This window comes from Lactuca sativa, chromosome 6 (genome assembly GCF_002870075.4).
Source record: "Lactuca sativa cultivar Salinas chromosome 6, Lsat_Salinas_v11, whole genome shotgun sequence".
Classification (NCBI taxonomy): domain Eukaryota; kingdom Viridiplantae; phylum Streptophyta; class Magnoliopsida; order Asterales; family Asteraceae; genus Lactuca; species Lactuca sativa.
Window position 1 is genome coordinate 133,336,046 of NC_056628.2, and position 72,089 is coordinate 133,408,134.

General features: G+C 36.1%; 3 protein-coding genes and 1 pseudogene across 3 annotated transcripts; 2 read left to right on the forward strand and 2 right to left on the reverse strand.

The window, feature by feature from the left end:
* Positions 1–18,952: 18,952 nt before the first annotated feature.
* Positions 18,953–20,373, reverse strand: LOC111904996 (desmethylxanthohumol 6'-O-methyltransferase). Its single transcript, XM_023900679.2, has 2 exons — positions 19,518–20,373; positions 18,953–19,368 (listed from the first exon to the last, which is right to left on the reverse strand). The coding sequence occupies exons 1-2, from the start codon at positions 20,274–20,276 to the stop codon at positions 19,069–19,071; spliced, it is 1,059 nt and encodes a 352-aa protein (XP_023756447.1). The 5' UTR covers positions 20,277–20,373; the 3' UTR covers positions 18,953–19,068.
* Positions 20,374–23,549: 3,176 nt separating this feature from the next.
* Positions 23,550–24,974, forward strand: LOC128126872 (glycine-rich protein DOT1-like). The gene is made up of 3 exons (XM_052765025.1): positions 23,550–23,596; positions 24,294–24,538; positions 24,652–24,974. The coding sequence occupies exons 1-3, from the start codon at positions 23,550–23,552 to the stop codon at positions 24,972–24,974; spliced, it is 615 nt and encodes a 204-aa protein (XP_052620985.1).
* Positions 24,975–28,377: 3,403 nt separating this feature from the next.
* On the forward strand, positions 28,378–33,313 carry LOC111905002 (uncharacterized). The gene is made up of 3 exons (XM_023900682.1): positions 28,378–28,467; positions 29,095–29,372; positions 33,118–33,313. The coding sequence occupies exons 1-3, from the start codon at positions 28,378–28,380 to the stop codon at positions 33,311–33,313; spliced, it is 564 nt and encodes a 187-aa protein (XP_023756450.1).
* Positions 33,314–33,725: 412 nt separating this feature from the next.
* Positions 33,726–35,246, reverse strand: LOC111904995 (desmethylxanthohumol 6'-O-methyltransferase-like; annotated as a pseudogene).
* Between the last annotated feature and the right edge of the window lie 36,843 nt (positions 35,247–72,089).

Here is a 72,089-nt window from a genome sequence, read left to right on the forward strand (position 1 = left end):
GGCATGAATCCACACACTATCAGAGGACTCAGGACGTGAGCTAGGGATGGATAGGACTTCCAGCGTTGGACTGTCAGAAGTCGAGTGAACAGGTGGATAGGACCGACCTCACGACATGAGATCCAAAATCACTCCTTATAAATAGAAACCGAAGGTCTCGGGTTTAGGCTGCTCAACTCTAGTTCCCTTTCTACTTTTACACTGTGTTAAGCATCCCGAGACTACCCCGACGCCCCGGTTACGTGTCCAAGACCTAACTGAAGCCCGAAGTCCCAAAGTTCCCGAGAAACTTGCGTCTTTCCAGTCAAAGTGTTGCCCGCGTAAAGCTCCTTTCTTCACCAGAAGCATGCGGTTACATCAAGAAAGATCTTTCCTAGAAACGAAATGCCGCCCAATTCACTCTTACCAAGTGAGTTCATACCCCTTAACTTATCTTTTAAATGATTTAAATGCTTTTATCGGGGGGGGGGGGGGGGGGGGGATACAAGTAGAACTATTATAGTTATTATAATCAATCACATGTGATTTATAACTATCTAACCAAGAGATTTCTTATACTTCAAATCGTGTTATCAAACAAACTATTTCAAATGAATTCAATACCTTTGGGTAGCAAAGGTGTTCAAACATACACAGTCATTCAAACAACATTACTAGTAAACTATAATAGGTATAGTTTAGAGGACTGCTACTCACTATTTCTAGTACAATGAGACATACAGGACTGAGTTTATACATGAGTTAGTTCGGAACATACTATAACGAGAAACAGAAAGAACATACTATAAAGAGAAACAGGGAGGAACATCCTATACACTAGAACAGAAGAAACATATGATAACAAGAACAAGATAACAATAATGTGAAACCACTACTTCACGGCTTAGCAATATACTTGTCAGGTCACGTTTTGTAACTAGAGTCTCTTGGAGGGAGAGCATGAGTTTTTGTATAGATCTATACGGGATTGACACCCCACACCTTGTTGCTAGCTATAGTGGGTCTTGGAAGTCTACGGGTGATAAATGTCACATCAGTTTCAGCGCCATTAGGTCGTCGTGTTAAATACTAGTCATATCAGTATGGTTACAACCTTCTCACATTTTAACCATAACTAACAAACTAGTTTTAAGGTAGTTAGTGATTCAGTAATTACTTATACAATATTACTGAATACTTTCATTTTCCCATTACATTCATATGGTGATCTTCTCCCATATAAAGTAATGCAAACTATTTTCTAGTAAAGGTAGTCTTAAACTTGGTAAAACTTACAAAAGAAAAACAGTACAGTCGAGTCTTAGAACATTCACTTAGGAAGGGGCCTATAATGCTAACTTTATGATTCCTTAGTTTATACATCAGGAGTATATATTAATCGGGTCCGATAGACAATAGAGTGTGTGCTTTCTGCTTCGTTTCCTGTTCCTTGTTTGGTGGTAGGCTTAGAGCAGATGCACCCAGTCTACTATCTATCCAATCTTAGTTACATGTATATCCTGTATACACCAAGTAATCATAAGGAGTACCAGGTATGGGTCAGGTCATAGTATACTAATTTAATACATTGTTTTCTAGTAAAAAAAACATACTTTTCAGATAGAACATGTAGTAGACTAAACTAGAAACTTATAAGTAAAAGGGTATAATCTATTTTATTAAACCAGTATAAATTAAAGGAACTTTAGTGGTTAATTCTATAATACCTTAGTTTATACATCAGAGTTTTATATAATTAATATCTGATAGGCAGTTGGATGTGTGCTTTCCACCTTACTTCTTGTTCCTCGTTTGGTTGTGGGCTTATGGCAGATTCACACAATTAACTATCCGTTCGATATTAGATTATATATAGCTTGTATAAACTAAGTGATTATAGAAGAAACTATTATGGTTACCATTTTTACTAAAAGAAATAAGGGTTTTCTTAAGGAATGTTTTCATCAAATATAAAGAACTATTACAGTTAACTCCGTAAGTACCAAATGAATACGCCAGGGTTATATACAACGAAGATCTAACAAACAATGAGATGTGTTGCTTCCGCCTCATTCCCTGTTCCTTGTTTGGTTGTGGGCTTAGGGCAGATTCCCAAAATCGATTGTTTGTTTACTCTAAATTGTATATAATTGGTATCCATTTAGTACCTATAGAAAGGATTGTAGAGTCATTTTTACTTATCTTTCATCACATCAGAAGATATAGGATCTTTAGGGGGAACAGGCAAACTTTTCTAAAAAGAACTGTAGCACCAGGTTCCCGGTACGTAAAATTTATCTAAGTATTTTACATTTTTAGCCTTGGACTCGGCGAGTTGTAGGCCCGAATTGCAGAGTGGAGACGGGTTTGGGAGCACGTTTAAGTTGGTGACTCGGCGAGTCCCAGCTGTCTGATGAAACCATAAATTTCAAGGGTTTGCACCCTATTTAAACCCTCTTATCCGCCCCCAAGCTCGCCCCTTTCACCCTCGTAGCTCTCTACTTCGTCCGAGCCTTGTTCCTTGTGAGATTGAAGCATTTTGGTGTGTTTTCTTGAAGATTTTGTGAGGGAACGAGAGTAGATCAAGAAGAGAAGAAGGAGGCCAGGCATCCTTGTGTTATCTCAGTGATTTCCTTGAGGTATAACTCAGTTTCCCCCTGTTTTCATGCTTATAGTCCCTTATAGCTCCATGAAAGTCCTTCTTGAGCCTTTCCCCGAGCTTGATTCTGTATTAGGGTTTGTAACAAGTTGTTTAGCCTCTAAATCTAGGCATGATTGAGCTCCAGGAGCTTGGATCTACTGCCTTTATGGAGCCATATTGCATGAAAGCCCTAGATCTACTCTTTTAGTGCATTTTGAGCCCTAAAACCTTCATTGGTGTTTATTTACACGTAAAGTTGGAAACTTTACGTGTTAATCGAGCCCTAGAAACCCAGATCTACGAATGGCATGAGCTAGATTCAAGCAAAATCAAGTATATAGTATTTGCATGTGGCAGACTCGGCGAGTCGAGTCACGGGTCCCCGAGTATTCCCCCTTTTCGTGTTTGCGGGTTGGGGTAGTGAGTCATGGGGTGTGACTCAGTGGGTCGGAAGCCGGACTCACTCATGAAGTAGCTCGGCGACTCAATGCCATGACTCGGCGAGTTCAAGGCAATCTTCTTGCCTCAAGAACAGACTCGGAAAGTTGTTCATACAACTCGGCGAGTCTCAGCATAGAGTGTTCTTCGGATGAAGATGAACTCGACGAGTTGTTCATACAACTCGAAGAGTAGGATGAAGGACTATTGGACTTTGTTTTAGAAGGAAACTCGTCGATTCAATGCCTAAATCGACAAGTAGAGACGGGATTATGGTCCGACAAAGGGATAGGGACTCGGCGAGTTGGCAAGCCAACTCGGCGAGTCAGGTCAATTGACAATTGACTTTGAATTTGACTTTTGGTTTGGTTAAGGGTAAATGGTCACTTTACCTTGTGGTCAGTTAGCAGTATTTGACCGAGAGCTTTGTGGGAATTATAGCCGAAGGATTTCCGGAGCAGCAACAGTAGAAGACAGTCAGTTCCCACACCGATCAGCAGCTACTTTGAGGTGAGTTACCTTCCAGTAGCGGTGGGTCTACGACCACAATGCTGGCCACCAGTAGTAATTGCATGATAGATGATTGTCTCTGTGATATTCATCTAGGGTTGCTACTACCTGTGATATGTTATTGTGCTAGTATGATATGATTCTATGTGCTAGTGACAGTAGGGGGAAATAGTCCCCCAGATTACCGGTCGATAGGGCCGAAGGGTCAGTCATGCCCCGTCATGCTAGATAGATTGTGTGATATATGTGTTATGTGGTAGTAGTAGGGGGTGAAATAGTCCCCAGTACCCGGTCGAGAGGACCGAATGGGAGACCAGCACCCAGATATGCTAGTCAGAATCCGGTCGAGAGGACCGAAGGGGAGGCAAGCTCCCAGATATACTGGTCAGTATCCGGTCAAGAGGACCGAAGGGGAGGCCAGCTCCCAGATATACTAGACAGTATCCGGTCGAGAGGACCGAAGGGGTAGGTCGGGCACCCAGATATGCCTGACAATATATGTATGTTATGTGATTGTATGGAATGTGGTATGTTGGGGGAACTCACTAAGCTTCGTGCTTACAATTTTCAGTTTTGGTTTCAGGTACCTCTTCTTCGAAGGGGAAGGATCTGGCACGGTAGCGGCCCATCACACAGACGCTTTGTATTCTGCACTATGAGATCCTCCTCAGAATTTGTACTCTGACTTTATTATGTATTTACGAAATGTTTTTCAATACATGCGATAACCTTTATGAAATGATATGATCGATGAACTTTTTATTTCTAAGATTCGCTAAGAATATGTTTTAAAAATGAAATTTTTGGCACGTATGTTTGGGATGTTACAAGTTGGTATCAGAGCCCTGGTTTGAGGGATTCGGACACACCTTCGGGGTGTCTGAACTCAAATCAAGGGATTAAAAGATTTTAAAGAAGAAAATATTTTCTAAAAAGCTAAGTAAAGAGTTTTAAGAAGGAACGAAGTGTGTGATGTGTGCGACCGGCCGAGCTCAAGTATGTATTCCCCAAAGTACCCATACAAGTTTATGTTATGTTTATCAGTTTCAGTAGAACATCATGCTAGAATAGGACTAAGGATCTAGGAGTGATGCCTTATGTGATGGGTTTTGGTCATAAGACATCCTATGTGCTCATACAAACCCTAATGCTTGGATCTAGGTTTCTCTATTGTACATACTTTGAATCCAAGACTATAAACCCTAATTCTAGCATATGGAAATCAATATTAACATATAATTAGGTTTAAGATATTACCTTGATTGTTATGTAGCAATAACAATCCCAATTCCTCATTTGAATTGACTTTGGAAGGCTTAGAGTCACAAGTGTCACTCCTCTAATGGTTCACAAACACCATAAGCAAGAGGATGAAGAGGAGAGAGGATGGAGGCTGCCCAAAACGTGTTCTAACCCTAGAAAAGAAGTTCCCCACGTTTTTGAGCCTTAAGGGTTCTATATATAGTGAGGCTATTAGGGTTATCTAACAAGGAAACCCTAATTTGGATGTTTAAGGCCTAAGCAACCCATAGACTCCTTTAATCAAGCCCATGGATGATTTCCTTATGGGTTTCCCCATAGAATTCGTCCACCTCTTGATTCAAGGCAATCCATGGCCCAAATTGCAATTATCTTATAATTACAATTCCAGTCCCTTAAGTTTAATTAATCCCTTTTAGTCACAAAACTAATTACCAATTAATTATTGACTAATATTAATTAAACAATATGATTTCTCCTTTAATATATTATTCCCATAATATATTAATAAATCATATTTAATCCTTTCTCTCCATAATTCATCCTATCAAGTTGCTTTGGTGAAGGCAACCCAAAAGGACCATGCACCATCGGGTCAAGTACATACCAATTTAGTTATGGACTTAGACACTAATCCAACAGTCTCCCACTTGGATAAGTCTAATAACTATTATGCGTATGAGTTCAGATCCTGATCTGCAATCGTAGCTTTCCAAAGCCGATGTCAACTCTGATCCTATCAGATAGGCGTGTCCTTAGAGAAGGGATCATATATTCCTCCATTCTAGATATCATATGAGAAATGATTTCAAATCATTCTCTTTGTACTATATCTCGATTTCTGATTTATGACGACTGACTAATTGAACAAATCAAATTAGCCCTAGCTCGGCTGAGCATTTACGTTTGTCATCACTAAACCATCGAGGGGCCCAAAGATATCGCTTTTATCCTACCTTGGATAAAAGGAACGGATAAACTTTGATACAATGCTTGCTTGCACTCACTCACCGAATCACACACAACAATATGTTTTATAACACCAAGTTACTAGTGCGTTTACATATTATCAATTTGCAACCGATTTGCAAGATACAACTCACATATCTCGGTTTCAAGAATATAAGATGTTATCGTCTCACCAATCACTCGTGATACAATTCATGGAGTGATCCAAGTGAGCATGGGTTTAATCCAATGCTCAAATCATATTCGTAAGCACTCATGAACGTTGCAGCAAACACTTGCTTATGTCTAATACTTTTCTAGACATTCCACACACCAATTCACGACAGTCTTCATTCATATCTACTTCCAACATATGAACAACTGTGGCCCGTTCGAATAATTCGATTATTCTTAATAAACTCAATTATTCTGGAAGTCAAAACATGCAAATGTGAAACACAAGAATAATACTAATCCCATATGGCCTTAAACCTTTGAGTATAAATAAAACACCTTTTATTTATCACCATATTGATTACTCATTATTTGTCGTTTCGGTTAATCAACTTCTTACTTGAATTACAACACTTGTCCCATGCTCCTTAGCATGTACACAATGTTTACCTATGGTTCTTACTTTTGTCAAATAGATCAAATGGAACACATTTCCAACCATTCTCATTTCACAACTCCAAGTCCTTTTTCCATAAGTTAAAGAATATCAAATTCTTACTACTTATAGAATATGCTAGATTCTAACATTCTATGCAATTATCCTTTCGTAATGTCACTGCACCAAAGTCACAAAGACTATTGCCAATGATATTACAAAGTCCTCTATCGGAGATTGTTACAAGACAATTCCATAGACGTGATGTCTCTCACTCAAAGTACATTCTTTGAACATCCTTTTGCATAGAAGTTTCTAATCTAGTCATAGATTTCTCAATATTCAATTCGCAATATGGACACACTTCCATATGTTCCATATGACAACTTATTCTTAATAGAATCTTATCTATTCGTAATGATGTCGATACGGTCCATCCAATATGGAAACATTTCCATATTTTCCAATACTATACTTCCAACTACTCACAAGCGACCAATCCTCGTCGAACTTTGGATTGTCCTTTGATAGTTGTTTAATTGTTTTAGTCAAAACCAATTCTTGTCCTTTTTCCCTCTAAATGCGCTAGACATTTGGAAAATTTTAGAATGGTCAAACATTAAAGCATTTGTAATCGATCCTATACCCGAAGCGTATGGGACACGACGCACAATGTTTTATTTGCTATGTTCTCAAAATTCGAATTGTGAAGAGGAATGCCGTAATCATAATCGAAATTTTAAGAACACACTATGTACCTTTGACTAAATTTATTAACATTTCTCAACCTAATCCTTTAGATTTGAAATGAAGCATAATATTCTCTTCCTTAATTATATCAAAACAACTTTACAACCCTGACGACTTTGCAAGGTATAACTCTTGTTTTCTATAATTAATATTGCCAACTTGCAATACGTGCCTTAATAATCATACAATCATAACATTTATGCTCCCACTATCATGATGATTATTATAAAACATAACACTTATGCTCCCACTAGCTTCGACATGTATTCATAAACATCTTAACTTTCAGAAAAACAATGCTAATTGAATTTCTTAAGTTCATGTTTCTAATACTTAGTGCTTTGATAATCTTTTATCAAGGCTTCTTGAACTTATACACCTTTGCCTTCGATAGTTCATATGTGTGTTTAAACAATTGCCAAACCTCACAATTCAAATTGTGGAAAGGGATGCCGTAATCATAATCAAATTTGAGAATGCAATTTTACAATCACTATCTTCTTAAAATCTTTCTTAGTGAAAGCATTTCCTCACAATCATTTTCATGAAGGAGGAAATCTTATGACACTTAGATTTAAACGGTGTATGTGTTCCTATCCATGTGAATTTGTTAAAACTAAAGTTTTCGACAAATTCAAACTCATATGGACCGAACTTTCTTAATCTTGATATCTTGTCTTATGGTAGCACAGCTGGCCACCATGTCTTCCAAGTAGTTAAGCAACTCACCTTTTCCTATCAATGTACCTTTCATTGATTAAGGTGCTTTGCCTTTTATGCATTCAAAATGAGAACTCATAGAACTCACATGCATAATTAACTCAATTGGAATAGCACAAAATCAAAATCTTGTCAACACGATAGGTTGTAAACCTCAACTCATGTGATAGTGATGATTGATAAGGTTTATTTGATTTGTTCTTGAAACCTTTCAAGAGAATTAAGACTCCCACTGACTCTTCGACATATAAGATTCTCTTGTCAAAACATTTCTTGACAAGCAAATATTCAAGAGTTACTGTAGCTTTTATCAAAACTCTTCATAAATTGGTCCTAGTTGGTCTTTGTCTTATCTAAGACATCACAACTTACCACATTTAATGAATGTTTTAAACCTTCTTAATACTCTTCACTCATTGTCACAATCTTAACTCTAAGACTTGTTATTGGGACGAAGTATGATTGACTTCTTGATTTAACCATTTCTTCAATCCTTGATTCCTCTTCTTGGACATACAATTGTACCAAAACTCACTTAGAGGATCAATTGAGATATGTTTCTTAATCATTAAGACCTATCATAAAGCATAAAAGGTACTCTCCCTTCTTCTTAGAATGGAGAAACTTTTATCTCTCTGCCTACTTGATTCTTGTTATTCGTTCTACTATTGATTTAACCTTTTTCAATCAATTCAGAATTACACTTAATCTTATAAGTATAATCATATTTACTAAACCTTTAGTAAATCATGACGAATATCTCGTTACTCTTATGGTGGACTTTGATCAACACACAACTTTGTGTACTCGATCTCCTAGTCCTTCACTTGACACTTTGTCAATGAATTAGTCTAATTTCCAAATACGAAATTTCTCATTCATCGTGCATCCATGTTGCATGATTCCAAGTTTCTTTCCAATTGAAACTTGGGTGATGAGAAACTCTCCCTATTTGGTAAAATCTCGACTTTCCATAACATAATATGAACCAAATCCATTATTGCTAATAATAGAAACATTTTAACATCAATTTTTCATACACGCCATTGTAAGGATAAATAAATAAAATTTAAAATCAAAATTTATTGTATTGCGGAAAAATTTGTCCTTACAATGCAACTCATTGAAAAACTTATGCTAATACATCTTTCTTAGCAATCTAATTCTAACTCTAAGTAGTAGCTCAAGAATCTAATCTTTGAGAAACGCGATCGAAATCCATTCCTTCACGGTTAGATTCTGCTCACTTCTTCCCTTAAGCTTCCTTTTTTTTCTTCGATCCTACAAAACATCAATTGTAATCTTATCACATTTTGTATTAAAAATCTAGAATAGAAGCTTAAAAGAGTTAGTCAATGGATTTTACCTAAAGCAGAGCCATACGTTTCGACTCTCCCATCTCTTAGATTTCCTAGGTAAATAGGCAGCTTCGTCTCCAATGCCCCTTCTCTTGGCAATAAAAACAAATTGACTCTTTTGGAACAGCACATGGAACTACTTCAGACATTGCCTTTCTCTTATGATCAAACTTTTCGATCATATCATGTCTTTCGTTGCCATTGTCTATATCCATAGAGGTCTCGAAGGCAGATCCAATCAACTTTGCTTTTCTATTGCGCCAAACCATTGCTGATTCGGTAGCAGTAAGCATATAGGTGAGATCTATAAGGGTCACATCGCGGTTCATCATATAGTACTCTCTTACGAACTCACTATATGAGTTAGGAAGTGACTGAAGAACCCAATCAACAGCCATTTCCTCACAGACAACGGATCCCAATATTCTTAACCTATCAATGTGTGACTTCATCCCTAGGACGTGTGCACACACGGAATTTCCTTCTTTATGTTTACTTGCCAAAAGGGCTTGAGTGATCTTGAACTTTTCAAGCCTTTGAACTTGTGGGTTAGGGAGAATAATTGGAGGAGGTAGAGGAAGTTAAGCATGATTTCTTGTTCCTCGATCGAATCGTGGAATATCATCTTCATGTGGAATGCTTGTTCCACGGGATTTGAGAAGACCATAGTTGTCGAACTTTGACATCTACAAAATGGGAGAAAACGAATTCAAGTTAGTTGATTGATTGAGTCCTTAGTAAATCACCCAAATGAGATACTAAGGCTAGGACCCAACACAATATTCTACAACTCGGGAGAGGGATGCCGTAACGCAAATTGCAGAACATTTGAAGGTAAGTGAATGACGATTCACTAATTTCCACCATGAAAAACTAAAAAGAAATTTAATTTTTAAATCTATGAAAACTCCTAGATCCTTTGAGATACATTGAACTTTCAATGGCATGTTTATATCTCGATATGCCCCTCTTGTTTGTGACTGGGATGCCGAGGATCACAAAGCAGGTGTGAATAACCATGCAAACTACATGGTGCCCTCACATGTTACAGTCACCTATTCGATGTGCCGGTAAACCACACACGCTCCACCGAACTATGACAAACATTGAGTCACCCTTTGCTACCTTTGCTTAGAAACATTTAGTGTGCCGGTAAACCACACAGGCTCCACTAACGTCTTCGCAAGGGCACAAAGTGTATTTTCATGGAATTGCATCAATTCACTTTGCCTAAGTAACTAAGATTGGGAATTTGTAAAACATTTAGTTACTTTTGTACTTCATTATACTTATAATGGAAGGTTTTGTCCTATCCTACCCGTTCGGCTAACGACCCTCCACTAGTCAAGAGTGTGGTGGGTAAGAGTGGATACACATTCAATCGCCATTTTATAGGCAATTTCCTTAAACACCCCTTATAGACTAGCTTCATGAATGAGGCCTACTATCGGTAAGACTGACTTTTACTCATACATATATATAATGTTAGACTTTTAATGTTATATATAGTATAGGGTGTATTTTATACTTTCAAAATACTAGGTGGTCTAATTTAACAATTATACCTTTAATTCAATTAAATTGTAAGCCTAAACTTTTATGGATTTATTAAACTTCTTTAATTATACACCTTAATTAATTAACAAAACCATAAGGGTGTGATATGAACTTTTCAAAACACTACTAGGGTTTTAGAATTTAACATTCCTATATTAAACTTTTAATCAAAATTTAAATTCCAAAACTTGAGGACAAGTTTTGAAACATTTCAAAAACTTAGGGTTTAGAATTTAAATATACATCAAAATTAAACTTTTAATCAAAATTTAAATTCCAAAACTTGAGGGCAAGTTTTGAAACCTTTTCAAAACATTAGGGTTTCAACTATTTAAATTTCAAAACTAAACTTTTGAGTTCTAATTTAAACTATAAAACCTAAAGGGATTAATTTGAAACTTTTCCAAACTTTGTCAAGAATATTCTAGATCACATAATTCAAATAAGGCAATTAACTATAATTGGTGGTTATCTAATTAGATCTAGTTCAAATTCTTGCAAGATAATGATCAAATAATTTCCATAACTTAACATATATCAAATAAGGTAACAATTATCTAATTAGATGACCAAAATCTTTTATTTTGACAAGGATAATCATAAAGGATTAACATAATTCGAATTTTATAAAGTTTAAATAATTATGGCAATTATCCTAAGTCAAAATAGGTAAAAATCCCGAAAATCCGCCTGTCTGACAGCTAAACTCGCCGAGTCCCCTTATGGACTCGCCGAGTAGGGGCCTACTCGCCGAGTCCACAATGGGACTCGCCGAGTACATCAGGCAGGAGGCAAAAAAACGATTTTTTCAAGCATGAACAAATTAACAAGGCATCAATACAATAGAAACCAAACCAGGCTCTGATACCACTGATGGGTTTTGGTCATAAGACATCCTATGTGCTCATACAAACCCTAATGCTTGGATCTAGGTTTCTCTATTGTACATACTTTGAATCCAAGACTATAAACCCTAATTCTAGCATATGGAAATCAATATTAACATATAATTAGGTTTAAGATATTACCTTGATTGTTATGTAGCAACAACAATCCTAATTCCTCATTTGAATTGACTTTGGAAGGCTTAGTGTCACAAGTGTCACTCCTCTAATGGTTCACAAACACCATAAGCAAGAGGATGAAGATGAAAGAGGATGGAGGCTGCCCAAAACGTGTTCTAACCCTAGAAAAGAAGTTCCCCACGTTTTTGAGCCTTAAGGGTTCTATATATAGTGAGGCTATTAGGGTTATCTAACAAGGAAACCCTAATTTGGATGCTTAAGCCCTAAGCAACCCATAGACTCCTTTAATCAAGCCCATGGACGATTTCCTTATGGGTTTCCCCATAGAATTCGTCCACCTCTTGATTCAAGGCAATCCATGGCCCAAATTGCAATTATCTTATAATTACAATTCCAGTCCCTTAAGTTTAATTAATCCCTTTTAGTCACAAAACTAATTACCAATTAATTATTGACTAATATTAATTAAACAATATGATTTCTCCTTTAATATATTATTCCCATAATATATTAATAAATCATATTTAATCCTTTCTCTCCATAATTCATCCTATCAAGTTGCTTTGGTGAAGGCAACCCAAAAGGACCATGCACCATCGGGTCAAGTACATACCAATTTAGTTATGGACTTAGACACTAATCCAACAGTCTCCCACTTGGATAAGTCTAATAACTATTATGCGTATGAGTTCAGATCCTGATCTGCAATCGTAGCTTTCCAAAGCCGATGTCAACTCTGATCCTATCAGATAGGCGTGTCCTTAGATAAGGGATCATATATTCCTCCATTCTAGATATCATATGAGAAATGATTTCAAATCATTCTCTTTGTACTATATCTCGATTTCAGATTTATGACGACTAACTAATTGAACAAATCAAATTAGCCCTAGCTCGGCTGAGCATTTACGTTTTTCATCACTAAACCATCGAGGGGCCCAAAGATATCGCTTTTATCCTACATTGGATAAAAGGAACGGATAAACTTTGATACAATGCTTGCTTTCACTCACTCACCGAATCACACACAACAATATGTTTTATAACACCAAGTTACTAGTGCGTTTACATATTATCAATGTGCAACCGATTTGCAAGATACAACACACATATCTTGGTTTCAAGAATATAAGATGTTATCGTCTCACCAATCACTCGTGATACAATTCATGGAGTGATCCAAGTGGCAGTACAGGAGAGGGATCGGGTTCGAGATCAGGTTCTAAGCCAGTAGATGAGGGGCTACGCGAGTTCATCGCGTCAGAGATCACCAGAGGCATCCTTGAGTCGACCCCCATTATCTTCGGGTCGATCAAGGAAGGGATATTGGAGTTGATGGAGGATCGCCTCAGGGCATTCAGGAGCGACATGGCATCTGGCCAGTCGGGATCTCGCACACTGTCCTTCAAGGACTTCCAGGGCAGCGGTGCACCGGATTTTCACGGGGCGAAGGACCCCATAGCTGCCAGACGATCGATTGCAGACATTGAGTATGCACAGTTGACTAGCTTCTGCCCTGAGGGGTCGAAGGTGAGATATGCAGTAGGATGTTTGAGAGATCGAGCTAGGGATTGGTGGGAGTCCGTTGGTGACTCGTTGGGAGCCTCGGCTGTTGAGGCTATGACATGGTCGGACTTCGTGACCAGGTTCAGGGTAGAGTGTACACCGGTTGTTGAGCTTCAGCAGCTGACCAGGGAGTTCCGAGATATGAGACAGACGACGGAGACTATGGCGGAGATCACCGCCAACTTCCGGGAGAGTGCGTTGTTGGTGCCCCAGTACGCGGGTGATGAGGATATGAGGAGGACCCGCTATCATGACATGCTACGAGCTGATATTCAGGAGCATGTCAGTTTTTCATCTTGCCCTACCCTGGACTCTATGATTGTCAGGGCAAGGGAGAGGTAGATAGATCTGGAGCACATCCGGAAGAGGAAGGCGGAGGAGGGGCATGTTATGGGGGCTTCGGGGAAGAAGCCCAAGGGATCAGATGTGGGGCCGAAAGGCCAACAAGGGCGGGGCCACTGCATGAAATGCGGCAAGACGCACGAGGGAGCGTGCAAGTTGGGATCGTTAGGCTGCTACAAGTGCGGCAAGTTAGGGCACTTCAGTAGGGATTGTAGCGACCCTGCACCTGTGATTCAGACATCGGAGTTGCTGTGTTTCCACTACAACCAGTGGGGCCACAAGAAGGCCAATTGCCCCCAGTTGACAGCATCAGCGCCGGTTAAGGCGCCGGCTCCAGCTACCTTGCGGATTACAGATGGCTGGCAGGGCAAGGCAGAGGCTCCAGTGGTGAGGAGCCGGGCGTTTCAGCTGACGACAGAGGAGGCACGTGCCGTACCTGATGTGCTGACGGGTATGATTCTTTCCCTCTATCTTAATTTTATGATGTTATGATATTGATATGTGCTCTGTGTATATGCATTAGGATCATTCCATGTGAACGGTATTCCTGTTTAGGTGTTGTTTGACTCGGGTGCCACCTAATCATTTGTTTCCCTTGCACTTAGCAAGAGGTTTAATGAGTCTTCGGGCATGTTGGATTGCCCTTTAGAGGTAGAGATTGCCAATGATCGATCGGTGCGAGCGTCAGCAGTATTCAGGGATTGTGTCCTAAGGTTATTTGAGGAGCACTATTTGGTGGATTTGGTTCCCATCCCTTTGCGGGGGAATAAGGTGATTATAGGCATGGATTGGTTGAGCCCTAATGGGGCGGTGATAGATTGCGCATAGCAGTCAGTACGGATTAGGACCCCAAGTGGGGGAGAGTTGGTGATCCTCGGCGAGAGGCCACATCGTGGACCTACAGTATGTTCAGCAGAGAGAGCTAGGCGCTACCTTCAGCAGGGTTGCGCGGGATATGTCGCGTATGTTATGGATACCCGGGAGACGGGTAAGGCGACGGTGAGTGAGGTTCCAGTGGTACGAGACTACACTGATGTGTTCCCGGAGGAGCTTCCTGGAATACCTCCGGAGCGTCAGGTAGAGTTCAGGATCGACCTAGTTCCTGGTGCGGCTCCGATAGCCAAGGCACCCTATCGGTTGGCTCCTCCCGAGATGCAGAAGTTGTCTACGCAGCTGCAGGAGCTGCTAGACAAGGGATTTATTCGACCGAGTAGTTCACCCTGGGGAGCCCCGATCCTATTTGTGAAGAAGAAGGACGGGTCGCATCGGATGTGTATAGATTACTGGGAGCTGAATAAGGTGACAGTGAAGAACCGTTACCCACTCCCGAGGATTGATGACCTCTTTGATCAGTTACAGGGAGCATCTTGGTTCTCCAAGATCGATTTGCGTTCAGGATATCATCAGATTAGGGTCAGAGAGGAGGATGTACAGAAGACCGCGTTTCGGACACGTTATGGCCATTATAAGTTCGTGGTGATGTCGTTTAGGCTCACCAATGCTCCTGCCGCGTTCATGGATCTCATGAACCGCGTGTGTAGACCGATGCTGGATCGGTCTGTGATAGTTTTCATTGATGACATCTTGGTTTATTCCAAGACGCAGGAGGAGCACGAGGAGCATCTGAGAGAAGTTTTGGAGACCTTGAAGAGGTAGAGCTTGTACGCCAAGTTCTCCAAATGTGAGTTTTGGTTGCGCGAGGTGCAGTTTCTTGGGCACCTTGTCAACCAGAACGGGATTTCAGTAGACCCGGCCAAGGTGGAGGCCGTGATGAGGTGGGAGGTTCCGAAGTCTCCATCCGAGATTCGGAGTTTCCTAGGGTTAGCAGGCTACTATCGGAGATTCATTCAGGATTTCTCCAAGATAGTCGTACCACTGAAACGGTTGACTAGGAAGGCCGTGGTCTTTTGATGGGGGCCTGAGCAGCAGGCAACGTTCGAGATTCTGAGACAGAGATTGTGCGAGGCGTCAATCTTAGCCCTGCCCGAGGGCGTAGATGATTTTGTGGTATACTGTGATGCGTCCATCTCGGGCTTAGGCGCAGTATTGATGCAGAAGGGTCACGTCATTTCTTATGCCTCGAGGCAGCTAAAGCCTCACGAGGCGAACTATGCGACGCATGATTTAGAGTTGGGGGCAGTGGTCTTCGCCCTCAAGATTTGGCGGCATTACCTCTACGGGGTTCGATGTACCATTTACACGGACCACAAGAGTTTGAGGTACCTTATGGATCAGCCGAATCTGAACATGAGGCAGCGTCGGTGGTTGGACGTGGTGAAGGATTATGATTGCAAGATCCTTTACCACCCGGGGAAGGCCAATGTGGTGGCCGATGTGCTTAGCCGTAAGGCGGCACCGATCAGGGATGTGTGTATGAGGATGACAGTGGTGACTCCACTGTTAGAGCAGATTCGGGAAGCTCAGCAGGAGGCTATGAAGGAGGAACATCGGAAGAGCGAGCGCATAGTGGGTCAACTCACCTCCTTTGATTATGATAGCCGAGGATTATTGACACTACACCGTAGGGTGTGGGTGCCGTATCACGAAGGTGTGCGCCAGATCTTGATGGCGGAGGCGCATAAATCCTGATTCTCTATTCATCCATGGGCAACTAAGATGTATAGGGATCTTCGTCTAGACTATTGGTGGCCCTGCATGAAGCGGGATGTGGCATGTTACGTCGAGCGGTGTTTGACCTGCAGGAAGGTCAAGGCCGAGCATCAGAGACCGCACGACAAGATGCGACCATTGGACATCCCGTTGTGGAAATGGGAAGATATTACGATGGATTTTATCACAAAGCTTCCCAGGACTGCGCGAGGAGTAGATTCAATTTGGGTCATCGTGGATCGATTGACCAAGAGCGCCCATTTTATTCCAATCCAGGAGAGTATCTCGGCCGAAAAGTTGGCCGATATATATATATATATATATCAGGGACATAGTGGTGCGGCACGGGATGCCAGTGTCAGTGATATCAGACCGAGATGCGCAGTTCACTTCCAGGTTTTGGAAGAAGTTTCATGATGAGTTGGGCACTCGTCTGCATTTTAGCACCGCCTTTCACCCGCAGACGGATAGTCAGAGCGAGCGGACCATCCAGACTTTGGAGGATATGTTGCGGGCATGCGTGCTAGATTTTGGTGGTATCTAGGATACTTATCTTCCCTTGGCTGAGTTCTCGTACAACAATAGCTACCACGCGAGTATTGACCGTCCTCCATTCGAGATGTTGTACGGACGGAAGTGCAGGACCCCGATATGTTGGGGTGAAGTTGGCCAGAGGGTCATGGGGAGCATTGAGGTGGCGCTCAAGACGACCTAGAGGATCCAACAGGTTCGAAGCAGGCTTCAGACTGCGCAGAGTCGGCAGAAAAGTTACGCCGACAAGCGTCGATCAGACCTGGAGTTCCAGGTCGGGGATATGGTTCTCCTGAAGGTGTTGCCTTGGAAAGGCGCCATTCGATTTAGGAAGCGGGGCAAGTTGGGCCCGAGATACATTGGTCCGTTCAGGGTTGTAGCCCGGGTGGGCAAGGTGGCATATAGGCTGGATCTGCCAGCCGAGCTCAGTCAGATCCACATCACTTTCCATGTCTCCCAGCTGCGGAAGTGCCTAGTGGATGATTCAGCGGTGTTTATTTACACGTAGAAGACAGTTAGTTCCCACACTGATCACCAGCTACTTTGATGTGAGTTACCTTCCAGTAGCGGTGGGTCTACGGCCACAATGTCGGCCCACCAGTAGGAATTACATGATATATGATTGTCTCTGTGATATTCATCTAGGGTTGCTACTACCTGTGATATGTTATTGTGCTAGTATGATATGATGTTATGTGCTAGTGACAGTAGGAGGAGACAGTCCCCCAGATTACCGGTCGATAGGGCCGAAGGGGCGGTCATGCCCCGTCATGCTAGATAGATTATGTGATATATGTGTTATGTGGTAGTAGTAGGGGTGAAATAGTCCCCAGTACCCGGTCGAGAGGACCGAAGGGGAGACTAGCACCCAGATATGCTAGTCAGAATCCGGTCGAGAGGACCGAAGGGCAGGCCATCTCCCAGATATACTAGATAGTATCCGGTCGAGAGGACCGAAGGGGTAGGTCGGGCACCCAGATATGTCTGACAATATATGTATGTTATGTGATTGTATGGAATGTGGTATGTTGGGGGAACTCACTAAGCTTCGTGGTTACAGTTTTCAGTTTTGTTTTCTGGAACATCTTCTTCGAAGGGGAAGGAGCTGGCGCGGTAGCGGCCCATCACACACACGTTTTGTATTCCGCACTATGAGATCCTCCTGGGAATTTGTACTCTGACTTTATTATATATTTACGAAATGTTTCTCAAGACATGCGATAACCTTTATGAAATGATATAATCAGTGAGCTTTTTATTTCTAAGATTCGCTAAGAATATGTTTTAAAAATGAAATTTTTGGCTCGTATGTTTGGGATGTTACAAGAACTTACAACTTTACATCACTAAAATACTTATGAAGTCACCAGCTTAAATGTTGATCTACTCTTTCAAAATAACTTGTATTCTCAAGAAGCTAGTAGACAGGTACGCGCGTTGGGATTCAGAAGATGAAGTATAATAACTTCATGTCTTCCTTTGTTATTTACTTTTGGATTCAATCTTTTGGTGAATTACTACTTGTAAACACTTTAATATTAATACAGTGGTTGTTTGTTACTATGATTGCTGTGATACATGTGTTATGATACTAAACATGACGTAATCCACCCTCGAACGTTTCCGCCGTTCCGGTTTGGAGGTGTTACTTTATCTGTTTTTCTCCTGTTTGACTTTATCTGTTCCCCCTTACGACCGCGTTTTTGTGTGCCATCTCAGCCAAATCGTTTCTCGTTGTGGCCCATACCATCCATCCAAATATTAAATTGTTATCTGTTTGGAAAATGAAGAGATGCCAATATAGTAATTATCTTTAAATAACAAATTAATTTATAAAAAAAATTAATATTACCGACATGATCTCAACCCCTTAAGGGATCCGCCATGATCTCAACCGGACATATATGACATACTACTGACATATTTGACTAAATATCTGAGCTACTGCATTTTTTTACCGTTGTTTAAGAGACATTTGAAAGCGACTCCAAGTTTCGATAATGAGACAACGCAATTTGATAAGTTATAATTAATACAAGATAAAACCATCCATGAATTATTTGAAGTACATGAATACATCTCTAACGATTTTTGGTATTTGAATAACTTTTCCTCAAAACTCTCACCTTAAATGATTATTATTGATATTTATTAAAGTGAAAGAAAAGTACATGGGATTGCCATTAAACTTTCATTTCGAGAAGTTCATCTTATCTTAAGTTATTATGGAAAGGCCTCTATAACCGAGAAAAGTGTAGGAATTTTAATGATATTGTAACGGCAAAAGCCACATTCACTGATCAGTAATTTCTCCCATTCGACTTCAGTTCGTTCTCTTCCTGTAGAAAAGCATGTAAGCATGACTAGATCAAACGTAACACGTGTATCGTTCAAAGGATCATCTCCTGTCGGGTGTTGCACAATCTCCACCATAATGACTTTTCCAGTTCCCTTAGGCACCGCTTTTCTACAATTTTTAAGTATCTTCACACAATCATCATCGCTCCAACTGTGCAAGATCGTCTGAAATGGAAAGACTAATGTCACTATATATTAAAGAAGTATTCGACTAAATGTTACAACTTACAACCAAACAACTTAAGAAATTAAGTCTTTTTGTACATAAAGATGAAAAGATAAAACATTATAATTTCAAAAACAACAACCCTTACCTTCATGAAGATCGTTTCTGCAGGAGGAATAGCCTCAAACATGTCACCAGCAACATGGGTAACCCCATCATATGATGTTGCTGTCGAAATAACATGTGGCAAATCAATGTTGATCCCTTTAAGATGTGGATACGCCTTCACAATCACAGATATTGCAACACCAGTACCACCTCCAACATCCACCACGCTTCCTTTTAACCCAAGAAATCCATTCCTGTAGTTGGAGATGATGGCATCCATGGTGATAGTAGTAACGGATGCCATAGCCTCGTTGAAAAGGCTATTGATGTCTGAGTTATGTGAAAGAAAATCAAAGAATTCTTCGCCGTGGGCCAGTTTAAAAGCTGTACCTCCTTCTTTAACTGATCGACTTAACGCATTCGCTGGCAAAGCCATGAATGGGTTTGTAAACATCATAATAAACGGTGCCAAAGTCATATTCGTATTGCATAACAACCACTTAGAGGAGTGGTTCAGGGAGTAAACTGTTTCTCCATCACCATCTTCTTCATCGAACACTTTTCTGTGAACCAAAAACCTCATGAGTCGTTCAAGCCCATCAAGATTTATTGAGGGAGAGTTGATACCAGTGGCGATATCTGACAAAGTAGGGCGGCTGTGGTTGCTTATTATGTCGGCAATATGGAGCTCAACACAACATCGCATAGCCATGGCATCAATAGCTCCGCATAGATATCGCAATATTTGTGCCTGGCCTATTAGCATTGTATTGTCGTCTATTCCACTTTGAGCGTTCATTCTTGCTCAAACTCTTTGCACTCTGCACAGTATGTAGTGGATTTATGGAAGTAAAACTTTATCACATACTTATAACCTCACAAACTCAGGGGTTCTGTCTAGAAGCTAAAAATGATGCGAACCTACTTTGGTTTCTACATATTTTTCTCAACCATATAAAATAATGACAATTATTTTATAATGTTATTAATTTAATTAAAATGTGATAATACCATTTAACATTGATAAAAGGATAAGTACGACGATTTTTAATTTCTCATTTAATAAATACTCCAAATCCTCTTTCTGCAAACTTCGATTCGGATATAATATGTTAAGTTAATAACTTTTTTAAATCAAATAATTTTTATACACTTCGTATAAAATATAAATCGAAATTTTTTAGACTACCATGGTTATCAACCAAATCAAATCCATTTTTTCTATTAAAAACTAATTTCCCTATACCCACACATCCAATCTAACAAACTTTTCATACCTATTAACAATCAAATTCAAACTAATTTTTTTATTAAATAAATACTAATAGTAATAGAATATTGAAAGTAATAACTTTATTTTGATACAAATAAATTGTTTTTATGCAAACTATAGAATCTAGAAAAACCCAAAATGAAAACGAAATTTTAGTATAAATGATATGTTGTAGAAAAAAAAATCGAAAGAGATTAGATTTGAAGAGTTAATATTCCATGCATTGTATATCAAATATTATACTAAAAAGCTATCGGCTATTGCCTTGGAAACAATTAAGAGTCTCCAACTTCTATGCGATAAATCAGCTCCAAAATCCCATAGATTGTTGTGTTCCTCAATTTCAGGAATTTGATTTTCAAATAATGATATTATCCCATGATAAATCCGTAAGGAAATCACAAAAAAAAGTCTCTCTCACCATCTTCCTTTCTTACCGTTTCTTTGATTTGTAGTGACGAAATGTGAGGTATGCATTTCAATCCCGATCTAGATATTCGACTCCATTTAGATTCTTATTTGTATGGATCATGATTTTTTTTTTTTTGTGTTTTTACTCATTTATGAACAATGTATCTGTAAATATGCATTTTCAAGGTCCAAATGATAATAATTAGGTGTGAGATCTATGTATTACATTACGAGTTTATTTAAAAAAAAAAATAAATATAAAATTTAAAATATTTGAGAATTTTGAATTTATAAGAAAAATGAGAAAAATATTGAATTATAAAAATTAAAATCTTTTTTCTAAATAATTTAGATAAATAAATAAAAAAACTTAATGAAACTTTAATTTAGTAATTTTGAAACTTAAAAGAAAAGTCCATTTGATATGTATTTATTATTAGATTTATATAATATGTGGGTTTTAATAAAATAGAAAAATCATAAAATGACATGGGAAATAAAAATTAATTTAAAATATTCATATATTAGAGTAGACAATTGATATGTAAGCTTTTCACACACGGAAATGGTTCAACCAATTTCTAGCGTTGCGGCATGTCTAACACTTATTTTGGTGATGAAGGTAATTGGATTTCAGCTTGACAGATATCGAACAACTAAGAAGCGGATCTAGGTTCGTCTTGATATCCATGGAGCAATCTAAGGAGAGCTCTGGACACCGATTTCACCCCAAGTTTTATCCAAATCAATATTTTTGTATCATCTTTTTTTTATCTTGAAATATACATAGCTCCAGTTTCTCAGCCATTAAGGTGTGTAAGTATTTTGACATCGTAAATATAATGCATGATGATGTTGATTAGTTTAGCACAACTTTGAGATTTGTGTTTTAATATTAATATGACTGTGATGCATGTTTTTCTTTTATTTGATTACGGTACTGATTTAAGATCATGTCATTCATTCATATTTAGGATACATTTTCTATTTCATCTACACTCGATCAATTGTTATATAATTTCTTTGTCTTTTATCTGTAAAATTTTGAAGGTTAATGTATTTATATTTTGATGTTGTGAAAGTGTTTGGAGCTTAAAAACTTCTGATGATAGTTCTCGAAATTCCCGAGTTCATTGTAAAACCTACGAACAAGGGTTCTATTCTTCGCCCCCTTCACAAACAAGACAGTTTTCCTCAAAACTTATATGAGGTTTCGTGTTTCTAATCCCGTATTCAGTATGTGTTGTGTTTGGAGAAACAAACAATCACCCATGGTTTGTTACAACACTTACCATTTTCCTTTTTTTTTTCTTTTCTTGCTAATTAGATTTTCCTTTTTTTTTTGGAAAGCGAGGGCTACTCAGAGTGTAACGAAACAAATTATGTGACTCATCAATCAAAGTATGAAACCATATCTATTGTGACCATTTTCTCTGATTGGGTATGATTCTCCATGGGCTCTGCATTCTCCATAAGAAACTGAGTAGGTTGATGATTCTAATTTATAAGTATGGATGTCATTTTACTTTGTTAATTAGTTATTCTAACCGTGTTTGTTTGATGGAAAACGAGATGAGTGCTCGTTTTAATAGAGAATAAGTTTTTCATGAACGCAGAATTATAGAGACTTGGATATAGAATGAGTTTCAAGCTTTCTTTACCGATATACATTTTCTTTAATTTCAAATAAAGTTCTTGAATTTTTAACTCACGGTACATAGTTAGAGAATTTGGTTCTTTGTAAAGTTCCTACGTTCTGTGAAGATTACAATAAACAACTATATGTTGGTACTCTGATTTATTGCAACCTTTTCATTTGTGGTTTTTTCATAGGTACTTTAAAGGTAGGTTAACTAAACATATGTCATTTATTCAAACAATAGTAAGAACTAAAAAATCTACCAGATGCATATCTTAATTTGTAACCTACTTTGAATGCATAGAAACTATAATTTGAAAGAAAAAATATGCCATTTGTTAAATAAGAAAGTGAAAATTAAATAATATCTATTATGCATATTGGAAACTATCGAATACATATTCTATATGGGTTTTAAACTTTCAATCTATGTTTGATATAGATTTTAGACTTTCAACTTTGATCTGGTTTGTGCACATATCATAAAAGAAGGTTGGTCCTCGTTTTCAAGTTATGAAATAGTATAAGGGTTAATTTGTTGTATATGTAACTAAGTATAATGTGTAACACATAAAGTGTAATTTTAATGATCTGAATTGCTTATAGACATTTGCAGATGGTTTTTAATTCAAGCACCATTGGATAGAGATCTAATTTTATGCAAAGACACAATTAAGTATATTGAATATTACCTTTCATGTTTAATACGTTTTAACTTGTATGTTTTTTTCTTTTCTCTTCTTTAAAAAATGAAAAACTTGTATGTTATTTCAATATTTGTTGTTAAAGCAGCATTGTACAAAACAAAGATTTTAAAAATTAGAATTTGTTATAATTTAACAATCGTGTAGTACATGGGTTTAAACCTAGTATAGTATATTAGGTTATAGCATGTGTAATTTAAGGTTTACAAAATAAAATAAATGTAACTATATCATTGTTAATGTAAATTAATATGATGATATTATATAAAAAACAAAATATTAAAGAAATTAAAAAACAATGACAAAATATATAATAAATAATGTTATTTATTTAAAACTAAAAGATAATATAATATAAGAGACATATATATGAATAAAGCATGACAATACAAATTTTAAATAAAAAAAAAAATCTGAGTCGTTACTATATAAACTTAGGATGTGTTTGACGTGCCTCAGCAAACTTATTTTTCGAGTTTTTTTATATTGTTGTGTTTGGCAAATCAAAAAGTAGTTTATAAACTAGCTTTTTTAAAAGTTACTCAGACTAGCTTTTTAGAAGTTTTTTAAAAAAATTTCCAAATATATCCCTTAATTAATTATAGAAACACATACTCTTAAGTGTCATTGTATCTACTTTTATATAATTCAACTAGCTTTTCAGCTACCAACTAGCTTTTTAGTTAACAACTAAGTTTTCAGCCAGTACGCCAAACATAGCCTTATACTTGTTACGTATAATTCAAAATGGTGTGTAATTTGGTACTTATTAGCGTGCTATTCATGAAGATTTGGAGGTGATCGTCCTAGTGGTAGTGGTGCTACTGGTGGAGGTGGTGACGATGGTGGTAAATGTGATGGCGGTGTTGATCGTGGAGGTAACATAGTTGGTTGTGGTGGTGTTAGCAGCAAAGGTGATAATGGTGTTGTTGGAGGTGGTTTGGGTAGTAAAGGTGGCAGGTGTGGTGGTTGTGAAGCTAGTGGTCGTGGAGGATCGAAGGTGGTGGTGCTCCAGTTGGCGGTGGAGGAACAAGGTTTGTCGTAGTGATGGTAGTGGTGGTGGCCGCAGATGTACAGGAAACGAAGGTGGTATGGTGGTGGTAGTGCAATGGTGGTAGTTTTAGTGGCAGTGATGATAATGGTGGAGGCGAAAGTGGTCAATGGTCGTGGCTGTGGTGGTGTTCGCTTTTGAAGGTAGTGATGGTGATGGCGACGATAATATTGGTGGTGGTGTGGGTAGTTGATTTGGTGTATAGGGGGGGGGGGGGGAAGAGGGGATGCATCAGAGGTGATGATAATAGTGGTAAGGGTGGAGGTAGTGGTGGTGATGACGAAGGTGATACAGGTGATGTTGGTGTTGTTGGCAACAAAGTTGTTGATGCTTACGTCGGAGAAGATGGTAGTGGTGGAGGTGGCGGAGGTGGTGGTGCTAGTGGTAGTGGAGGACCGAAGGTGGTGGTTGTGGCATAGCTGGTAGTGCTAGTGGCACTACAAACAAAATGACATTTAGTGGCACACATTTTTAATGGCACATTTTTATTTTGCCACTATATTATGTTTTTAGTGGCACATTTTATATGCCATTATAAAATTAGTACATTTAATGACAGTTAATAATCTATGTCACTAATATTATTACTATTAACGACATATAAAATTAAAATGCCACTAAAAACTCTTTATTTTGTGTCATATACTTTTTATATGCCACTAAAGTTTTATAATATGTTTTACCAATTTGTTTTAAGCCACTGAAAAAAATGAATTCCCGTATCTTATTTCCTTTCTCCAAAAAGAATCGACGCTTATTTCTAAAATAAATATATGAAATTAAACATTCCCCCTTTAATGTCTTATCATTTATTCTACCCTAATCAATCGGACTTCATAGCTTCATCATACCATCATCGGACCATCGAAAAGGAAGTCGCGCTCTATCTCATTGCATCAAGACATCAGGTATGATTTCAATTTTCAACTCACATTCCCCACCCTCTCCGTTGGTTAAACCCTAACCTCCTTAAGCCTCTCCACTCGAAGCAACTATTCTCAAACCCTAATTTTCAAGTCTACACTCAATCCATTATATGTGGTATATGGAAGCTATCGATTAAGTTTGATCGGAGTAGATTGACTTAGTTTATCACTTGATTTGTGAAATATATACCAAATCTCCTTAGTTTCTTTTGCAATTCATTATGATATTGTTGATTTTGAGAGTTTTTAACAACTCTCGGAACGGTTCTACTGTTCCGGTGAGTTTTTATCCTCTGTTGGTAACCTAAACCATTGATTTAGCATTATCTCTTTTGTACCGAGGAGTTTTTCTTGGCTATTGAAGTTTGTTGTTAAACCTATATGTTAGCTTAAGTACCAGGGAGAATATCACGTTTTCTTATCCGTTTGTCTGTTTGATGATACAAAAGTTAATAATATTGTCCCTAATTTTTATCTTTGGTTTATACTCCAGATCTTTAATTACTTTACATAACAGTTGATTAAAGATGAAGGTTCAAGAAAAAAGTGAAGAAATTATGGAAGAAGGGTAATTTGGTGTCTTTGTAATATCATATTACACACCCCAACTGTTTGATATAATATCTAAGTGAAGGTTTTAACTTCTTTTATATGTTTTAAGTTACCTCTCAAGTTTCATAAGACAATCAATAGTTATTTACAATTATGGAGGATTTTAAACTCTAATCTTGCTTGTATGTAATCTTCTTTGTATTGATTAGGCTAAATACCATGTTGCAAGAGTCTAATTCCCAATCAACTTCAATTCAAAAGCATCTCATTACATTTGTTCTGGCGGAAGTGGCCAAATTGTAAGATATGGAATTTACGGAAGGCATATAAAGTGGTTCAACGGTCACACATACATAATAACATATGTGATACACTTTCATAGATGAAAATTTAGCTTCCATTATTCTTAGTGGTGATAGTATAGTTCACAACCTTGCATCAAGTGTGCTAGGGCTACTGAACTCTCAAGGATCCAAATGGGTAAGTGTCTTCTTCTTCAACTTTATTGCTTTCACAAAATCATTAATAATCTTAGTTTTTAATTGTGTTTGTAATTCATGTACCATTGTTTTTCTGATTATGCTAGATGTTTGTTGATGGTTCGAGCTCTCAGGTCTTAAGGGGTACTTGATTATTCATGGATTAGCGGACACCTTTTAGTGACAGCTGACGATGATGAATTTGTTCATTTGTGGGATACAACTGTCGGAACCCAAAGGTTTCTTGGCTACAGTAGCATTATGCGCCACCTATTGGTGTTAGTTTTTCACCATCCAATGACAAAATCACTTTTTTAACTTTTAACATTCGTTTAATCATCACTTTTGTACAATTATTTTGTTCTTTCTTTTATAGGTTTGATTTCTGACAGATGGTTGCTAGTGTGGGACTAGATAAAAAAAAACTTACAATGTTTTGACTCAGGAACAAGAAGATCTTCATTTTGCATACCATGTGAAGCACCATTTTCTTCATCGGCCTTACGTGATGTTGGACACACTTTAGCAGCTGAACAACTACTGGACATGTGGCGTTTTATGATTTTTATACAAAGCCTCAAGATTCGCATATATGCAAATCTGAGGTAAATACACCTTCATAAATCTTTTTTGCTTATTTATGTTTTATATGATATTTACAAGTTATAACAAGTATATGTAAATCAAAAAACTTTGGCTGTATGGTTTAAGCTTTTGTTATTTGTGGTTCTTGTTACAGGATGTAGTTACCAGAAGCATATATACAACAATTTCTTTCTCTTCTCACCTCAACACAATATGTCAATCTCGTATGTTTCCTCTTATAACTATTTTTATTGTCTTGATATTGTTATATTGTTGCTTCAATTGATATTTGATTTGTGATTAGAGCGAGTTTAATTCCTCGGCTATAGATTTTCGGTTGTAAAAATCAGTCTAAACTTTGACTTTATGCTTCTGATTTGGAATTTATAGCTCCAAAATCATAGTTGTAATCTCACCTTACTAAAACAGAGGATATCTTTTCTTGAAATATAAAGCTTAATGGCATTATTTTTCAATATGATACATAGGTTCACCAAAATCGCTACTATATAAACTTTATTCTTGTCGAAAATTTACAAATTAAGTTGAATATAGTATCATATTCAAGCAACATGTTTATGCTTCTAACAATTAAACCACAATGTGTTCATTTCGGTTTATTTATACTCTCTAGCTAATAGATCTTTAGACACTAGTTTGTCATCATGTTTGTCTATTTGGAAAAAGTGATGTATGCATAGAGTCTGCATGTTTGTTTCTTATTTGTCTAGATTAAGTCCTTAACTCATTAAGATAAGTTTGATGCATTTGAAAGTGGTAGGAGAACGAACATATCATGAGAGAGTAGTTGCTTACATCAGACTAAACCAGAGGCTTGTACTTTCTTTTTACAAATTATAAATTTACATTTATTACTTAATTGTGGTTTTTTGTAACGTTCTTGGTCCATCTTCTTCCAATTAAAAAGCTTATTGCAATTTTGGTTCCAAAAATAGTCATTTTACTTGGAATAGGGACAAAAAATGTTACAAAAGCCTCAGATAAGGACCAAAATTTTTTAAAAAAATTGTATGGACCAAAAATGTAATTTACTATTCTTATTATAATTGTGTCTTACCTCATTCATTAAAGGATTTTGGGTATTGTTGTTTTTGTAACTCTTAACAAATAAATGTATCTTGGTTTTTCATGAGAACTTTTTTGTAACATTTATGTAATATGTTTATCAGGAGATTGAAAAAATGCAAGCTCAGCAACTAGGTTATAATAGCTCACATGATTGACTCACGTGATCACCTTGAGCTTCTTGTTGATTTTCCATGGTAGAGAGTGAAGAAGTTGAATTGGAATTAAAAGATGCAAAATATAGGCTTGATATTGACCATTATGACTTAGAAAACCACACAAAGGTTTATTGAATATCTATTTGTTTGCAAGGTTGGAGAAACATTTATTTTTCTTTTAGTTAGTGTTTATTTGTTATGATGGAATCAATGAAGGAATAGAATGGTTTATTTCATTGGAATGGAAAAGAAAATGTTGTTATTTTTGTTTGATAAAATGGAATTTTTATGATTTTATATATGCTGGTATTTAATTATTTATTTTATGTTATATTATAGATAAAAATTATGTAAATATAATAGTCTATATTATAGAATTTTATTAGTATTTATCGACATAAATGTGTTATAAAATATTTTTTTGTACTGTGGCACATAAAAAAGTGCCACTAAAATCTTAAAATATATGACTAAAAAGTAGCATGCATTTTTTTTTAATCAAATGAGCATTTAAGGGCACACAATATGTGCCACAAAAGAAACTTATTTTTTATAGTGACAAATTAAAAAGCGTCGCTAAAAGCCTAAAAACTACAGCTGCAAAATAAAAAAGTGTCACTAAAAGGTTTTAGTGGGAGCGTTTCTAGTGACACTTAATATGTATGTTGCTGATTCTCTAAGAAGCCTTTAATGACATTTTTTGGGTTTTCAATGGCACTTTTTGTATGCCACTAAATGACATCTTTTTTGTAGTGTGGTAGTCGTGGCAGTGAAAGTAATGGTGTTGGTGGTGATGATAAAGGCATCAAAGCTCGTGTTAGTGGTGATGATGTTGGTAGTGGTGGTGATGAAAATGGTGGTGGTGGTGGCGACAACAATGATAGTATTGGTGGTGGCAAAAGTGGTGGTGATGCCAGTAGTGGTGGACGTCAAAGAGGTAATGATGGCCATGGTGGTAGAGGAGGTGGTAGTGGTAACATTAGAGGTATCTCATGTGATAGTGGTGTTGGTGTTGGTGGCTATAGACGATGGTGATGTCAGATAGTAAAATTCGGTCATCAAAAAGTTTAACTCAAAAGAAAAAAGTTTGTGCAATTCTATCATATATTGAAATTTAATCTCTAATACATTGTCCTCCAAAGTCAAAATTGATGTTAGTTTATCCGAAAATAAAAATAATTTGTTTCCCTTTAGATAATATTTATGACTGATTCACAAGTCCAATATATGATATTCATGAGTAAATATTGAATAATTAGTCCCGAATAGTAAAATTCAACATTCAATAAGTTTACGTCCCTAAGCACAAGTAATACAACTTTATCAAATACTAAAATTCAGTTTGTATAAAGTTCTATATAAAAGCAAAAGGGAAATCTGTGAAAAAGTCCCAATATTTTAGGCCAATTTACGATTTAGTCCTAAATTAAAATTTGTTTAGAAAAAATGACAGATTACCAGCTAAAACTTCGGATTAACCCTTCGTGGCCGGTTTCACAGATTTAGCCGGTATATCGTCTTTTTTCGTTAATTAATCCAAATTTTGGGGCTTTTTCATTAATTAATGAAAATTTTAGGGCTTTTTCATTATTTATTACCAATAAACCAATATATTTGGATTTTTCTGAAGATTACATATAACTAATATATATTATATGATCTAATTTAATATGTACTATTCCATGTCTTTTTTCTTATGCTTTTCTAGGCTCACTGTGTGTTTTTATCGGTGTCGTCAAACCGAACAACAAAAATCTAACTCACAAGCCTCGTTAACTCCATCGATTTTCCAAAAATATCCATTCACAACTCTATGATCATCTTTCAATCTCCAAATAAAGAACGGAGAAAATCCTTGTTGATTACATGGATGTCCCTATTACCTAACCATGACTTAAACCGTGGTTCCAACACTTGGATGTTCCTATTACCTAACTATGACTTGAAACTTATTTCGAACTCATACACTATTCGCATTGTCCATAGTGTTGTTCACAACAAAATACGAATCCCACATAGTTTAACCACAAATACCTTGGCTCAAGTCTTACATGACCCTTGTTTCCTTACAATAGGGCTTGAAAACCATGAAGAATGAACCATTAAGCTTAAAAAACTCAACATAGGTAAAAAAAACCAACTCGATATTATGTACTAAAAACCATGAAGAATGTTAACTCTAATTGTAATAAAAATGTCAACAAGCTATCAATCATACACTATTAAAATATGAATTTGGTATACCTAAGAGCTACGGTTCCAACACTTGGATGTTCCTATTACCTAACCATGACTCAAACCTTATTTTGAACCCATACACTAATGGCATTGTCCATAGTTTTGTTAACAACAAAATACAAATCCCAAATGGTTTAACCACTAATACCATGGCTCAAGTCTTACTTGACCCTTGTTTCCTTACAATATGTGTAACATCCCGACTGCCAGGTATAATATTTAATTAATTTATATTCTTGTTGTCTGATCAACTTGACGAGCTGGAGGCCCCAACTCGCCAAATAGAGAGTGTTAATGGTCGCGTAATTTCTAGAGTCTACTCGACGAGTTGGAGGGCCCCAACTCAACGAGTAGGAGCTGAGTGTGAAAACCCTAATTTTCAGGGTTTGTGTTTTATTTATAGGACCTTAAGCCTTCATTCCGCCTCCCTTATCATCTTAACACTCTGAGAGAAACCCTAATTGAGCTATATGCTTGTAGAAGAGAAAGAGGGGCTAATATTGCATATTGTACTGCATTTTTTGGAAGAAGGTTGAGGAGAAAAAGGCTTGGGACGAGAAGGAGATCTTGGATCCATCAATAAGATTGTGTTCCGATCTTTATCAAAAAGTTCATCATTTATTGGTTTTTGTCTTGCCAAAAACTAATGCATTCTGGAAGCCCCAAATAGACTAAAATGTAATAAGGACAATTGGCGTGATATTACAATACTTGTCATTATTACGTTTTAGTCTATTTGGGGCTTCCAAAATGCTTTACTTTTTGACAAAAAAAACAATAAATGATGAACCATGTGGGATTCATCTTATGTTGGGGCTTCTATAGTTGTGTAAGGAAACAAGGATCAAGTAAGACTTGAGCCAATGTATCAGTGGTTGAACATGTGAGATTCGTCTTCTATTGTTAACAACACTATGGACAACACCATTAGTGTATGGGTTCAAGTTATGGTTAGGTAATAGGAACATCCAAGTGTTGGAACCACGGTTTAAGTCATGGTTAGGTAATAGGGACATCCATGTAATCAACAAGGATTTTCTCCGTTCTTTATTTGGAGATTGAAAGATGATCATAGAGTTGTGAATGGATAATTTTGGAAAATTGATGGAGTTAACAATGCTTGTGAGTGAAATTCTTGTTGTTGGGTTTGACGATACCGATAAAAACATACCCTGAGCCTAGAAGAGCATAAGAAAGAAGACATGGAATAGTACATATTAAATTAGATCATATAATATATATTAGTTTAAAGCTAATCTTAAGAAAAGTCCAAATATTTTGGTTTATTGGTAATAAATAATGAAAAAGTCCTAAAATTTTGATTAATTAATGATAAAACCCCAAAATTTGGATTAATTAATGAAAAGAGACGAGATACCGGCTAAATCTGTGAAACCGGCATGAAGGATTAATCCGAAGTTTTAGCCGGTAATCTGTCCTTTTTTGTAAACAAAATTTAATTTGATACTAAATCGTAAACTAACCTAAAATATTGAAACTTTTTCATAGATTTCCCAAAGCAAAACTAGCACAAGTCTATCGGTCTCTAATAAGTTTTCCTCAAAATTTAAAAACTAGTACTAAACTATCCAAGACTAAAATTTAGTCCCTAATATATTTTCATCCAAATATAAATTGGAGTAAATATATGATACACTTCTGGAACAGTTGCTAATAAATCACTCATCAAAATCAATACATATAGTCGCCAATAAATCAAACATTAAAATCAAAACATATAGTCGCCAATAAATCACGCATCAAAATCAACCATACTAGATACTATCTGAGACTAATTCATCAATCCCGATATATGGTATCCAATGCAAGGCTATTTAATTAGTCTAATAAATTTGTGACAGATGCCCATTTTTGTTGTGGTGCTTGTAGGCCTTAGAATGCTTTAGATCTTAATTCCTTCTTTAATTCAAACTCTATGTGAAATCTTTCATTAAATTTCCATGGTGATGCTCTCTAACTCTAAAAAACGTGTAGGAGAAGAAAGGAGGGAAAAGGGTAAAGGTATGCATCTTATTTCAAGTTTCCCACGTTATATTTTGACCACTAAACTTGCACAAATGGGTAAATAGACACGATACCAATTACTAGTAACTCACACTTAGGAAATGTACACTCTAAGTCCCTCCCATCATAATCATAGGAATTCTAGTCCCAAACTAGTTGAGACAAAGTTTTTCATCAATTTGACAATTTTTGCCCATAAACTTCATTCTACCAAGTTTTTTAAACTTCCGAAATAACACTTTTAGTCCTTCTCCATCTGTCTCATGAATATAATGGTCCAGTGTTGATTAAATGAGTCATCCTGGTCTTTGGTCGAACACACTTTAACTATTTTGACGCTTATAATCTTTGCCTTCCAAATGTTATAATTTCGACTTTTAACTTCTCCAACTATCACTGAAACTATTATTGTGATTCATCTATATAACTCATATAGTTCTAACTTATTTGTTTAAAAATTAATTATTCTATTTTATTTAACTAAATTATTTTTAATTTATTTAAAAATTTTAGTCCAAAAACTGGGTGCTACACTGCATTCTCAGAATCTACAGGGAATGGGTGGAGGAATGTGGGTTGTGATGGCTCATCATGGAGGAAAGGAGGACCATTGTTGGTGGACAGTAGTTATGTTCATGATACAGGTTATGAGTGTAGGATAATAAGTATTCTTTCGAGGTTGGGTGTAGGTGGGGCACTTGACAATTAAGATGAAAAAAAACAAATCTCATTTATTACTTGATGCATCTAGCAATGAGAGATCCCAAACTTGTATCCCACATTCCAACTTCATTTCTATATTTGTTATCTAACGTGATTGTTATACCAAGATATTTGAGATCCTTGCTTTGGATTTGGCTGCATATGACACATATTACAATGTCATGTATATCCTATCGATCTCAACCGATATATATGACATATATCACCTATATATCTGACTATCTGAACTAACATTTTTTAATGTTTAAAAGAATCCTAAAAACTTTTGAAAGCAACTTTAAGTTTCGATAATGAGATAATGAGTACCAAAATACATATCCAAACATGTTTTAAATACAATTTGACAAGTTATAAAAACAAGATAAAACCATCCATGTATTATTTAAAGTATATATATATTGAAACCGGAAATATATTAAAAGGCACACCAAAAGAATTGAACAGTACACAGGGGGAGGACATCCACTCATCCCATTTACATAGAAACATCTGGAAAGATTTTAGTACTTGAATAGCTTTTCCTCAAAACCATCACCTTAAATGATTATTATTGATATTTATTAAAGTCAAAGAAAAGTACATGAAATTGCCATTAAACATTCACTTACTATAGAAGTTGATGTTATTAGTTTATTATGGAAAGGCCTCTATAACCGAGAAAAGCGCGGGAATTTTAATGATATTGTAACGGCAAAACCCACAATCACTGAGTAATTTCTCCCATTCGCCTTCAGTTCGTTCTCTTCCACTAGAAACGAGTGTAAACATGGCTAGATCAAATGAAACACGTATATCTTTGAAAGGATCATCTCCTTTCTGGTCTTTAACAATCTCCACCATAATGACTTTTCCAGTTTCCTTAGGCACCGCTTTTTGACAATTTTTAAGTATCTTCACGCAATCATCAATTCATCATTGCTATAACTGTGCAAGATCGTCTGAAATGGAAAGATTAGTGTCACGATGGTATTAGTTTAACATATATAAATTTAAAGAGGTAAGCGACATAATGTTACAACCAAACAACTTAAGAAATTAAACCTTTTTTGTACATACACAGTTGCAAATATATAGAACTTACCTTCATGAAGATCGTATCTGCAGGAGGGATGGCCTCAAACATGTCACCAGCAACATGGGTAACCCCATCATACGTTGGTGCTGTGGAAATAACATGTGGCAAATCAAAGTTGATCCCTTTAAGATGTGGATACGCCTTCACAATCTCAGATATTGCAACACCAGTGCCACCTCCAACATCCACCAAGCTTCCTTTCAACTCAAGAAATCCATTCTTGTAACTCGAGATGATGGCATCCATCATGATATTAGTAGCGGATTCCATACCCTCGTTGTAAACGGTATTGATGTCTGAGTTATGCGAAAGAAAATCAAAGAGCTCTTCTTCATGAGCCAGTTTAAACGCTGCACCACCTTCTTTAACTGATCGAGTTACCGCATACGCAGGCAAAGCCATGATTGGGTTTGTAAACATCATAACAAACGGTGCTAGAGACATTTTCGTATTGCATAACAACCACTTAGAACAGTCGTTCAGGGAGTAAACTCTTTCTCCCTCACCATCTTCTTCATCGAACACCTTTCTGTGAACCAAAAACTTCATGAGTCGTTCAAGCCCATCAAGATTTATTGAGGGAGAGTCGATACCAGTGGCGATATCTGACAAAGTGGCGCGTTTGTGATTGCTTATTATGTCGGCAATATGGAGCTCAATACAGCTTCGTATAGCAAGGGCGTCAAAAGCTCCGTATAGGTAACGCCATATTTGTGCCTGGCCGATGAGCATTGTATTGTCGTCTATTCCACTTTGAGTATTCATTATTGCTCAAATTCTTGCACTCCTCTGTAATCATGGAAGTAAAACTTGATCACATACTTATAACCCACAATGGCAGCAGGGGTTCCATCTAGAAGCTATAATTAAAGCCAACCTACTTTGTGATCAAAATTTTGAGAAATCAAATATCTTTTTATTTTTATCTTTTTTCTTTTTCCTTTTACTTTATATATATATATATATATATATATATATATATATATATATATATATATATATATATATATATATATATATATATATATGGGAAAAGTGAATATACCTTTAAGCATATATAAGCTTAGGTACCCAATTTCACATTTATCTTCCTCTTATATATATATATATATATATATATATATATATATATATATATATATATGGGAAAAGTGAATATACCCTTAAGAGCTCTTATAATTCAACTTCTAACTTGATTTCCTTCTAAATTTTTTATAAATTTCACATTTATCTTCCTCTTACATAATTTTCATTTTCAACTCTAATATATATAGCCTAATAGGTGTTCGGCAAAAAGAAGTGATATAAAAAGGAAAACAATAGTGAATTTTCGAAAATCTTTGAAGTAAATCAAGTTAAGGTTAAAGTTTAATAACATTATAATGGATATATCAAACAAAACAACTAATTATAGTGAGTTTGGGTACCTAAGCTTATATACCCTTAAGGGTATATTCACTTTTCCATATATATATATATATATATATATATATATATATATATATATATATATATATATATATATATATATATATATATATATATATATATATATATATATATATATATATATATATTTTGGGAATTGATACTTTCAAGGGTTCATTCTCTTTCTTTTGTTGAGCGATACTTCCACTTTGTTTTTTTTTTTTTATTTATCCATTTAAGGTCATCGCATATAGTGATTACTAAGTCATTTGTGGTCTAGGTTGCCATGAAAAAAATCCGTACACACCATCCCGACCATTTGTGGTCGGGCATGGTCGTCTCGTGTTGCCGACGATGAACTCAAATACCCAATCATGTCTCGTTTTTCTTTCTTGACCGTTCAACGGAACTTCTAGGGATTTTTAGGTAAAGGTTCGAAACGTTTTTCATGATTTAATGAGTTGTCAAAATCGTAATCTTGATGTAAGTTGTTTTCGCTTTATAGGGCAACATGAAGACTAAGACAATGTTATAAACAACGCATACGAAGACGATCCGGTTTTTGTGGCCATGCATCAATATGAAGAAATAAACCACAGACCGTTTAAATGCCTCAAAGCTTAGCAAAAATTTAAAAAGACCCCATGGTGGAATAGTTAAATAAATAAGGTTTAAAAACTAGGGTAATAGCACAAAAGATACTAAGTTTACACCAAAATTCTAATTTGACACACTACAACATTCGGACCCTATGGCGACAACAAATTCGGATCCTATACAGACAACATGTCGTCGGTATAGGCTATGCCGACGACATGTTGTCGGTATAGGCTATGCCGACGATATGTTGTCGGCAAAGAGTCGTCGGCATAAACGTGCCGGCACAGGTCCATTACGTCGTCGGAATAGATGTCGTCGGCATAGCTCCACCTATTGCGACGACATGTTGTCGGTGTAGCTTTTGCCAACCATATTTTCGAAAAAAAAATAAAGTTTTACTAAATACCTGTGGCGACGACTTCTCGTCGGGATAGCTTTGGCAACCTATAGCGACGATAAGTTATCGCAAAAGGTCAAAGCTATTGCGATAACTTGTCGTCGGTAAAGGTTTTTCACAGTTGTCGATTACGGACCTATAGCGATGATATGTCGTCGGGATAGCTATTGATTGTTTTTTAGCTTTACTGATTTTGTACATTATCATTCCTGCATTTTTAACAAATCCAAAAAACATTGCAACATATATCAATTGAAATACATTAACTAGGTACCATTATTAAAATTCAAGTTTAACATTACAATAAGTAGTTAACTAACATTGTTCAAAATACTAAAAAAAACATCAACCATCATTGTCATAATCGTCTTCTCCTTCTTCGTCTTCTTCTTCTCCTCCTTCTTCTTTTTCTGCTTCTTCTTCCATCCTTTTGGCAAATTGTTGAGAGGTATTTGCTTGTGAGTTATAGTTGAATAGAAAGTTAGGAAATAGTGGTGGTTGGAAGTTCAGAATACATGTCGCCAATGATGCATTATATTGTTGCAAATATTCTTGCATTTGTTGTGCATCAAATTAGGATTGAGATTGGGGTTGAGATTGAGACGATTTGGAAGTGGAAGGCCGTTCATTTGGAATTAAACTGAAGTTGGCGGTTGGTCTCCTACCTACCCCGCGATCATGTCCACGTCTCGTCCCAAGGGCACATTCTAAACATTCTTCCTCGTTTACTTCTCTACCTTCCCCAACATCGTTTTGCATTTTCTCTTATTCATTTTGAATTTTCTCCTAAAATAAAGCAAACAATTAACATACTTTAATTAAAACAAACAACTAAACTTAAACATTAAAATAATAATAATATTTCTTAAACAAGAAACTATAATTAATAATAATATATTTATACAACACATTCATTTTGTTTATCAGTTACCTAGTCTTCTTATGCTCACTTGTACATCAACCCTAACCTTCTTTGTAGCGCATTTGTCTCCAACCTTCAATATGCTATGGTTTGATTCCCATTTTTTTTCCTATAATAAGTGAAAAAACAATAAATATATTTGTACAAATGTTAATAACAATTTTAAATAATACTAATGTATTTCATTATCTCTAAATGACGTCGTTGAGCATAGGGTCTACATCCGTGAGCACTTGTGTGCGGAAGTTTCGGCCTAGTAACTTTATTTTTGTCCGACGTGCGTCTGTATTCCTCAGTCAAAAATAACAAAACAATCATATCGTCCCAAACTTCGGTGGTCCAATCAGGGTGGTGGATATCCTCTTGCCCTTTCCACATTATGATATCCACCAACTCTATCAAAATGTTTTTTTTATCTGATACTTGCGCTCTCGATAAGCTCTTTGCATATCTGCTTGGAAACCCGCTCGAAGGAGTTCCCACAAGTTTGTGCCCTGATACCTATTAATATCAAAATAAGTCTGCAAATATAAAAACATATTTGATTAGTAAAAATATATTTAATAAGTATAAAATTCAATACATATAAAATATATTGTATACTTACCTCTAGCTCGGGATATAAATCATCTTTGTACTTGGTAGGAACACGACGCCAAGTATGATAATGCAATGGTACCTGTGATCCCACCAGATTTGAGATCAGTCTGACAAACATTTGCCCCTTGTCCCCAATAAATCGATACGTCTGCCCGGAGAAATCTATTGTCAAATCCAAAGGCCTACACTTGTTTTTTTTCATACTCATCATACAAATTTAAGTTTCTCCCTTTGCCACACACATTCACATTCTTCGCTTGTGCTATATTTACATATATAATTAGAAATTTAGAAATTTAAAACTTTAATATATCTAATACTTACAATTTTCATATAACTTAGAAGATTGGCAACCTGATGGTACACTGTGTGCGACCTCGTCTGTCCCCATCGTCTCCTCTGTATCCCCTCACGACTTCTGCCATCTGTTTAACAAATATTATAAACATTCAGAATATATAACAAAGCTACAAATAAGCAACATTTCAAAATTTAACTAATATCATAAGCAATCAAGATATATAATAACAATAACATATCGTCAATCAGATTCATCACTAGAACAATATACATGTACAACATCAACATCACTATCATAGTTTTCATTATTTATTTCTTCATCTGAAGAGTAAGTATCATCATGGTCATTGTCATCGTTAATGAAATCGTCATCGTTTATAGTAGGAGCAACATTCCTCCTAGCAAGCACACTTGATTCACTAACTTCACCTAAAGTCGTCTGCATAGGCAAGGTACCTAAGTCGACAACCAAGGTAAAATCAGCTGATTGAGTGTTGTTCACGACATCTATCTCGTTCACAACACCGATACTTGGATGATTCCAAAGTTTTTGATGATGAACCTCTTCCACAACTCTCTAGAAATTGTTTTGAGTGGGATCTTGGAGATAAAATACTTGTTTAGATTGTGTGGCTAAGATGTATTGTTGATCATCATACCATGTTTTACCGACATGCCATTCAGGACTGATATCGATAAGAATCATAGGATTTATAGTCTTTAAACTCCCATTATGTAATGACGCATGGAACCATTTACCACGAATGAGTACAACTGATTTATCATACACATAATGCAACTCTATGATCTCCTCTAATTGACCATAGAATGGTGTACCGTCTTCTCCGAATGTAACAACACCACTATTTTGAGTAGTGCGTCGACGATCACGGCTATTCACGACAAATCGGACAGCATTTACTATGCACGCAGTGTAAGAATATGCATGCAACGGACCATATGCCAACGCCTTTAATTTGTCAGTACAGTCGGAAGGCATATCTTTTTGGAGACAATAAATATGTAAGGAAATATAAGATTGTATGTTCAAGTAATAAATTAGTTTTACATTATAAATATATAACATATTTACCTTTTCTTTGAACCATGAAGGAAATTCCTTTTTGAAATCACTTTCAGGCAATTCTGATTTGAATTCACTAAGTATGGGACAAAATAATTAGAATAGTTAAAACACTATCGAAAAGGTAGTTAATAGATCAGAAACTTATGATTTGTAGCTTCTCATCTCATCCTCATCGCAATTGTTTAGTACAAACGAATGCAATGATTTTTTGGCCTCTTTACAAATTTCAACGATTTTCTTTGTCGACATTGTTCGACATTGTGATGAGAACACAGAAAATTGTCTTTTTGGAAGGCCATGATCATCATTTCTATCAGCACGGTTGAATTTACTTTTCATACCATTAAGATACATAGAGCAGAATGCCAAAGCTTCGTCTGCAACATAACCCTCTGCTATTGAACCTTCTGGTTTGGCTTTGTTTCTAACATAATTTTTAAGTTTTTTCATATATCTTTCAAAATGATACATCCATCTCATGTGTACAGGCCCTCTAGGAATGGCTTCATCAGGTAAATGAAGAATAAGATGAGTCATTATTATGAAAAATGTTGGAGGATATATCAACTAAAGATTGCATAAGATCTTCACCACTTCTGTTTTGGCATTTCTCATGTCGTTAACATCCAATGACCGTTCACAATTTTTTTTAAAGAATGTACACAGGTCAATGGTTGTTCTTGAAACATTTGGTGGGAGACATGTTCGAACCCCTTTAGGTAGTAATCGTTGCATGAGGAAGTGATGATCATGAGACTTCAGCCCAACAAAATTTGATTCAGTATCATTAACCTGCTTCTTAATGTTTAATCCAAAACCATCATGTAGTCTCACTCCTTTTATGAATTGACAGAAACGTTGTCGATCAATTGGTTTGAAAGTGTAAGAAGCATGTGGGATTATTTCTTTCTTCTTTTTTTCTTTCTTGTTGTGTTTCTTCATCTTCTTGACTTTCTCTTTTGGCCATTGATCTGGTCTAATGCCCATATTTTTCAAGTCAATTCTTGCTTCTTTTTTGTCTTTGCTTTTATCGTTCATCAATGCAATATTCAACACACTCTCATTCACATTCTTTGAAACATGAATAACATCGAAATTGTGTTTTAGGTCGAGGGAAGACCAATACTCAAGCTCAAAGAAGATACTTCGTTTCGTCCAATTTAACTCTCTCTTTTTTCTTTCATTGTCGCACTTTCTTTTTTTTCCCCCATAATCAGGATGTTTCCCTGGAATTCGATCAGAGAGATAATCTACTTGCTTTAATATAGTTTAATTACTGAATCGGCTAGGACGCGGTCTTGTCTCAGGTTGACCATTAAACAATAGACTCTCCCTCCAACTATGGTTTATATTCAAGAATCGTATGTGACCAACATAAGACATCTTGTTGGTCACATAAATGGAAGATGTATCTTCATTACAAGTAGGGTATGCTAAATAACCTTGACCACTCCATCTAGACAGACTGCTACGTGCTGGGAAATCATTGATAGTCCATAAAAAACATCGCATGTATATTGAATACAGTGTTCATTGATGCATCTCTCATTTGGACTCCTTCGGCCCAAAACATTTTCAACTCATCCACAAAAGGCCTCAAGTAAACATCAATGTCCTTTGCAGGTGATCTAGGGCCAGGAATCAGCAAAGTTATCATGAAAGAAGACTCTTTCATACATATCCATGGTGGTGTATTGTAGGTAGTCAATATAACCTGCCAAATACTATAATTGTTATTAAAGTTGCCGAATGAATTAAAGCCATCAGCAGTTAAACCTAGACGAACATTTCTAGGTTCTTTGGCAAACTCTGGATATCTCTTATCAAATTCTTGCCATGACTTTCCATCTACCGGATGATACATCATACCATCCGTTGATCTTCCAGTATTATGCCAAATCATATCTTTAGCTGTGAATCTGGAACTATACATCCATCAAAGTCTTGGAGTCAAAGGAAAGTACCGCAACACTTTTTGTGGTACTCGCTTCCCCTTTGTGGTTGTGTCCACCCATCTACTCTCGTTACAAATCAGGCAATTCTGGATGGAATCATTCCCCTTCCAAAACAAAGCACAATCATATTTACAAGCATGGATGGACTCATATCCTAACCCTATCTTTTTCAACTTTTTCTTAGCTTCATAGTGTGAAGTTGGAATCTTGCTCTTCGGGAAAGCAACTCTTAACAACTCTACAAGTTGGTCAAATGAACTATTTGTCCATTTATTGATCACTTTAATATGCAACAACTTTGCCAAAAACTTTAAAGAAGACATCTCACAATCAGGGTATAACTCGGTATTGAGCTCCTCAAACAAAGCATCAAATTCTGGGTTCATGCTTCATCCTTCATCATCTGTATTTTCTTCATTTGTATTTTGTTCCGCAATAACATCATCAATTACATCAAACATCTCATTAGTTGTTGGAATTTTTATTGGAGTGGAATTGCAGCCCAAGTCCGAAACAGGACGCTTCTCACCGTGATAAATCCATATAGTATACGATTTTAGAAACCCATGGTCATGTATGTGGGCATAAACCGTACTCAACAACTATCGATACATATTCACACACTTTATGCTCGGACAACACACTTTTTCTTTAGAGTCAACATGTTTCCTAGCAATCTCCATAAAGTTTTTAAGACCTTCCAAGAATTTTGGGGACGTTCGGTTTTCACGAATCCGACTCTTATCGATCTTCATTACTGTTTCATTATTAACATTACATTGTATACATAGTTAAATTGTATTTTGGCTATATGTGAATGTGTATTGCATGACTTTTTGTTTAAGAAAAAAAATGAACGGAATGGATAGAGTATTCACAAGTATATAAAGAAATATATACCCTAGAAGTAGAAATCGGACGTAATTGATAGAGTATTCATTTCGGTAGGCTTCTAAACCCACAATGAGTCAATGTAATTTTATAACAATGTACTTTTATTAGTTTGTTTAAAGTATATATACATCTTGTTTTTTTTCCATTACATCATTGTACTTTTAATATTATTTTGTTTTTCTTGTTTTTATTATAGCACCATACTTTTAATAGCAATGTAGTTTTATTATTTTGTTTTATTTTATAACTATCAAATAGAAATGAAAAAAAAATACTTCAATAAACAAGTCAAAAAAATATATGTTGCTATTAATAACATTTGTAGTTTAAATATTTTTTACTTAGTAAACTTTATTCTCAATAAACATACTTTTATTTGTTTAAATATATTTATATTTTGTTTTATGTTGCTATTAGTAACGTTTGTTCTTAATGACAAACATTTTAACTTAAAAATTAAACACTTTATCACTTCATTCACTCAAGCTAATAAACTAAACAAGTAGCACAACCTTACATATTTTACATTTTATACATAAAATTTCATATCAACCAAAACAAAGAGCACAATCATACATATTTCACAATCATACAAAATTTCGATTTCATATAAACCTAAACAAGTAAATTAGCATTGTATACATACAATTTCAATTTCATATGTACTTAAACAAATAGAGGTGCACACAAAAACCGGATTTGGGTATAGGATCCGATCGATCCGAAAACTGGATTTGGTCAAAATCGAATTTGACCAAACCGAATCGGATTAATCTGGTCACCGGATCCAAACCGGTTCTTCGCTTCGGACTTCATTTTGGATTATACACCGGATCGCAAACCGGATTAGGTCCAAACCGGATCCGAACCGGTTTTTTTTTTACCGTTAAAAAACATGAATCTTTCAAAAAAAAATCATATAGCCGTTGGAAAGCAAAAAAATGGCTAGTTTGACATTTTGGCCCTTCTAAACACATATAAATACAAGACATTTGCTCCATTTCCATTTTACACAAATTTCTACTACTTTATACTTCTATTTTCATAATCTTCCAAAGAATGCGCTACCAAAATTCTACCACGAGTCAAGAGTTGGATGCAACGATGGTTAAAATCTTACCAACCACTTGGAGTAAAGATGTGTGTGAACATTATGATTTGTGTTTGTTGTCAAACGGGAAAGAAAAAGCAAGGTGCAAGCAATTTGGGATGTTTTTGGGAAAAGATGGCCATAGTACGATGAAGAGTCATACAACAAAAACATGTCCGATTGTAAAAGGTCAAGGCGATCTAGATCAACCAAATATTACTCCCGACGGTTCGATATTTATTTACAACAATGATGACATTCGTGAAAGCTTTTGCAAGTTCGTCATTCAATAGGGCTTTCCTTTCAACCACTTCGACATCCCACGATTAACAAGGATTTTGCAGGAAAAAATGCAACCATAATACCGACAAGTAAGTTGCACTTCTCTTAGACGTGGCGCTTTAAAGTATTGGGATGTAGTCAATAAAGATATGCAATTGGGATTTTTAAATATAAAAACCGGTGATTCTTCAACTTGTGATGTTTGGTCCTCCACCGGAAGTTGTCCCAAAAGCTATCTTTGCCGTCACGGCACATTGGATAGATCCCTCTACTTGGGTAATGAAAAAACGAGTTATTGCTTTTGAACTTTTTGCGCATCCTCACACAGGGGCACGATTATTTGCAATTTTAGTAAGTGTTATAGAGACTTATAGTTTACGCGACAAAATCTTCTCTATTTCGTTTGACAATGCAAGTAACAATACTGCCGCCGCAAAAATATTAATTGCAAAATATAAACCTATTTTGGATGGGTCATTTTTTTCATACTAGATGTGTTTGTCACATTATTAATCTTGCGATACAAGATGGTTTAAAAATGATAGATTCGACGATTGAAAAATTCAAAACTGTGTTAACTAGAGTTTTTGGAAAAAATAAAACTACAACGAAAAAATATCGAAAGTTTTCCATTTCCATTAACGTAACTCCATATAGTCCTCATTGGGATGTTGACACTAGATGGAGTTCGACGTGCGTGATGTTTGAAAGTTTAACACGTCAAAGAATCGCTTTGCAATTATTTTACGACACAATTTCAAAAGGAAAAAACCCGGTTACGGATTTTGATTGGGATTTGATGGAAGAGTTTGTGGAAATATTAAAAGTTTTTAAACAATCAACCACTTTTTTATCGGACATATATTACCCTACAAGTCCGTTGTTACTAAATGAATTATGGTTGATGTCCGCACAATTGGAGCGTTTTGAACTAAGAAGTGAAATATTTGTTTTGGTTACAAGACCAATGAGGCAAAAACTAGTCAAATATTTCAAAGAAATGTCACCACTTTTTACTTGCGCCGCGACATTAAACTCATGTATCAATGTTACAGGTGTAGAGGCTTTGATTACCAAAATTTCTATGTCTTTAAATTTGCACAAAGATGACTCAAACTACATCCGTAACCAAATACACACTTTTAATAATACTTTTACTAATTTGTTTGACATTTACGCTACAAAATAAGGCAATATGTCAAACACTTTTGCAAGTGTAACTGACTCTACTAGTGGTGCATCGGGTAGTGGTGGGGGTCGAACGAATTTTCATATTGACCTCTATAACTACCTTTTGGAGGAACAAAACAAAAGAGCACGCACATTAACCCCTAGTATCGAACTTGGAATTTATATGGGGTCAAACTTTTTAAAATTCATGAGTGCACCACAATTTAAAATTTTGGATCTTTTGGCTTGGTGGAGAGCAAACGAAGCACAATTTCATATTCTCTCCGTCATGGCCCGCAATTTACTAACCGTCCAAGCTTCCACGGTAGCTTCGGAATCCGCTTTTTCTTTTAGTGGTAGAGTTTTATCAAAGTTGAGGACGAATCTTACCCCGGTTGCAGTAGAGGTTTGCATTTGCTTGAAGGATTACTTGGATTCGGTGGAACGTATACAACACTTGGCGTCACTAGAAGGCCCACTAGCACAAAATGTTGAACCGGAGAACATGGATGAAGAATATGCACAAGGCTTATCAACACCTCTGGAAGACGAAGACGATAACGATGAAGAAGAAGACGAAGATGAAGAATATGGTATTGATGAGACCCCTAGTTATTTGTGTGGCGGTTGAAGAATATTTTAGTGAATGCGACACGAAGTGGAAGACCACATAAACTATTTCTATTTGGCTAAATGTTATAACGCCACTTTATTATTATTATTATTAGTTAACTAGTTTGAAAACTCTTTCTAATTCGACGTTTGTTGTATGTTTTTACTATTTTAATGAACCTATGTTGCATTTTGTGTTATATATGAAGTCCAAAACATGTTTTTTGTTTTTTTTTTTAAAAAAAAAGGTTAAATTAGATCAGATTTCGGATCGGATCCTAATCGGATCGGATTAAACCGATTAGGATTCGGGGGTCGAAATACCGGTCAAATCTGGTCAAATCCGGTTTGAAACCGGTTCGGATTATGGGCTAATTCGGATTGGGTGTGATGTCATGAAACCGGATCGGATCCGAGGTTTGTGCATCTCTATAAACAAATTTGAATTTCATATAATATTTTAACCACAAGTTCTATTTCATATAACATTAACCAACTAAATTAACATTTTATACATACAACTTCAATTTCATATAAACCTAAACAAACAAACAACATACATATACCAAACAAACAACACAATCATACACATACCAAACAAACAACACAATTCTATAATCATAGCAGAATTAATTTCAATTTCAATTTCGTATAAACTTATACATATATACAATTTCAACTTCAATAAAAATTAGAAAAAAATACTAACCTTTTTCGTTTTTCTTGCTGTGATAGCGGGAATCTTATTGTCAAAATTGATAATGATCCTCCAATGGTGGCTGGTGGTAACCCGAAGAACACAAAATCAAAAAAAAAAAAAAAAACAAAACAAAACAAAAAACAAAAAACAAAAAACAAAAAACAAAAACAAAAAAAAAACATACAAAAAACCCACCATATTACTTACTTACCTATTGTGGCAGTGAAGGAGAAGCTAGAAAGAGGTTGGATTCATCGGTGGGAGGCTGAGGGTGGTGGAAGACGGTGGTGAAGCAAAACCTCTTCACCACCGATAGACAGCTATAACACCAAAAAAATCCAAAATGAGGGTAAAAATCATTACAACACAATAATAAACAACAAATTATGAGTAGAAAACATGTTACCTGGAGCAAATCATCGGCTGTGGGAGGCTGAAGACGATTTTCGTCGGAGAGAAGAGAGGGAGTGCGACTGTGAGCGAATGAACGGACTATCTGCTATCTCTTAGGGTAAATCCTTATGCCGACGACTTGTCGTCGAGATAGGGTCCACACAAACGATGCCATTTCATTTATACTAAAACAAAAAAAAATTAAAATTAAAACCCTATGCAGACAACTTGTCGTCGGGATAGGGTTTCACGCGGATCGCCACGTGACTTATCGACGACATGTCGTCGGCTTTGGTTACATGAAACGACGTCGTACTGTATTTCTGGAACATGTATTTAAAATAAAAAGAAAATCTATTTTTCGCTACCTATCCCGACGACATTTCGTCAGCATAGGTTACATAAAACGACGGCGTACTCTATTTCCGGAACATGTATTTAAAATAAATAGAAAATCTATTTTTCGATACCTACCCGGACGACAAGTCACCAGATTTTCAAAATAGCGCGAAAAATTTTGTCATTCCCGCCATACCTGTAGCGACGACTTGTCGTCGGCACAGATGTCCTGGTCAAAGAAATTTAGTCAAAGTTTGCAAAGGGTGTGTCGACGACAGGTCGTCGGCATAGCGGTTCTTTTAGCGATGACAGCCGTTGTCGACATATATTCGTATTCTTGTAGTGACACTATGTTATTTTTTCTCTTAAATTTGACATTGTGTTTTTCAATTTGTTACAATTCTAACCACTTGACCATTCAACACGGTTAGTTGCTGGTAAGGCATGATGACGTGTCAGTTTTGATAACGTGGCATGCTGACATTACAACTTGACATGTCAAAATTGATTTTTTTTTCTACAAAAGACACTAAGTTTTCACTTTTTTTTTATTTTGACATTAAGTTTAATTTTTTTTCAATTTTGATAGTTTATTTTTTTTTTCCAAATCAAAAATCATTTTTCCCAATTTTGTTCAATGTTGATCATTTTCCATTTGAAACCTTAGAAGTATTTTTTAATACATTTTAAACCATATAAATATATTTTGTTCGTTTAAAAACCATTTTTTTATATAAATACATTTTTTTTTACATTCAAACCAAAATGTTATGTATAAATATTCATTAGTTATATAAAAACCGTATTTTATATTAAATACACAAGTTTAAAATGAGTTTTGAGGTTTGAAGGCGTGTAGTCAATCAAGATCCAAAGATCAGGTTTGCAACCCTTTAAATTTTTACATCTAATATAATATTCATAATATTATTAGGAACATCTTGAATCTTATGGTGTGACTCCCATTAAATCATATTTTTCGGGGAATTTTTCAAAAATATTTATGAATGATAAATATGACCATTATTACATCTATTTTTGTATTCATATTAAATTTTGGTATTTTGTTCTATATTTCCGGTCTCTTCTTCAATGTTTCAAACAAACGTTAAATGCGACATCAATATATATCAAATATAATTATTGAATCGTAAATAAAAATATATGTAGAATCTACAACAAAAAACAAAATAAATAACATTTCATAACCAATAATTGATAAAATTTTGTTATTCTTATCCGAAGTTTATTGTCAGTTTTGTTCGCATGATATAACTAAAAATATTTATACATAACATATGCTTTGAATGTAAAAAAAGAAAGAAAAAAAAAAAGAACCCTTGTATTTATATATAAATATTGTTTTTTAATGAAAGAAAAAAAATATTTATATGGTTTAAAATGTAATAAAAAAATATTTGTACGGTTTCAGGTGAAAAATATTCAACACTACACAAAATTGGAAAAAATAATGTTTGATTTGGAACAAACAAAAATAGTGTCAAAATTGAAAAAAAAATCAATGTCAAAATCGAAAAAAATAAAAACTTAGTGTCTTTTGTTGAAATAAAAAAAAAATATCAATTTTGACACGTCAGTATGTCATGTCAGCATACCACGTCTTCAAAACTGACACATCATCATGCCACATCAGCAAGTAACTGAGTGAACCGGTCAAGTGGTCAGAATTGAAACAAATTATAAAACACAATGTCAAATTTGAGACAAAAAATAACACAATGTCAAATTAAAATTTTGATTTAAATTTAGTGTTTTTATGTTATTTACCTTAAAACTAGGTTAAGTTGTTTTTGTGCTAGCATTTTAATGTTTTTTTTCTAGTTTATTTTAGTTGGTTTTTTTTTAAATTATGTAATGTTTTCTAATTGAATAAAAACTAGTTTAAAAAAAAATATGTTTTTATTGTATTTGGAGTTTGTTTGTATTTTTAATTAAATTTAATTAAAAAAAATAGATGAAATGGTGTGATAGTGGTGAGTATCACATAAGTTAGTGGTAATTACTAGTGAGGATATGAAACACGCCCTTATTATTTTGTCTCTGTTTGTAATTTTGATTTTACCTACTTAATTTGGAAACCAAATTCCATGATTTTTGTTTCACATGTAAGGACCCATAATTGGTTTTATTTTTTAAATAAATTAATTTTCTTTAATTTTGAATTTTTATATATTATTAAAATTAAGTATATATAAGTAACAAAATCATTTAACTTAAAAGAATAAATAAATAAAAAAGTCATATAGATATAATACCAAAACTATACAGACATAATATTATCGAAATTGATTAACGATTTCCATTTTATTTATTAAGTGTCATACAATACGCTAATAAAAATACACGGGAAATATCTAGAAAAAGTCCTAAAATTTTACCATAATTTACGAAAAAATCCAAACTAAATTTTGTTTAGGAAAAAATATGAATTACCGGTAAAAATGACGATTTTACCCCCTTTTTTTCAGTTGACCGGTTTTACTTACATGTTTCACTAAAGTCTCATTATTTAACCTAATTTGCGAATAAGTCCCAAAATAAAATTTACTGATGATTTAACCATTTTCTCTATGTAACACACATTTTACCAGTTTCATTGCTGACCCGGACACCTAATCATTAAATGAGATGATGAGATGAATATGTTGAGTTATATAATGTTATGTTTAGCATAAAACTTGATATCTTGATGTATTGTATATCCTTTTGGAATATAAAATGCATCCAACGAAGACTACAATAATTACATAAACTAACAACAACTACGCTATTTTTTTACGTTTATAAGAAATATAAAATTGTCTATATAATCTTATATAAGCCAATATATCCATCTCATCAGACATCAACTCATTTTCTGCCCTTTTTTCTTGGAAACACACATTTTATTGGTTTCATTGCTGACGTAGATACATAGTAATAAATGAGCCGATGAGATGGGTATCAGATGGGTATCAAATTTTAAAGTAAATGTGACATTATATAATTCATCGTATTCATCTTATCAGCTAATTTAATGACTAGGTGTCTAAGTCAGCAATGAAGCCGATAAAATGTATGTTAAATGAAGAAAATGGCCAAATCACCAGTAAATTTTATTTGGGACTTATTCGCAAATTATGGTAAAATAATGGGGCTTTAGTGAAACATGTAAGTAACAAACCGTTAAACCAGAAAAAGGGGTCAAATCGTCATTTTTATCAGTAATTCATTCTTTTTCATAAACAAATATTAATTTGAGACTTTTTCGTAAATTAGGATAAAATTTTAGGACTTTTCTGGAGATTTTCCACAATACACTAACAAAAAGAATTAAATATTTATTAGTGTTGTATTCTAAGCTACTATTACAATCACAAAGAAAACAGCAATCATGGACCACAATATGAAATAGTAGTTCTCACGAGGTAATATTGGCATTAAATAAGCGTGTATTTTCTTAATGCATTAAAGTACAAGTGAGATTTTGCTTAACAAAAATATTCAAACGAATGCATATAAAAAAAATGTTCAAATTAATGCATTGATAGAACGAATACAACTCTTGAGTATTTTCTTAATGCATTAAAGTACAAGTAATAATGCAGCCCAAACTTAAACTGAGAAATGTTTCATCGGTAAAACTTTTGCATCTGAGCGGTGATAATATACCTATGAAAACCACCATAGGTAAAACAAATGGCTGAGGGGCGGTGTTTACCGCCAACAATGGTTGCGACATAAGCATACTGCCGGTAAACACTTTACGACACCCCATAGCCTTAGCCTTATACTGAATTGGCATTTTTTTTCAAGATACTAAACATGCAAGGGTGTGGGTGCTCTTACTATTTACCTTCATCCCTAAAACCTATTAAGTCGTTTTCTATTCCTATACCCCTAAACCCTCAACAGAGTAATCATTCCATCATGTCTTTATAATATTTTAATGAGTAAATTACACGAATGATCATTTAGCTTTACAGTTATTTTCTAAAGTAGTTCTTACGAAACTTTTTTCCTGAGATGATTCTTACGGAGAAAATCTTGCACACAAAATAGATCATTTCTGTTATTATGTGAAGTTTTACATAAGGACCATTTGAAATATTACAATTTTAGTCTTTTACTTTTTTTCCTTTTTACATTTTCGGTTTTTTTTCACAACTATATTTTTTAAATGTATAAATAACTTTGTTGTCTAGATTTTATCTAAATTATTTAAATTAAAATACACAATTAAATATTTTCATTTTCTAGTTTTTATCTAAAAATATTTGAAGTTTAAAAACATCATTTTGTTACTTTTTAGTTTTTATAAGATGTAATTTTTAAAATATATCTTCATTTATCTTATAAAAATTAATATATTTATTTTTATGAAATGAACATGACGTGTTATTATAAAAAATATGTTATTATAGAAATAATAGTACTTATTTTAAAAATATAAGTATGTGGTTTTGAGTAAAAGATAAAAATATATTTCGGTTTTGATTTTATAATATAATATAATAAATTTTATAGTGATTCGATATATTTTTTTAAACGAAGCTTCGATATAAAATTTTGATATTTAATTTTAAAAAATTATTTATGTTTATCAAATTTTGAATATATTCCTTAGTTAGACATAAACTTTTCAACAAGAAAAAAAATCGTACGTTAGCTAATACTTAAGTATGCTGCTACAAATGCTAAGAGAATAACCATACGAACAATATGGCATTCACTTTATTTAACAAAAAATAAAAATATTTTATATATTTACATAAAATGAATTAAACAGAATTAATGTCATGTTAAACGGAATTAAACGAAAATAATATGACATTAATTTCGTCAAAATATTTATTTTCCATTAAATTAAGTCAATTAAATGGAATTTTATATCATATTATTCACATGGTTAATTACTTTAGAATGTGTACCAATGAAGTTAATCATTAGCTAACAGACGTTTTTTTAATTTTTCTTTGAAAATTTGATGTCTTGTTAAGGAATATATTCAAATTTTGATTCAATTAAATAATTTTTTAAAATTAAATATCAAAATTTTATATCGAAGCAATATAAAATTTATTGTACTTATATTATGAAATCAAAATTGAAACATATTTTTATCTTTAACTCAAAACCGCATACATATATTTTTAAAATAAAATAGCAACATACTATTATTGATATAATAACGTATTTTTTATAATAACACATCATGTTTTTTACATAAAAATAAATATATTTTTATAAGATAAATAAAGATAAATCTTAAAGGCTACATCATATAAAAATAAAAAAGTAATAAAATAATGTTTTTACGCTTCAAATATTTTTAGTTAAAAAAATAGAAAAAAATAGTATTTAATTATGTATTATATTTTAAATATTTCAGATAAAATCTAGACAACAAAAATTATTAATATATTTAAAAAATATATAATAACAAAGTTGTGAAAAAAAAGAGGATCTAAAATGTAAAAAAAGAAAAAGTAAGAGACTAAAATTGTAATATTTCAAATGGTCCTTGTGTAAAATTTCACAAATGTCCTTAAGCAAGTTCCAAAAAATGAGAGAAATAGTCTTTATCCAAAATTCTTTCAATTTAACGGGTTAATCTAACGAACATTAAAGGTAAGGAACATTTATGTAATTTATTAAATATATATATATATATATATATATATATATATATATATATATATATATATATATATATATATATATATAATACTTTATATTTATATTTAAAATTTAATAAAGAACGTTAAATGAATTAATTTGTTTATTTTTTCTTACTATTAGTTTTTATTTTAAAAAAATATTATTTAATACATATTAATATTGTTATAGTTTTTTATTATAAATATGACTTGATATATTTAAATATTACAATATAACCGTCATTAAACACAATGATTATTGAACATCAATTTGATTACTATGGTGTATTTGGCATGGAGCGTTTAAAAGTGTTCGGGAGCTTTTAACTTTTAACTTTCTACAAAACGCTCTAATTTAAACAAAAAACTTTGTTTAGCAAGACGAGTGTTTAACTTTTAGTTTAAACAAAACGCTCTAATTATAAAAGTTATTTCGTGTAGCTTTTAACAAAACACTACTGAGTTTTTTAAATTGATTTCTAGAATTTCCATTAAAACTATATTTATATATTTTTTAAACAATTGTCATTTTATGTAATTTTTCATCTTTAAAAGCTTTCAACAATTTTTTATAAACACTCATATAAAAATAAAAGCTACTAGCTACCCGCTTCCATACTTTTGCCAAACACACCTAGAACTTATGTTCGGTGCGATAAAGTGTGCAAGTTTTAAACTAGTGAGAGACGGCGTGAAGTAATTTCGGAAAATAGGACCGAACATGTAACACCCCGATTCCCGAGTATCAATTTGTGGTTATTAATTCTCATGATTTCAAGGTCTACTCGACGAGTTAGTTGCCTGACTCGCCGAGTAGCAGCGGGGCGAATTTAAGTGACCTACTCGCCGAGTCCAAGAAGTGACTCGACAAGTAGGAGCTGGAAGATGAAACCCTAATTTCGGGGTTTTGCACCATATTTAAAGGCCCTTAACTTTCCTCCTCAGCCTCCCTTGTCACCTTCACGACTAGAGAAACCCTAATACCTAGCTAGACTCTATTCTTGAGTGTGTGAGGCCAAAAGAGAGTGTATTGACCGTTAACTTTGACCTTGAACAAAGGGTTGACCGGTTTGACTTTTGAGAGTAATTGGTAAGCGAGTATTTATGAATTTGATCATTGGTGGTTATAAATGTTGGAGTTTGGGACAGTGTTTCGGGAGCGATATTTTGTGGTTCAGCCTGGCATTGCAAGTGAGTTATCCTCACTATACTCAAGGGTCTAAGGCACCAAAGTCGGCCCTTTGGATTGTTATCTGGTTATGTTATGATAGTATGATCTATTAGATCGCTATCCTAGAGGGTAGGATAATATTACAAGTATGTGGTATGATCTGTTAGATCGGTATCCTGGTAGATAGGATGGTATTATATGTTATGTGGTATGATTCGTTAGATCAGTTGTTGTCTATAAAATATTATGTGATTATCTGTTATATATATATATATATATATATATATATATATATATATATAGAGAGAGAGAGAGAGAGAGAGAGTTAGGTTCAAATATTTTCACTATTTATTGTGTGCATGTATGATTGATTCTGGACCAATCATTTTAGTTATTTTAAGAAACTAATTAATGACTATTAAATGCTGAAGATGTAATTAATATCCATTATATCTTCAGCATATGATACGTATTAATTACTTTCTTAAAATAATTAAAATGATTGGTCCATAATCAATCATACATGCACACAATAGATAGTGAAAACAAAATAACCTAACCATATATATATATATATATATTATATATATATATATATATATATATATATATATATATATATATATGCACATGTTTGTTGGGCGGTTGAGGTTTATCTGCTTTGTGCGGAAGCCAATAGACCTAGGCATTCCAACCTGTTGGTTGTGGGCCATGAGTATTCCATCCTGAGGATGACTGGACTCATAGTATGTGGGCATTCCAACCTCTTGGTTGTGTGCCTGTGGTATTCTATCCTGAGGATGATTCGACCCATAGTATGTTGGCATTCCAACCTGTTGGTTGTGGGCCTGGGGTATTCCATCCCGAAGATGATTGGACCCGTAGTATGTTGACATTCCAGCCTGTTGGTTGTGGGCCTGGGGTATTCCAACCCGATGGTTGACTGGACCCGTATGTAACGCCCGTGTTTCTAGGCTAGGCATTATTATTGATGTAATAGTTTAGGTTAACCTTTGTGACTCATTTTGAAATAATAGAAATGTATTATTTGAGTATTATGTGTTTTATGCTTAATTGTGTGGCTTAAATGAATTAAGAATAAAAATAAGCGTAATAATAAAATATTAGATAAGCCTAATATCTATGAAGGAAGTTGTAGTGGTCGTGTCAAGGGTTCCGGATATATAATGAATGGCGAAATCCAAGTTATAACGAAGAAGTTATGATCTGTCGAAGTTTCGCGACAGAACCGGTACGACACTACATGACGTAAATAGTGAGTTTACGATAGAGTGATATTTAACCTTAGTGATCTAAACGAAAGTCGTAGAATATGTTAAACCGAGAGCGTACGTAAATAGAACGTCTAAATCTGACTTTGAATGAGGAAGTTATGATTTTTCAAAGTTTCGACCTAGCGGTATGCAGCCCAAAGTTCAAATATGAGATCAATTGATTTCTAGCCGAAACAATCTAAACGAGAATCGAAGATCTCGTCGATAGTAATGCAACGGTAAAAAGACAGACATCAGATGAAGAAATTATGAATTTCTAACGGAGTTTTCCTGTCCCAGTCTACTAAAAATAATATAATAAAAGTTAAATTCAAAATTAGCTGACGGAGTCTAAACGAGAGTAGTAGAGCTCATGACGTGAGCACAGTGTTCATGACGTGAGCACAGTGTCAGAGCACAATGTTCATGACCTCCACATACATATAAAGAACGTCAAAAACGGAGCTCGTATGCGAAAGATATGAATTTCTAAAGTTCGGGGCATGAACTTCCACCTGTGTCAGAGCTCATGACGTGAGCATAGAGTTCACGACATAAGCAGGTGTTGGACGTCTTCCAGGGAAAGTGGCCATGACGAACGTAGTGACATATTCGAGCTCACAGCGTCATCATAAGTGGCTCACGACGTGAGCATAGTTTGTCAGCCCCTATAAATAGAACACAAGGTCATCCGAGTTTAGTTGCTCCAATTCTTCTCTCTCCCCCTTATTCCCTCGATTTACGTGCAAGTTATACCCCCGAAGCCCCGATATCATCCTGAGACCCGAAGCTCCGAAGATCCTGAGAAAAAGAGTTTCCGAGCTGAAGCTCTGCCCGCGAGAAGCCTGGTGTGTAAAGATATCACAGTATCACCGAAGAATACTACATTTACAGTCGTAGTGCTGTTCTTGCTTCGTTTTATCATCTGAGTGCATAGTCCCTTCCACATACACAATTTTAATACAAGTATTGATGAATGTATTAGATATATGATATGAGTAAGTGTGTAGTTGCTTTCTGATAACACACATGTATGAATTATACTCTATGAAATACGTGCTATGTGACTATATATTATTTGTTATGTGGTATGAGTACTGAATGAATATGTTATATAGGTTTTAAGTTATATATAAACAAGTATATTTTATCTACAAATATGTTGGGTAGAACATGGGTAGATAGTGGTGTGTGATGAAATAAAAATGATGAGAGGCCTCGATGTGATTGTGATCTAGGCGTCCAACAGAATATGGTTGACGACCACGGACTTTTCTAGAAAGTTCAATGGAACGCGGGCAGGCTCATAACCTGTAGGTGTAATGAACTTAGGTGATCATTTGTTGTACTCTATCCCCCTCATGGTTTCCTTAGGACATTAATTGCTGAGGAAACCCCTTTGCAGTAATGTCCGTCCCGATGAAAATCTTAGATTAGGTCCCTTGTATTAGTTGTTGTCATAAGGACGTAAAGTGAGGATAACGGGAATGGGTAATTGGGTTATTGTTGGTTGGTGAAATTAAATATAATTATTTATTGTGGGTTGAAAACCCTATATGCTCACCAGGCTCCCAAGCCTGACTCACTCAGTTTCTTTGTATTACAAATAGTAGCACGAGAGCAAAAGTTGGAGAACTTGTGAAGATGTTTTTGTTTATAGACCAGTAGTTGTATATAACTGTGTAAGTTCTATGTTTTATTGTTTATGCTTTTGTGTCTCTATCAAAACATGACATCCCGAGTTTTGATATATAATGAAAATACATTTCTTTAAAAAATGCTTTGATAAACCTTATTTTATCATGTATTGTTTTGGGGACAAATTCCTCAACTCTTTTAAATCAATGGATTTACTCTGAAATTATTGTAAAAGCATAAAGGAAACCGGTCTTTTCTGGTCGTGATTTTAGGGATGTGATAATTGGTATCAGAGCATTAGTTTAAGCGAACAAGGAATTTGTAGGATTTGTAGACTTAAACTTAGAATGCTAAGTGAAGACTGTGAGATGAGTGTCTATCATATTTTAGACACGATCACTAGTATATTTTAGGAAAGTTGCCTAAAATGCTTTTATGTGCTAAATGTTATATGTTTGCCATATATGATATTATTTGTTCGGATCTATGGTTTGCTGCCAACCGGATTTAGAAACATCATGTGTTTAGGATTCTAAGCGTATGATTACGATATTAGAACTAGCATGTAAACGTTTCGGAGTAATAAGGATGATTTAATTATCTATCGTGATTGAGGATCTTAATTCGCCTTATTTGATGTGTAGATCAAAGATGGTAAGAACCCGAAGTGGAGTTGGAAACGTGAACGAATACAGGAATCAACCACCTGTGGTTGAGAGAGTACCTATTGTAGCAGCAGCACCTGAGCCAACAACAATGGTTGGTGTACAATTGATGATTCAGACAATGTTGGATCGTCAGATGGATGAAACCAGATGTCTGCTTCGGCAAAATCGTGAAGAACTTTCAATGCCGATTGAACAGCCCGAACTGAATGAAGGGCATTCGGAAGGAGGTAACTTCAGTGGGACTGTTGGTCAAGCCAACCCACCGATTGTTAGGCAAATCAACCAGGATGGAGGAAATGATGGACTTGGATGCAAGTACAAAGACTTTTTGACTTCCAAACCATCGACCTTCACTAGAAAGAAGGATTCGATCGGAGTTATGGATTGGATCTCGGAAATGGAGCTAGCCTTCATGACGTGTGGTGGCAGAGGCAAGTTGCAGACCACTTTCGCAGTACGTCAGTTCGGGGGTGGAGCTGTTCGTTAGTGGAACACTCTGGGAAAGACCCTAAGCCCTAATGAGCCACTGCAACTGACTTGGGCAGAGTTCTTGATGCAATTCAAGCGCAAGTTCTGCTCAACCCAAAATCTACTAGAGTTGGAGAACAAGTTTCTGACATTGACAAAAGGCAGCATGTCAGTCGACAATTACACTAGCGCCTTCACCGACAAAATGGAGTTTGCTTTGCGCATCGTTCCAGACGAGTTGACGAAAGTTGATCGATATGAAAAAGGACTTCCATGGGATTATGTGGTGCCAGTACGTCAGGCACCTACTCTGGAGGCAACTATTTGGGCTGCCAAGTTAGTTGAGGACATGATCAAGGGAAGAACCGCCAACAAGGTTGAAGTTGGTGAGAAGAGAAAGTTTGAAGGAACTTCGAGTTCCAACAAGAAAACAAATTTCCAAAGTCTGATTCGAAAAAGTTGGGAGGATGAAAAGGGGGCAAATCGAAATGGTGTGAAAAGTGCAAGAAAAAGCACTCTGGGAAATGTAGTGAGGAGGTGACCTGCTATAAATGTAGAAAAACTGGACATTATGCCAATGAGTGTCCGTCCAAAAAGAGAGTGTCCTTTGGATGTAACGAAGAGGGGCACATTTTGAAAGAATGTCCTAAAAAGAAGGAGGCAGCAAACTCAATATTCCGCCAAAGCCGAAATGGAGAGCCTTTCTGTCACACCCCCGAACCGAACGGCGGAAACGTCCGAGAGCTCTTGTGACTTAAATTGAATACCATCACAATGATTATACATGAATCATAACATCATTCATCACCATGCATTGAAATAATACAACTGATATTGTTTACATCCATTACATTGTTTTAGTCATTACAATTTCATAACATAAACCGTTCGCTAGATAATCTAAGCAAAACACCATGACATAACTTGGTACTTATTCTTCGGCTTACTTGTTACCTGAGAATACAAGTTATTTTGAAAAACGTCAACATATGAAATATTGGTGAGGTCATAAGTAATGTTGTAGTATAATGATTTGGTGTAGTTTGTAAAACCCAGAAAATCCGATATTTTCTGAAAAGAGTATTTGTTTATAAAAAGTGTGAAGATCCGTAAATATGCTTGTTAATTTTCAAAACATGTATAGTTGTTGAACTTTGTATACATCACACAAGTGAAAATGTTGAACTTCCCAGGAAAACCCGATATTTTCCCAATACATAAAATACATGACTTGTTTATTGTTATACCGATATGTCAAATGTTTTTGATTACCCGGGTGGCGTTGGATTGATTAGGGTTTATGAGTTGTTATAATCACGCATTAAGAAAATGACTAGTTTATAACTACTAATTACGAACAATCCTTAAAGGCGTCGGCCCTTACTACTCACTTAATCCACCCACCCTGATTACTATTTTTTATCGTCCTAAATCTGTTTACTTTGACTTCTCATAAGCCCAACAACCGAGGAGAAAGGAGGGTACGAAGCCCCCTGTATTTCCATGAGTTATTCAAGGCTATCGGGAATGCGAAAGACACTTGGCCCAACTCGCATTTGCCTTCTCGACCTCACTAGCAGTACTAATGGGCCACTAGGGCCAAATAGCACGTCAGAGCTATTGAAAGTCCTTTTACATGGAATTGGGTCATAGAAGGCCCATTAACATGTAAGCGTATTCCCTTCGGGCCCAAAGATTATGTTATTGGGCTAGCAAGGCCCAACAAGCATAATTTGAAACTACCAAGCCCAAAGTTTGTAAGTTAACTCATCATAATTATCGCGTGTTTATTGAATTGCTTTGGTTTTATGATTTTGTTTTGTTATTGATTCGAGACCGAATCACTTCGTTTTGTAACAATATTTGTTGTTGAGAATGTATTTGTTTTTCCGTGTCGTCGGTAGTCGTGGATCTTGTATTTTATATTAGTGACTTAATTTGTTTGAAAATGGATTTTGATCCTTTTCATTACCCTCCTTTTATAAAAATAACACTTTTGGTCCTTTTTAATAAAAGAGTTTCATTTTTAGTCCTTAAAATACTTTTCTTGACACTTTTGTGTAATTTATTTGATGAAAACACGATTCTTAACCCAAATTTTACTTAGTTTACGGCTTTAGCCCCCCTAGAATAGTGATTCTCGGTTAAGGACTCATTTTTCACAACTTTTACAGTTTTAGCCCAAAATCTAAAAAGTTTACATTTTTGGTCCTTTTTGATAATGAAAAGCATTTTTGACCCTTATAAACATTTTGTTATGCTAAATACCCCCTGTTTTATAGAAAGTTACATTTCCAGCCCCTCAACTTGTAAAATTTCACATTTGGAGGCTTATTGGGCCGAGAAGCCCATAATTAGCCCATTAGGTTAAAAATTTACATTTGAAGTCCTTAGAAGTTTCAAAAAATCAGAAAAATAATTATGGAAACTATTTTGTCCCCTTTTAACCTTCAAGAAACCGTGACTTGTTAATTTTTACCCCAAGTTTGTATTTTTGACAATTTAAGCCCAAAAATGGGTTTTATGTTCAAGTATGTTCATTCTAACCTTATAAACTATTTTTCTTGACTTGATTAGTGTAAAATAGCTTAAGTTATGTTTATTTCCTTTCTCATGCCTTAGATCTCGGTTTTACACACTTTTTGATAACATATTCATCACAAAACACATGATATCACACACATACATGCATCAAATCACACATAGCATACATTTACACATAGATCTACACATTTTCTTGTATTCTCCCCCATAAAAATCATAAAAACCGAAAAGAAAGGGGTATGAAACTCACATTGAGTGTGGTTTCGGTTTTGGAAAGAAAACATGAAGAAGAATTCGATCCTAGCAACCTTTCTTGGAGGATCTCGAACTTAGTGTGCTCTAAGATGCAAGATCATGAGTTTGAATGAATTAAGAGATGATTTTTGATGAAAAGAAGTGAGTTAAAACATGGATAAAACAATCAACTTACCTTGGATGATGATTTTGTGGAAGAATCTCTTTGAAAGTCCCTTAGATCTCGAAAATTTTGAGAGAAATGGAGAGAGTTTCTTGAGAGAATTTTGAGTGAAGTGTGTGTGTGTTTGTTTGGATTCGGCCAAGAGGGAGAGAGAGGGAGAAGAAGAGAGAGACCTTGATGGGATTATTGCATGGAAGTATGAGAGCTTGCATGGAAGTCCACTAGGTAAAAATGAGTTGGCACCACAAAGTGAACTCTTCCTTTCTTTGTGGGCTTGGGCCGAAAATGGAGAGGGAAAGAGAAAAATTGATAGGCTTTGAATGATTAAGACCATTTTATGGTTAATTTAGGTGATTTTGGTCCAAATAAACAAAAATATGATTTTTATGACCTATTAGGGCTAAATTAAATTAGTTATGGCCCAATAAGGTCCATTTAGGTATTTTATTTCATTCTAGGCCCAATATGGCCCAATATTTTAAAATAAATGGAAGTGGGTCCAATTAGAGCCCATTTATGAGTTCTAAGCCCAAAGTAGTCTAATTGGAAGTTTATTGGTCCATTGGGCCCAATAAGGAAATCCTAGTCCAAAATGGACTCATATAAGGATTTCTAGGGTTTCCAATTGTTTGTTGGCTATTTGCAGTGCATGTATGAAGTGTTTGATTGAAATTTTGTCGTTATAGAATAAGCATCTTACATGTTTTCACATTGGTTGTTCACATTTGTCATCATTGTTCAATGTTTTCAAGGCTTCAAATTCCTAGTTGTGACACTTTCAGATGACACTTGAGGCTGCGAAAGATGTAGCTGATGTCGCTTCAGGTACCTTTTCGTAAACAAATTGCCTGCCCAAATTTTATTTGATTCTGGAGCCAGCTACTCCTTTATTTCGCATGAATTTGGTAGAAAACTAGCTTTGTCTGTCGATAGACTAGATAATGCTTTATTAGTCAAAGTTGCTAGTGGCAAGTTTATACCTGTTAGCCATCGCATGAAAAATATCTTCATTGACTTGAATGGGAATAAGTTTCACGAGGAATTATTGCCTATTGAACTAAATGGTTTCGACATCGTGCTGGGAATGGATTGGCTTAGCGCCAATGATGCTGAGATATTATGCAAGAAGAAGATAGTAAAAGTAAACACGGCAGGGAAAGAGTCATTTATGGTGTATGGGGACAAACGCGGAGTAAATTTTGGAATCCTTTTTTAATGAAAGCCAAAAAGTATTTGGACAAAGGATCTACATCATATTTGGCATTCGTGATCGATGCTAAGAAGGAGAAAAAGGAGATGCGGAGCATTCCTGTCGTGTGTGATTATCCGGAAGTATTTCCAGAAGATCTTCCCGGATTACCACCTGATAGACATGTGGAGTTTAGAATAGACTTGTTACCAGGGACAACGCCAATAGCAAAAGCACCTTACCGACTAGCACCGACGGAGATGTAGGACCTGATGATGCAACTTCATGAGTTATTGAACAAAGGTTTCATAAGACCTAGTTCATCACCCTGAGGAGCTCCGGTGTTATTCGTGAAGAAGAAAGATGGAAGTATGAGAATGTGCATCGATTATAGAGAGCTGAACAAGGAAAGCATAAAGAATAGATATTTTTTTGCCGAGGATTGATGACATGTTCGATCAACCACAAGGTTCAAGTTATTTTTCAAAGATCGACCTTAGGCTAGGATATCATAAGCTGAAGGTGAGAGAGCAGGATATCGAAAAGACTGCATTCGAAACACGATATGGACACTATGAGTTTTTGGTTATGTTGTTTGGACTAACCAATGCTCCAGCAGCGTTCATGGATTTAATGAGCAGGTTTTGTAATTTGTTCCTTGATAAATCTGTGATAGTGTTCATAGATGACATTTTGATTTACTCGAAAAGCCAAGAGGAGCATGGCCAACACTTGTGAGAAGTGTTAGAAGTCTTGAAGACGAAGAAGCTGTATGCAAAGTTCTCCAAAATTGATTTTTGGATTCGAGAAGTTTAATTCCTGGGTCACGTGGTCAACCAAGAAGGGATAATGGTTGATCCAGCAAAGATTGAAGCTGTAATGAAGTGGGAATAATCGAAAAGTCCCACAAAAATCCGAAGTTTTTTGGGATTAGGCGAATATTACCGAAGGTTTATCCAAGGCTTTTCTTCAATCGCTACTCCACTAACAACTTTGACCCACAAAGGAGCTACTTATACTTGGAGTGATAAGCACAAAGAAGCATTTGACTTGCTAAAGAAGAAGCTATGTGAGACACCGATTCTTTCTTTACCCGATGGAGTTGAAGACTTTGATGTCTATAGTGATGCGTCTGGGGTTGGGTTGGGTTATGTTTTGACCCAAAGAGAAAAGGTGATAGCATATGCGTCTCGACAGTTGAAGGAGCATGAAAAGAACTACCCCACTCACGATTTGGAGCTAGCAGCAATAGTTTTCACTCTAAAGATATGGAGGCATTACCTCTATGGCACGAAGTGCAAACTTTTCCTTGATCATAAGAGTCTTCAATATCTCTTTAATCAGAAAGAATTGAATATGAGGCAACGAAACTGGCTAGAATTACTTAAGGACTACCACTGTGAGATACTTTACTAACCTGGTAAAGCAAATTTTGTCGCTGATGCTCTCAATCTGAAAGTCAATCTTGAAAGAAAAAGGCCAAGAGTGTTGAGAATAGAAGTTGTCTCAACCATTGTGGAAAATATAAAGAAAGCTCAAGAAGAAGCTCACAAAACCATGTACTCGATTCATCCTAGCAGCACTAAAATGTATAGGGACCTGAAACCATATTACTGGTGGCCGACGATGAAGCATGATGTAGCAAAGTATGTGGCGGAGTGTATGACTTGTGCGAGGGTCAAGGCACAACATCAGAAACCATAAGGGAGTTTAGAACCTTTACTTGTGCCTATGTGTAAATGGGAAGACATTGCTATGGATGTTTCACTAAATTGCCCAGAACAAAGAATGGTCATGACATGACTTGGGTGGTCGTTGATCGCTTCACTCAGAGTGCGCACTTCATAGCAGCCAACGAGGAATGGTCTATGTATAAGCTTGCGGATTCTTACATGAAGGAAATTGTGAGGCTTCACGGTGTTCCGTTAACGATTGTGTCGGATCGTGATAGCCGTTTCACCTTGTGGTTTTGGAAAAGTCAACAAGAGGAATTGGGTACCGAATTGTGTTTGAGTACAGCTTACCATCCACAGACTGATGGTCAAAGAAAACGAACGATACAAACTCTTGAAGATATGTTGAGAGCATGTACCCTGGAATTCCAAGGCAACTGGGATGAACATTTGCCTTTGGTAGAATTTTCCTACAATAATAGTTTCCACTCGAGCATAAAGATGGCACCTTATCAAGCTATGTACGGACAAAAATGTCATACGCCGTATTGTTGGCTTGAGGCTGGGGAAAAGCAGTTTATGGGACCCGAGATAGTCCATCTAACTGCTGAAAAGTTGAAAGTGATTAGGGAGAGAATGTTAGCAGATCAGGATCGTCAAAAGAGCTATGGTGACAAGAAAAGACGATCGATGACTTTTGAAGTTGGGGATTCGGTTTTGCTTAAAGTCTCACCGTGGAAGGGACTTATAAGATTTGGTAAAAGGAGAAAGTTAAGTCCAAGGTTTATTGGACCGTTTAAAGTTCTTCAGAGGATCGGAAACCAAGCTTACAAGTTGGAATTACCTGAAGAACTGAATGGAATTCATAACACTTTCTATGTGTGTTATTTGAAGAAGTTCATGGGAGAAGTTCCCGATGTAATTCCAATATCCAAATTAAGAATTGATGAGAGCAAAAGGTTAATTGAAGAACCAGAGGTAATCATTGACCGAAAGACTAAGAAGTTACGACGTAAGATGGTCAAATTAGTGTTTGTCCGATGGAAACATGCGAATGGGCCAAATCTCACCTAAGAGACGGAGAGTGACATGATGAGTCGCTATTCGCATTTGTTTGTTGATGTGTAATTCCGGGGATGGAATCATCCTTAGGGGGAGAGAATTGTAATGCTTGTGTTTCTAGGCTAGGCATTATTATTGATGTAATAGTCTAGGTTAACCTTTACAACTCATTTTTAAATAATAGAAATGTATTATTTAAGTATTATGTGTTTTATGCTTAATTGTCTGGCTTAAATGAATTAAGAATAAAAATAAGCGTAATAATAAAATATTAGATAAGCCTAATATCTATGAAGGAAGTTGTAGTGGTCATGTCAAGGGTTCCGGATATATAAAGAATGCTGAAATCTGAGTTATAACGAAGAAGTTATGATATGTCGAAGTTTCGCGACAGAACCGGTACGACACTACATAACGCAAATAGTGAGTTTACGATAGAGCGATATTTATCCTTAGTGATCTAAACGAAAGTCGTAGAATACGTTAAACCAAGAGTGTATATAAATAGAACGTCTAAATCTGACTTCGTATGAGGAAGTTATGATTTTTCGAAGTTTCGACTCAACGGTATGTAACCCAAAGTTTGAAAACGAGATCAAGTGATTTCTAGCCGAAACAATCTAAACGAGAATCGAAGATCTCGTCGATAGTAATGCAACGGTAAAAAGACAGACGGAAACAGACGTCAGATGAAGAAATTATGAATTTCTAGTAGAATTTTCCTCTCCCGTCCTACTAAAAATAATATAATAAAAGTTAAAATCAAAATTAGCCGACGGAGTCTAAACGAGAGTTGTAGAGCATAATATCACCTATGTGTGCATATAAATAACGTCAAAAACAGAGCTCATATGCAAAAGATATGAATTTCTGAAATTTGGGGCACAAACTTCCACCTGTGTTAGAGCTCACGACGTGAACAGGTGATGGACGACTTCCAGGGCAAGTGGCCAAGAAGAATGTAGTGACATATTCTAGCTCACGACGTGAGCATAAGTGGCTCACGACATGAGCATAGTTTTTCAGCCCCTATAAATAGAACACAAGGTCAGCCGAGTTTAGTTGCTCCAATTCTTCTCTCTCGCCTTATTCCCTTGATTTACGTGCAAGTTATACTTCCGAAACCTCAGTATCATCTCGAGACCCCAAGAAAGTTGCGAAGCTCTGAAGATCCTGAGAAAAAGAGTTTTCGAGCCGAAGCTCTGCCCGCGAGAAGCCCGGTGTGTGAAGATATCACAATGTCACCGAAGAATACTACATTTAGAGTCGTAGTGCTGTCCGAGCATCGTCTTATCATGTGAGTTAATAGTCCCTTTCACATACACGATTTTAATACAAGTATTGATGAATGTATTAGATATATGATATGAGTAAGTGTGTAGTTGCTTTCTGATAACACACATATATGAATTATACTCTATGAAATACGTGCTATGTGACTATATATAATTTTTTATGTGGTATGAGTACTGAATGAATATGTTATACAGGTTTTAAGATGTATATAAACAAGTATATTTTATCTACAAATATGTTGGGTAGAACATGGGTAGATAGTGATGTATGATGAAATAAAAATGATGAGAGGCCTCGATGTGATTGTGATCTAGTCGCCAGCAAAATATGGATGACGGCCATGGACTTTTCTAGAGAGTTAAGTGGAACGCTGGCAGCCTCATAACCTGTAGGTGTAGTGAACTTGGGTGTTAATTTGTTGTATTCTATCCCTCTCATGGTTGCCTTAGGACATTCATTGCTTTGGAAACCCCTTTGCAGTAGTGTCCGTCTCGATGAAAATCCTAGATTAGGTCCCTTGTATTAGTTGTTGTCATAGGGACGTAAAGTGAGGATAATGGGAATGGGTAATCAGGTTATTGTTGGTTGGTGAAATTAAATATAATTATTTATTGTTGGTTGAAAACCCTATACGCTCACCAGGCTCGCAAGCCTGACCCACTCAGTTTTTTGTATTAAAGGTAGTAGCGCGAGAGCATAAGTTGGAGAACTTGTGAAGATGTTTTTGTTTATAGACCAGTAGTTGTATAAAACTGTGTAAGGTCTATGTTTTATTGTTTATGCTTTTGTGTCTGTATCGGAACATGACATGCCGAGTTTTGATATATTATGAAAATACATTTCTTTAAGAAATGCTTTGATAATCCTTATTTTATCATGTATTGTTTTGGGGACAAATTCCGCAACTCTTTTAAATCAATGGATTTACTCTGAAATTATTTTAAAAGCATAAATGAAACCAGTCTTTTCTGGCCGTGATTTTGGGGATGTCGCACCATCGTATGTTGTTTATGATTATATGTGTATTGTTGTGGGTATGGGTATTTTGGGGCTAACTCACTAAGCTTGCGGGCTTACAGTTTCATTTTATTTTTTCAGGTTCAGCAGATGGCAGTGGGAAGGCGAAGGCGTGACCGTACACTTCCTTGATCAATGATTATGATTTCTAGGAACTCTGAAGTTTAAATTACTTTGAAAACTAATTGTAATAACTGAATGGTTTTAAATTATTTAAAAAAAGTTTTAAATTATCAGAGCCTTGGTTTGAGTGAATTGGAGGAACACTCGTGTGAATCCAGTCTCAAATCAAGAAAAGATTTTCAAAATGATTTTTAAATGTATTTCAAAATAAGTAAAAGAGGATGTGAAGTGTACGATTAGCCGGAGCTAGTAAGTAGACCCCAAAATGCCATACAAGTTATTTGATATTATGTGATATGTTAGAAAAACATGCTAGTGATAAGATAGGGATCCTCAGGAACAGTATGATAGAATTGCCTGATTCGTGATGCCTTATCTTATGTAGAGTACCTCATTGATTGTTTTATGACTCTTTTGTGTGTGAACTAACTATTGGATGAATACTTTAAGTCACATGCTACAGGGGTAAATGGTCTTAGGGTAAGGGATTTGGTCTTGTTGTGCAACTCTTGTCTGAGTCCAACCGTTGTGGGATTAAATCATTTAGCCTAAGATTGTTTAAGTCGTGCGTCATGTGATTGTATTAATTCAATAGTTAACTGGCACCAATGGAGGTTCGTGTGGCAGTTGGTGGATGGGTGGGTAGTGAGAGGCCAGGAGGCCCGTTATGATATATTTTAGCATCCGGAGTGAGGATTGAGCACTCGCTATAATTATGTATATTGTTAGGGTGTTGTGATGATACTTGAGACAAATATGGGTAGATGTGGAAGGTAGTATGGCCCCTACTACTGAAAGCACATGACCCATACGTGTAGAAAGGAATTCACAACCCCTGGTGTTTAGTTGGAAGTTGGCTCCATGATTATGGTATGGATTATTCGAGACGTTTTCAGACCAGAGCCGGATCAGGATCGAGAGTTGCAGCCAGGATAGGCAAGTATTGTTGGAGGATCGTGTCAAGAGATCATCCGGGAGTAAGTGATCGAGATTGTTCGGGGACAGATTCCGGAGATGATTAGGTCTTTCAACACTGTCATGGTTGAGTATTTTGTCAAGCGCCATGCAGCCATTGCTAAGACGGTTGTCGCAACAGCTTCAACAGCTGTAACGACGACAGGGAGAAGAGCTGGTCGAGCTTTCCCGTACTGGGACTTGTTATTAGTACATATTCTGATGAGTAGAGGGATGCAGTTATCTGGGATCAGGAAGATGATCTGTACTGGTTATCTTTCCGAGGGTTGAGCCAGAAAAGATAGTAGATGAGCTTCTAGATTTCAGGCTCGGTGGTTTGCTCGAGGCCGGAATATGGGTCACGAGGACTCCAGAAAGGAGTGATGATTATGTGCAGCTGGGGTTTTACAGTTGGAAGTGGAATGGTTAATTGATGGATTAGATTGTCATTTCGTATGGCAAGGATTGTGCCCTCTCAATTTTCGAGCTCGAAAGAGTGAGCAGGCTTGTGATCCCAGGATCAGGCTGTATTACATCTCGAGTCAGTTAGTTGCAGGGGTTGGCAACAATATTTCAGCGTCGGTGAGCGCAGGTGGGTTGACGTGGCATAAGTATTTGTGAGGTCCGGTTTGCCTTGGATCTCTTGTATCGGACTGTAAGGATTGATTGTGCGATCTATTACACTTTTGCCATTGTAGACTATGTCTTGAGAGTAGTTTGTAGCTCGGTTTAGGGCAGAGGTTGTTTCAGCTGCTGCAGTTCAGCTATGGGCGTTTGAGCTGGTAAGTGAGTCAGGGTGCGAACCCTGAAGAGAATGATTTCTAGAGCTCGAGAGTGGGAAGCTTGTCTGGAACACCTTTAGAAAAGGGGTATTATGTGGGAGGTTTGCGGATAGGGTCCCACAGAAGGTTTATTCAGCATTGTCAGGATTCAGTGGTTTTAGCAACCATTAGTGATTGTCGGACTAAGCGTCAAGGGAAGTAGCTCGTCGCCAAGGTATTAGTTGGAGCATCTATCTTGTGGTCTTCAGGACATGTGTGTGGGGTCATTCAAGCATTAATGGCTGTCGGTTTCAATGGGATTTAGGAAGTGTTCATCTAGTTATTAGAAGTGTGTGGTCAATTGGGAAAAAGTTAGTTGTCATCGGATCGATTATGGGGAAGTGAGAAGGGTTGGGAATTCTCTAATATCCATGTATTGTGAAGACTTAGTCGAATCTAAGTGGGGGAGAATTGTCCCAGGATACAGAAGTAGGGGCGGTGTTGAAAATGGGATAAGTCTCACATCGTTGTCAGAAAGGAAGACAACCTAAGTGGCTGTTTGAGTATTGTGTGAGTTGGGAGTTCGGTAAAACTCCACATCATGTGTATCACGTCTTCTCGGTGGTTGATAACAGAATTTGAGGAATCATGTTGGAGTTCTGGTCATCATTTGAGTTCAGTTCGAGTATTCAGTCGAGGGTGTGCTCGACTCGGAGGGTTTTTGGATTGATAGATTGATGGTTTTGTTAGCTGCTAGGGCTCGGCAATACTTTCAGCACATGAGTGCGGGTGATTTAGCATATGTGGTAAACACGCGGGTCAGGGAACCGACCACGGATTTCTGAGAGGATGGACGATCGACATGAGGCCTAGGGTTAGGCCGGGGTTAGAGTCCACGGAATGGATCAGGAGTTCGGAACCCCAAGTGGGGGAGAAAAGCCTGCATGGGAAAGATCACTAGGACGGGTGGTCCAGGGAGATGCCCAACAATTTAGAGCGGTCTGGATAGACTAAAGGCTAGTGGGGCGTACCAGTTAGGCCGATGGCTTGGAGAATGGTCCAAACAAGTTGAAGGGCCAAAGAGGTGGTCCAAACATGTTGAAGGTTCTGAGAGTGGTCCAGATAGACTAAAGGCCTGGTAAGGCGGTCCAGTCATGCGGAAGACTCTGTAGGTGTTTGTAGGTCTATGTGCAGGTATTGAGTATGCTGCTATGCTAAGGTAATCAGTTGGTCTGTCCCCAAGAATGGAACGTGCTGTTGGAGTAGGCTGAAGACTTTGGTGAATTATAGTTTGATCGGAAGTTGTTATTAGAGATCGGATGGAGTACATAGGATCTTGGTGATCTCATCTATTCAGAGTGTCTCAAAGGATTAGTCTTCTTGGATCGAGTAATACTCCAGTTGGGGATTGGGAATAGATCCGAATGGGTATTCGTCAACTTTAGGAAGGCGTGGGATTGAAATATTATGTCTTTCAGGTTCTGGGAACCGAGTTAGATCTTTCTCATGATTGTCTATGGCATTTAGATAGGGTTTAGGCGGTCCTGCTATGTGCAGTAGGCCAAGATACCTGGTGCGGGCTGACTATAAGTCGTAGGCACGGACACTCAAGGGGAACGGTAGGGTTGAGGCGGAAGGCCAACAAACCCTGAGAATATCGACTTGATAGTTGAATTGATTCGACATGGTGGTAATCACTTACGGGACTGTATTTTATGAATGTATTGTGAGATTCGGGGGAGTTGCACGCGGTTGTGACGAATCAGAGAATGGTGGATGAGACGCAAGGATAGATCCTTGGATCTCAAGTTATGAGTAGACCCAAGTTATGTTCATAGAGGTATTCCAATCTAGGGTATTCCATCCTTGGTATGACCGGGCCTTATGATTGATTGGACCTGATATGTTTGGTATTCCAACCCGAGGGTTGACTGGGCCAAACATGTGTGGGATGTGAGGGTATTCCATCCTAGGGATGACTGGACCCATCGTAGGCATGCCTGGTATTCCAGCCCGAGGCTGATTGGGCCAGGCATGAGTGTTCGTATGTATTGGTGGATTGATTTTGTATAATATTTTAGGACAAATATCCTATCAACATAAAGGGTTCGCTTCAGGAAGAGTGAAAGTTGGGTTTCCGATACGTTGGATGATCAGGATTCTGTCAGTTGGCTAAGTGGCTTATAGGTTAGACTTTCTTTTAAAAAAAAAAGGTTGGGTTGGCTTTCACATCATCTTTCACATTTCGCAGTTGTGAAAGTTCATCATGGATCAGGAGGCAGTAGTATCGTCGGATGACATTCAGGTCGGTGAGCGCCTTTCTTATGTTGAGAGGCATGTGGCCATTTTGGAGATAAGGGTAAAGGTTCTGCGGAACAAGGAGGTACCTTTGGAAAATATACAGTGGGAGCCCCAAAGAGGTTCCGAGTGGACGTGGGAGTCGGAGGCAGGGATGTGGGAGCATTATCCAAGGTTGTTTACCGCAGCAGACTTCGAGGACAAAGTCTAGTTCAAGTGGGCAAGAATTGTAACACTCCGATTCCCGGGTATCAATTTGTGGTTATTATGTTTCATGATTTCAAGGTCTACTCGATGAGTTAGTTGCCTAACTCGCTGAGTAGCAGCGGGTTGGTCCGCGAGTTTAAGTGACCTACTCGCCGAGTCCAAGAAGTGACTCGACGAGTAGGAGCTGGAAGATGAAACCCTAATTCCGGGGTTTTGCACCCTATTTAAAGGCCCTTAACTTTCCTCCTTAGCCTCCCTTGTCACCCTCATGTCCAAAGAAACCCTAATAGCTAGCTAGACTCTATTCTTGAGTGTGTGAGGCCAAAAGAGAGTGTATTAGAGCATTTCTTGAAGAGTTAAGAGCTTGGAATAAGAAAGAGCTTTTAGATCTAGTCTTTCTAGTGTTGTGGCATCAAAATTTTGGTATAAAGCTATCACCTTTACATTTAATTGCTTATATCTCCTCTTTGTGAAAGAAAATAGTCATTTCTAGGGCA

Bases quoted from the DNA above. Each gene is read 5' to 3' on its own strand.
- LOC128126872 (XM_052765025.1), top strand. From the start codon at position 23,550: ATGAAAAACTTGTATGTTATTTCAATATTTGTTGTTAAAGCAGCATT. The intron at 23,597-24,293 runs GTACAAAACAAA...CTATTCATGAAG, and splicing joins TTTGTTGTTAAAGCAGCATT to ATTTGGAGGTGATCGTCCTA. The intron at 24,539-24,651 runs GTTTGTCGTAGT...ATAATGGTGGAG, and splicing joins GTTGGCGGTGGAGGAACAAG to GCGAAAGTGGTCAATGGTCG.
- LOC111905002 (XM_023900682.1), top strand. From the start codon at position 28,378: ATGGTAGAGAGTGAAGAAGTTGAATTGGAATTAAAAGATGCAAAATAT. The intron at 28,468-29,094 runs GTTTATTGAATA...TCTTTTTTGTAG, and splicing joins ACTTAGAAAACCACACAAAG to TGTGGTAGTCGTGGCAGTGA. The intron at 29,373-33,117 runs GTGATGTCAGAT...TAAAAATTTTAG, and splicing joins GTTGGTGGCTATAGACGATG to TCCAAAAACTGGGTGCTACA.
- LOC111904996 (XM_023900679.2), bottom strand. From the start codon at position 20,276: ATGAACGCTCAAAGTGGAATAGACGACAATACAATGCTAATAGGCCAG. The intron at 19,369-19,517 runs GTAAGGGTTGTT...TTTCCATTTCAG, and splicing joins CAGAAACGATCTTCATGAAG to ACGATCTTGCACAGTTGGAG.